Raw genomic sequence first — 58662 nt, 5'->3', positions numbered from 1 at the left:
AAAAAAAAAAAAAAAGAGTAATAGGCTCTACCATACAGCCTAGGTGTGTAGTAGGCTATGCCATCTAGGTTTGTGTAAGTGCAGTCTAGGATGGGGAACATTTTAATGTTGATCCACGTGCCAGGCTTTTGTGAGACAAGGTTATGCTTTAATCAAAATACTTATTTCAGAATTGTCTAGAAAATAGTGCTGGCTGCTTGTCATTCATCCTGAATTTCTTTTCTTTACTGTGTAGCAATGCTTTTAGCGTGGGTTTTGTTTTTTGAAACAGGGTCTCTTTCCCCTAGGCTAGAGTGCAGTGGTGCAATCATAACTCACTGCATCCTTGAACTCTTGGGCTCCAGCAAGCCTCCTGCCTTGGCCTCCTAAAGTGCTGTGATGACAGGTGTGAGCCACTGTGTCCTGCTAGTGATTGTGATTAACAGGCTTCCAGGGAAGTGCCATAAGTCCAAGACTGCCGTACTCAAAAGTCAGCCATGTAGGTAAAGCCAGATATTTCGTCAAGGAGTTTTAGAAGGAGAAAATTTTTCCTGTGGTGTCGGCTTAAGTGTGGCACTGTTGTGCGTGTGTGAGGTGCATTCTTTGGGAAGCATTTCAAACAGTATAAAGGGATGTGATGTAAACATCTAGAGCTCATTCCAGAAATTCAATAAAATGCTAGTAGTTACTCTTTCTCTAGGGGAGCTTTTGAGAAAGTCTTAGTAGATTCCTGAGGCCCAAGAATTGTGCTCACAAGCACTCAGGGTGATTCTGGTACAAAATTAGGGTTCAGACCTCAGCTGATTGGTCTGCTGTTGGTCAGGAACAAAACTACAAGTATACTCTGCTTCCAGAAAATACATTTACCTTTTCACAAATGCTAACGCACTGCAAAAATGTATTTGTGGAAAGCTGACTTAGTCTCATCTAGCGGTTACTCTCTTGGCCTGACAAAGCAGCAAATAAAGCCATTGCTAACAGAATTCAATCAGAGCTTGACTGTGAAGTTAGACAATATTACTGTGCAAAAACGGGACACGGTGACTTGGATCATAGGTTTCGTTTGGTGGTTTCCTTTCTGCAGAGTACTGGCTGCTGTAGGCCCAGCAAGTGCAACTTGTTTCTTGACTGTAATTGCCCTTGGGACCACCAGAGACTGAATATGCGCCACACACATCACTTCTTGGTGATTTGGGGCATTTCTGAAATTGAGAACGGGCTCTAGACTGGGTTCCAGCTGGGCTGCAGCTGGAAGGGACAGTAATGGCATTATGGCCCGCAAGGGGAGTATTCCAGGAGCCAGGGTTTCGGTGGAAGGCAGGCTTGAGTACCGTGTTTTGTTACTGAGGGCTCTCTGGGTTCTGCACAGTCCCAAAAGGGCCCTGGGGAAGGGACTTACAGAGCCTCTGGCCAGTACCCTCAGTAACCAGCCCAGAGGTGAAGTAATTTGCCTAAGGTTAGTCAACTCACAGGTGGCAGAACTGGGACAAAAACTCAGACTTCTTTATTTCTGTTCCTGAGCTATTCTCAACACCTCAGGGTAATTCACTTCATTTCTCTTATTATAATTGGATCATCTTTCCACAACATTTCTAACATTGGAAATTCAAAGGTTAGACCTTGTTCAGTGCTAGGGGTGAGATTTGAAAGGGCCAAGACGGAAAGCATTTCTTTTGGGCTCTGAGCTCCCGTCAGACCCAACCCTGAAGGAAGCGCAGTGATGGCATCTGCGGAGGGCCTGGAGTGGCTTCTATAACAAAACCTCGCTTTCCCCGCCCTTGTCCCTCAGGCCTCACTGGCTCCCTGCCTTCGCTGCACAGTTTCCTTCTCCGCACCCCTTCCTTCTCGGGGTGCCATAGGTGCGGCCAGCAGGCGCAGCATTGTGGTGCCTGTGTTCCAGAGTATCACATGGAGACGACCTGAGGAAGCTCGTCTGAGCGCAGCTGTCTGTGAGGGGCTTCAGGTCCCGTTGTGCTGTCTATGGGCCACGTTAACCTGAACTTCACGTCTACTCTGTGAGCTCTGGTCATCTTCACCCAACGGCCCAAACCCAGGGTCTGGCTTTGGGAAGCCAGTCCAGGGAGGAGCAGTGGTTCGTCTGTTGTGTGGCAGCTGGGTGAGTCCTGCCTCCACAGTGAACTTCATGCCAGGAACACCACGAGCCAGTCCTCTGGTGCTGCCTGAACTCGGCTACAGCTGCAAGACGGGGCTGCGAATGGCCAGGCCAGTGACCTGTGCCACGCTGGGGAATGCCGGGGGGCTGGGGAGGGCTGCTAGCCCCTTCCGCAGGAAGTCTGTGAGGGCTGCGCCTCAGCTGGCTTCCCCAGAGCCTGACATGGAACCTGGCCTGGGACAGTTGAGGAGGCCCGGCCCACCTGAGGCAGGGCCCAGCCGGCAGCCTGGCAGACTCAGCTCCCTCTGCCCACCTGGGAGGTACCACTGCTGGGCCTAAGGACTGCTCTGGCCCTGCTGGGGCAGGTGGGGACAACAGATGATGGGCCCTTAGAACTGGAGCTGCAGGAGAAAAGCTCCCAAGTGGCATTCTCCTGAACTCCCGGGCCAGCCGCACAGGAGTCCTACACCCCGTGCTACCTGCCTTCAGCTTCCTCCCTTCTGCATGCACAGACCTGGGGCTCCTAGCAGGTGGCCACAGAAGCGGCAGCGTGGCACCCCAGCATCCCTTCTCCTTCCCCAAGGTCTACCCTTTCCTCTGCTCAAAATGGGTACCCCTGCCCCATTCCTGTGCCTTCAGAGGGCATCAGCCCAGCATGGGGCGCTCAGTCTCGCAGTGTGGCAGGTCGATGGGGGCGATTCAGTGGCAGCCCTGCTGCAGCACACAGGTCTGCCTGTTCCCCACACTCATCGGGGCCCACACCACTGACCTGACCTATGGCCACCCACGTGTGGAGTTCTGCCTCCTGCAGGTGGCCTCCCTCACCCAAAACCTGTGCTCTCACTCAGCCCCCTGTACTAGATGCATGGGGGTGCAGACGCAGGGGGCCCAGTGGCTATTGCGGGGCACTCAGCCCCAGGTGCTCTTCCCCAGGCTCCCCACATTCCAGAGCCCAGCCCTGCCCCGCAAGTACTAACCTCCCAGGCTGTGGGGCCTAGCCACGTGTCAGAGAGGTGGGTTTGAACCTGCCCAGCCTTTAGCCCGGGGAGGGGGGCAGGGTGCACCTCACCGGGAGGACTGAGGGCTCGCTGAGCGCCAGGCACGGGGCTGGGAACGGGCAGCCATCAGGTGTCCTTGCAGGCACTTCCTGCTACTCAGTCTCCCAGCCAGAAGCCAGGATGTCAATGTTCCAAGACTGGGGGATCCCTTTCTGCTTCAGCCTCCTCTAGAGTTCTACAACAGGCAGGCTTGGCTCTCCCTACTCAGAAACCTCAATGGCTGTACTGCCTCCCCGGTCCAGCGCCCCCTGGCCTTGGTAACCTGGCCCCCCTCCATACCTCTATGCTGCTGCTGCCTGAGTGCCAGCCTCCCTCACCTCACACACATCTGCTTTTCCTGGGAGCTCAGCTTAAGCCCACTTCTCCAGGGACCATCCCAGGATTCCCAGCACCAAGAACAGCCATGACACACAGTGCCACACACCACGGCTGAGTGGCCCACAGGCACTTCCTGAGAGCTGGCACCAGGGCTGGGCCGAGCAGTTTGAGGCTAAGCAGTTCCAGGCTGCAGGCAGAGGCCGTGTGGGGGCGCTGAGGAAGGGAGGCAGACAGATGCACACCACAGGGCTTCCCTAGGTCTTGAGGTTGTGAAAACCACCCCCGAGTCACTGCCATCAGCTGAAAGGGCCATGCCTGACAGAAATCCCAGAGCAGGCCACCTGCCATGCTCATAGGCTGTGGAGACCCTGGTTCTTATTGCCACTGTCCTCGACAGCACCCTTCTCACAATGCCATCCTGCAGGACCTGCCATCCAAGAGCCCAGTTGTCCCCCAGCCAAGTTCGGCCAAGCAGACCCTCTCCCAAGATTCTGAGGCTTGGCAGGGAGATGCAAGTGAACAGTCCTTGGTCAACGTAGACACGCCTTCCATTCCGGAATTGGTTGGGGCCCTACTGTGACTGAGCCTCTGAACGTCTCTTTGTGGACTAAGCTCCAGGTTCCTATTGCTTACACTCAAAGAGACACACTTCTTGGGGCCAAGGACCATGCTGTCAGGGGCCGCTGAGGACACTGGGTCTGAGGGTCGTGGCAAACCTAAGCTGGCTTCTGCAGGTGAAACTCTGCCTCCCAGGGGCAGGCAGTGGGCTGCTCTAGCCCTGGCCCACCCTCTTGGAATGTGGGTGTTTGTTCAAGCCCCAGCCAGGACAGAGACCCCTTGTTCATTCCCAGACCTCTGTCACACAGCAGCCCACACCACCAGCCGCGCTCACAAACCTCGGCCCCTCCGGGATGCGGGGCAGCAGTCCATGTGTCTGGCTCTCAGGTGTAGCAGGCCCTGCTCCCTTATCCTGCCCGGAGGGCACTGACATCTGGGAGGTGACAGGGAAAACTGCTGGCGGCCCCGGAAGCAGCGAGTCTCAGCCCCACACTACGCGGAGCTGCAGAGGCCCTGCCTTCAAAGCAGCCGAGGCCCACACTCGCTCTCTCCCCCAGGATGCCCCCACCCCTTGGTTCTTCATCTTGGGCCCAACAGCAGATGGGGGAGCCCCAGCAGACGACCAGACGAGACCACAGCACCGGGCACCAACGTTGGTTTTAATGCCATCAACACCCAGGAGGTCGCACGTCAGTTCTCGTTGGCAATGTCTAGGGGTGAGGGGCTGTGGCTTCCAGTCGGCCCCTCAGCCTTCGAGAACTGGCTGCCCGGTCCCACCCGCTTCCCGTCCCGCCCTGCTGAAAAAACACGAAACGATTGCACTGACAGACAGACCCCCGAGTACCCGGCCTCCCACACACCCACAGGGCTGTCAGAGCCAACCAGGACTTTGGCGTCCCTCGGTGGTGGCCCAGGGCTGCGCCCAGGATAGTGTTTATCAAATGTGACACAGGTTCGTTTACAAACTGGGGCTCTGGAAGGTCTACTTCTGTGGCTCTAAGAGACTCGTCTCTCATGGCTTCTCTCGGAGCTACCGGAAGTTGGGCCTGGATAACGCTGTGTAGGTTGGTCGGTGTATTTGTAAGGAATGTGTAAGGCATTTTGGTAAGTTGAACAGTAACTTCTTTTTCCACAGAGGAGACTCAGACAGAGGTGCCCTCCTTTGAGCTGCTGCCGTCCTCCTGTGAACGAAGGCAGGTGGCATGAAGGGGGGCTGGGCCATGAGCCACGGCAGAACCACCTGCCCTCCTCCCTGGGCCATCGGTCCCTCACCGGACTGGCCCCCTCAAGCCACTCCAGTCCCTCAGAGAACAGGAGCCACAGACCCGTGGGGCTGGGGGACAGGGAGGAGTTGGTGGGAGCTGAGGGGAAACCATCATCCTGCAGGGCAGGGGCTGGGGCACTGGCTAAGAGGCCCGCACAGGTACAAAGTGAAGACCTGGGCCAGCAGTGGGACCGGCAAGGGAACCCCAGAGGGCGGGTGCTGGGCTGGGCGGGCTGAAGCACTCGTCAGGAAGTGTCTGTCCCCACTACCTCCGCCCAGCTCTGCCTCTCCCGGTCCTGCCTCCCCTGGGGCTCCTGGCCCAGTGCTCCCACCCAGGGTGACTCCTCCCACCCTGCTTTGGGGCCAGGCACGCACTGTCTTTTCCAGCTGTTCCTGCAGCTTCTTCACGGTGTCCTTCTCCCTTGCCAGCTGCTCCTGGGTCGTCTTCAGAAGCTCCTGCAGTTTGGTGGCGGCACGTCCCAGGTCACTTGTTAACTTCTTCTCTTTTTCTAGTCTCTCCTGATGGTCAAGAGGTTGCCGGGGGTCAGCCCTTGCACCAGCAGGAGGGCCACCCCAGCGACGCCCACAGGACCCTGATGCCAGGAACTGGAGCCCTCTGGGGACACAAGGAAGGCAACTCCTGGTCACCCAGAGACAGGTGGTGACAACAGGGAGGAAACCGCCCATGCTGCCCGTCAAGGCTGTTGCCTGTCAAGGCTGTGTCCTGCTCTCTCAGCACCACCAGGAGACCTTCCCGGGGCAGGAGCAGTCTACTCGGCACCGTCCAAGGCAGCACAGGAGACACACCTGACTACGGAGCGCCAGACACGTGGGTGAGGAACGCACTTCACGTTCTACATGATTCACATTTCAACAGCCACCCGGACTAATGGCTGCCATGTGACCATGTGACACTGCAGGGCTAGGAGCCCCCACCCCAGCACCGAGGAGTGACACAGCACAGAGGAGTGACAAGGGGAACCAGTGCCGAGGGCAGGTCCCGGTGGGGTCGGCTCTCCCCTTCCTGGCCCCTTTCCGAGGCCAAGAGTGGCCCCAGCCCCAGAGCAGACCCCACAGGTGTGACCCCCACCCCAGCCCCTGCCTGCCTTCAGCTGTGAGGCCTCCTCTGTTTCTGAAGACTCTAGGGGGCCGGCTGTGCGGAGCTTCTCCAACTCTTCTTGTAACCGACACGCTGAGGTCTGAGCCTTGCCAGAGAGGGAAGTGAGACGTCTTACAAATGGCTGTGCTGTCAAGACCCTACTGAGCACACTTGGGGACCAGAGGACACCCCCAGCCTGATGGAGCAACAGCTCCATCCTGTAGCTAGAATGAGTGGGCCGGACTCACAAGTCCTGACCCCAGCCCCAGGCCCTCAAGACTCCTTAGGGATGCAGACCACCCATAGGGCGCCCAAGGTGCCTCCAGCCTGTGCTCCACCTGCCCGGGGCCCATCCACTGCTGCCCAGAAGGCCCAGCCAGGTGCTGCTGGGCACAGCCGAGGGGGGCAGGGCTGACCCACTTGTTCCCTGGAGATTCAGGGCCCAGGGGCTGATGGGGCTGAGAGTCACCAGGCAGGGCCTGACCTCCTCAAACTCGGCCGTGAGCTTCTGCCGCTGCGTCTGCTCATCCTCCAGGATGGCTTCTGTCCGCTCCAGTTGCGTCTTCAGCTGTGCAAACACCACAAACATAACCCGGCAAACCGGTGAGGAACCCTCTGGGGCCCAGGTCTCCAGCACAGGCCCCGCTCTGTAGCTGCTTCTAGCTTCCCCTTTCCTGGCCCAGTGCTCCCCTCGCTGGGGAGATGGCACCTTAGCCCCTGGTACAGACTTGGGTGTGGCTCAGGAGCAGCTGATGGGGCCTCTGCAACCTCAGGGGCCTTTAATGAGACTCACAGGACAAGAAAGACGCCTCCAAGCCCCGCCCCACGGTGACAACCACAGCAGCCACACTGCGGCCACCCCAGGGACAGACCCTGCCTCCCAGTGAGGGCTCGTGGTGGCTATTGCCAGGCTCAAAACTCTGGAGGGTGAATATCCTGCTAGCGATGTCCCAGCCGCGGCTGCAGTGGGAGACAGTCCCCTTCGGTGGCTGCAGACCCTGCCCAGGGCTGCTCCCCAGCCCATTAGGTGCAGACCCCAAATCGCGGACTCCCTCTTCGAGTCCTACCTCCCCCCACTCCTCCAGCCTCTCCACCTGGCCACCTTCCTGTCCCGTGCTCTGTGGCATTCTCTGAACCTGGGTGACCCACATGGGGCAAAGCAGGGTGGGATGGGGAAGCAGCAGGGGCCAGAGCAGCCGGTGTGGGGTTTAGTCAGAACAGGGGCAGCAGAACCTGCACTCTTCCTGGGGTTAGTGATATGTCTGGGGACCGGCTCACCACCCTAACCTGAGCAGGGTCCTGCTGGGCTGGGGGGGCCTCTGGGGAGGAAGCTGGGGCCCCAGCTATGTCACCATCCTCTACGTGGCTCTTCATTTCACTCAACTGCTGCCTGACCTGGAACAGGAAGGGGTGGGTTTGCAAATGCACGGCCAGTCGCACACCTACCATGCTCACTCCTGCAGGGACCCCTCGGAGGACCGTGGCTGCTCTCAACAGCCAAAGTTCCTTCAGGGGACCTGGCTTGGTAACTGTGACTTAAGTCTGGGTCCCCCCCAGGGCCCCGCCAACCTGAGCCAAACCAAGGCCACCAAACCTCTGGGCTAATGAGACCCATGTGCTCTGCTCCAAGCCCAGCCGGAGGGGCGCCCTCCCTGGGAGTGAGGGGAGCGCTGATGAGCACGGCCCACAGAGCGAATGAACCCCAATGGAACGGGGTGGCCGCCACGCTGTCTACACTCCCCGTTTCTCCTTCAAGGACACAGTCCACTGCTCAGAGCCCTTTGTGGGGTCTAGAAAACATTGCGAGATGACATTCTTGCCTAACAAGGTCCCCACCCCTGAGCTCCATCACTGGGAGTGGGTGACATATCTGGTTGCCCCAAACCACTGGGCCTGCAATTTGAAGGGCAGGTGTCACTCGAGAGGCTGGGGTAGAGGTTCCAACTGGAGACCCGGGTGGGGCCCTTGGCATAAGCTCCCCAGGGAACATGGGTGGTCTCAGGCCCTGCGCTGAGGGGCCACCCCAGGTATGTGGGAACCCCACACATTCTTCCCTCCCTTTGAACAGCCCCTCCCAACACAAATGCCAAACTGCACAGTTGGAAGGCAACAGAAACTCCAGGGGTTTTCTCTGCACACCCCGGCCTGGGCCACGCCCCAGGGCCTGTCACCCAGACTTTGCTCAGCCAGGGCTTCAGTGAGTGGCCCCTAGACACAGGAGACCTGGCCTGAGCAGCACTGCCCTCTGGTGTTCTGACCCGGGTAAGACCCGAACAACCAAGGGGACCCAGGGCGTTGGGAGCATGTGCCAGACTCACTGGCTGCTGCAGGGGAATGCCAGCCCATTTTATTTAAAATCTCCGAATTTCTCCTTGTTGACAACTAATTCAAGATTTAAAAAAACACTGCAGACAAACAGAACATGTCTGCAGCCTCACAGGGTGCTGCGCACAGCACCAGTCTTGGGGCGGTACCAGATCCGGTGAGGCTGGGTGGAATCTGCCAAGGAGCTGGGACTTGGCATCAGACACCTGAGCTGAATCCCAGGAGGGACTCAAGAGGCCGCCTGCACAGGCAGAGCTCCTGTGGTCTGCCAACGGGGCTGCTCTCTGCACCTGGTACCAGGCCGGGCGTGAAGCAGGTCTTCCCTGCATGCCTGTGGCTTTGACTGAATTGATCTGAGCTGTCACTGAGGTGAGAAAACCCACAGAAGGCACGGGACTTGCTGAGAGCCCCAGGGCGATGGGTGGCCAGATCAGGAGGAACCCCAGGCTTCCTGGTCTTGTGATGCCAGGGACTGTTAATGTCCCTGACGCCCCAGGTGACTACAATGGGCTCACAGGGAGTGCGGACACCCAGAGCTCTCACTACCTTGAAAAGGGGACGAGGTAGCCAGGGGACAGGAGATGGAGTGGGAGCACGCTGGTCCCAACAGCCACAAGCCTAGCTCAGAGTTCTGGGCAAATGTGCAGGAAGGCCCCAGAAGCTGGCCCCATGCTGCTCAACGGGTGACACTGTCCCTTCCCTAGACTTTGTTTATCTTTGAGTGGACACAAACGCATGACTGGCAAATGCATCTCACACACGCAACACCCCAGGTCACACTCCTGCATGGGGACATGGAGGCCACCTACCAGGGCAAGCTCATCACTCTGTTTCTGGGCTTCGCTCTTGGCTGCATCGAGCTGAGATTGAGATTCTAGGAGAAGTTGCCTCAGCTTGGGGAGAAAACAGAGGCAGGTGATGGGAAAAAAGGAGAGAAAAGGAGAAAACCAGTGCCCGTGAGTTAGCGCCGAAACATAAAACCTAATACATCCACTTAACCAAAGCCCTGAGGAGGGTCACAGAATCGGGAGGGCACAGGGCTCGCCAGGCTTCCTACAGCTACAATTTCTTTTCTGAGGACTTAGGAAGAATGGTGTTCACTGCACACCTCTTTCAGACCTTCACAAATGTTTACTGATGATAATCTCTTACAAAAAAGGGCCAAAAGTTTGAGATTTTGTTTTCAGAGATGGTCTCAATCTGTCGTCCATGCTGTTCTTGAACTCTTGGGCTCAGGCCATCCTCCTGCATCAGTCTCCTAAGCAGCTGGGACTGGAGGTGCCCACCACTGTGCCTGGCTAATTTTTTTTTCTTTTTTTGGGGTAGAGATGGGGTCTTGCTATGTTGCCCAGGCCGGTCTCCAATTTCTGGCCTCAAGCAATCCACCTCAGCCTTTCAAAGTCCTGGGATTACAGGCATGAGCCGCTGTACCTGGCCCAAAAGTTTGAGATTAAACCAGAATTGGGATGCTGGATTTGTGCTTTCTGCTTCTGAAGAGCAGAAAACAGTATCAGATCTAAATCCACTCCCCACCAGATACGACATCAGCAAGCCAGACACAGAATCCCCTTGTGGAGGGATAACCTAAAATGCCAAATGCCTCCAACGGGGCAGGGCTGCCTGGCTCTGCCCCTGCCCTGGCTGGGAGGCTGCNTGATGGAGCAACAGCTCCATCCTGTAGCTGGAATGAGTGGGCCGGACTCACAAGTCCTGACCCCAGCCCCAGGCCCTCAAGACTCCTTAGGGATGCAGACCACCCATAGGGCTCCCAAGGTGCCTCCAGCCTGTGCTCCACCTGCCCGGGGCCCATCCACTGCTGCCCAGAAGGCCCAGCCAGGTGCTGCTGGGCACAGCCGAGGGGGGCAGGGCTGACCCACTTGTTCCCTGGAGATTCAGGGCCCAGGGGCTGATGGGGGCTGAGAGTCACCAGGCAGGGCCTGACCTCCTCAAACTCGGCCGTGAGCTTCTGCCGCTGCGTCTGCTCATCCTCCAGGATGGCTTCTGTCCGCTCCAGTTGCGTCTTCAGCTGTGCAAACACCACAAACATAACCCGGCAAACCGGTGAGGAACCCTCTGGGGGCCCAGGTCTCCAGCACAGGCCCCGCTCTGTAGCTGCTTCTAGCTTCCCCTTTCCTGGCCCAGTGCTCCCCTCGCTGGGGAGATGGCACCTTAGCCCCTGGTACAGACTTGGGTGTGGCTCAGGAGCAGCTGATGGGGCCTCTGCAACCTCAGGGGCCTTTAATGAGACTCACAGGACAAGAAAGACGCCTCCAAGCCCCGCCCCCACGGTGACAACCACAGCAGCCACACTGCGGCCACCCCAGGGACAGACCCTGCCTCCCAGTGAGGGCTCGTGGTGGCTATTGCCAGGCTCAAAACTCTGGAGGGTGAATATCCTGCTAGCGATGTCCCAGCCGCGGCTGCAGTGGGAGACAGTCCCCTTCGGTGGCTGCAGACCCTGCCCAGGGCTGCTCCCCCAGCCCATTAGGTGCAGACCCCAAATCGCGGACTCCCTCTTCGAGTCCTACCTCCCCCCACTCCTCCAGCCTCTCCACCTGGCCACCTTCCTGTCCCGTGCTCTGTGGCATTCTCTGAACCTGGGTGACCCACATGGGGCAAAGCAGGGTGGGATGGGGAAGCAGCGGGGGCCAGAGCAGCCGGTGTGGGGTTTAGTCAGAACAGGGGCAGCAGAACCTGCACTCTTCCTGGGGTTAGTGATATGTCTGGGGACCGGCTCACCACCCTAACCTGAGCAGGGTCCTGCTGGGCTGGGGGGGCCTCTGGGGAGGAAGCTGGGGCCCCAGCTATGTCACCATCCTCTACGTGGCTCTTCATTTCACTCAACTGCTGCCTGACCTGGAACAGGAAGGGGTGGGTTTGCAAATGCACGGCCAGTCGCACACCTACCATGCTCACTCCTGCAGGGACCCCCTCGGAGGACCGTGGCTGCTCTCAACAGCCAAAGTTCCTTCAGGGGACCTGGCTTGGTAACTGTGACTTAAGTCTGGGTCCCCCCCAGGGCCCCCGCCAACCTGAGCCAAACCAAGGCCACCAAACCTCTGGGCTAATGAGACCCATGTGCTCTGCTCCAAGCCCAGCCGGAGGGGCGCCCTCCCTGGGAGTGAGGGGAGCGCTGATGAGCACGGCCCACAGAGCGAATGAACCCCAATGGAACGGGGTGGCCGCCACGCTGTCTACACTCCCCGTTTCTCCTTCAAGGACACAGTCCACTGCTCAGAGCCCTTTGTGGGGTCTAGAAAACATTGCGAGATGACATTCTTGCCTAACAAGGTCCCCCACCCCTGAGCTCCATCACTGGGAGTGGGTGACATATCTGGTTGCCCCCAAACCACTGGGCCTGCAATTTGAAGGGCAGGTGTCACTCGAGAGGCTGGGGTAGAGGTTCCAACTGGAGACCCGGGTGGGGCCCTTGGCATAAGCTCCCCAGGGAACATGGGTGGTCTCAGGCCCTGCGCTGAGGGGCCACCCCAGGTATGTGGGAACCCCACACATTCTTCCCTCCCTTTGAACAGCCCCTCCCAACACAAATGCCAAACTGCACAGTTGGAAGGCAACAGAAACTCCAGGGGGTTTTCTCTGCACACCCCCGGCCTGGGCCACGCCCCCAGGGCCTGTCACCCAGACTTTGCTCAGCCAGGGCTTCAGTGAGTGGCCCCTAGACACAGGAGACCTGGCCTGAGCAGCACTGCCCTCTGGTGTTCTGACCCGGGTAAGACCCGAACAACCAAGGGGGACCCAGGGCGTTGGGAGCATGTGCCAGACTCACTGGCTGCTGCAGGGGGAATGCCAGCCCATTTTTATTTAAAATCTCCGAATTTCTCCTTGTTGACAACTAATTCAAGATTTAAAAAAACACTGCAGACAAACAGAACATGTCTGCAGCCTCACAGGGTGCTGCGCACAGCACCAGTCTTGGGGCGGTACCAGATCCGGTGAGGCTGGGTGGAATCTGCCAAGGAGCTGGGACTTGGCATCAGACACCTGAGCTGAATCCCAGGAGGGACTCAAGAGGCCGCCTGCACAGGCAGAGCTCCTGTGGTCTGCCAACGGGGCTGCTCTCTGCACCTGGTACCAGGCCGGGCGTGAAGCAGGTCTTCCCTGCATGCCTGTGGCTTTGACTGAATTGATCTGAGCTGTCACTGAGGTGAGAAAAACCCACAGAAGGCACGGGACTTGCTGAGAGCCCCAGGGCGATGGGTGGCCAGATCAGGAGGAACCCCCAGGCTTCCTGGTCTTGTGATGCCAGGGACTGTTAATGTCCCTGACGCCCCCAGGTGACTACAATGGGCTCACAGGGAGTGCGGACACCCAGAGCTCTCACTACCTTGAAAAGGGGACGAGGTAGCCAGGGGACAGGAGATGGAGTGGGAGCACGCTGGTCCCAACAGCCACAAGCCTAGCTCAGAGTTCTGGGCAAATGTGCAGGAAGGCCCCCAGAAGCTGGCCCCATGCTGCTCAACGGGTGACACTGTCCCTTCCCTAGACTTTGTTTATCTTTGAGTGGACACAAACGCATGACTGGCAAATGCATCTCACACACGCAACACCCCAGGTCACACTCCTGCATGGGGACATGGAGGCCACCTACCAGGGCAAGCTCATCACTCTGTTTCTGGGCTTCGCTCTTGGCTGCATCGAGCTGAGATTGAGATTCTAGGAGAAGTTGCCTCAGCTTGGGGAGAAAACAGAGGCAGGTGATGGGAAAAAAGGAGAGAAAAGGAGAAAACCAGTGCCCGTGAGTTAGCGCCGAAACATAAAACCTAATACATCCACTTAACCAAAGCCCTGAGGAGGGTCACAGAATCGGGAGGGCACAGGGCTCGCCAGGCTTCCTACAGCTACAATTTCTTTTCTGAGGACTTAGGAAGAATGGTGTTCACTGCACACCTCTTTCAGACCTTCACAAATGTTTACTGATGATAATCTCTTACAAAAAAGGGCCAAAAGTTTGAGATTTTGTTTTTCAGAGATGGTCTCAATCTGTCGTCCATGCTGTTCTTGAACTCTTGGGCTCAGGCCATCCTCCTGCATCAGTCTCCTAAGCAGCTGGGACTGGAGGTGCCCACCACTGTGCCTGGCTAATTTTTTTTTCTTTTTTTGGGGTAGAGATGGGGTCTTGCTATGTTGCCCAGGCCGGTCTCCAATTTCTGGCCTCAAGCAATCCACCTCAGCCTTTCAAAGTCCTGGGATTACAGGCATGAGCCGCTGTACCTGGCCCAAAAGTTTGAGATTAAACCAGAATTGGGATGCTGGATTTGTGCTTTCTGCTTCTGAAGAGCAGAAAACAGTATCAGATCTAAATCCACTCCCCACCAGATACGACATCAGCAAGCCAGACACAGAATCCCCTTGTGGAGGGATAACCTAAAATGCCAAATGCCTCCAACGGGGCAGGGCTGCCTGGCTCTGCCCCTGCCCTGGCTGGGAGGCTGCTTGGCTCTGCCCCTGCCCTGGCTGGGAGGCTGCCTGGCTCTGCCCCTGCCCTGGCTGGGAGGCTGCCTTTTTGAAACCTGCCCTGAGACACACCTCAGGTCTGACAGCCCAACAAGGGGCCTGCAAGGCTTCAGGCAAACCCCTGAGGACTCAGACTTCAAGGCTTATGTCAACGAGAGCTGCTCCCACAGGGCTGAGAAGCAGCTCAGGGAGGACCGCAGCTCTGCTGGGCAGGGGCTGCGCTCCTCGGGGGGCAGACTCACCCCTGCCACCTCCTTGGCGTAGTTCTGGCACTCGGCGCTGGCAGCTGCCATGTGCTTTTCCAGCTCTGCCTCCAAATGTGACGTGTGCTCCCTCACCTGGACAGACACACAGACAGGCACACACGTGTGCCAGCAGCCTCTGCTCAAAGGGCACTAACCCCAGGGAGCAGACTGGGCCTGGGATAGGTGAGGGCTGTCGGGAGATCCCTGAGGCCCATCAGCTACCAAGCGAATGAGAAACTAGTCAGCAGCAAGAGAACCCCTTAATGAAAGTGGCAGGCTGCACTTGAGCACTTCTGGAGGCTGACATGCTCTTAGATTTACTTGCAAAGGTAGGTACCAAGGGTACCTTCTCCAGGGCTCCCTGTGGCATCTGAAGGGGGCAGTGGGGTCACGTTGACTGTGAAGGCCGTGGCAGGAGCCCTGTTCACCAGGGCAGGGCAGGTCTGCACAGGGCCCGCGGCTGTCTCAGGGTCCTCTGAGGTAGTAAATGTCTCTCATTAAGGAAAAACAGGACGGACAAGATGCCTGGGCTTGAGAGAGAATGCCTCCCGTAAGGCACACGGTCCATGAGGAAGAAATAATTGAAGTGCCCTCTGCAATAATGTCACTTTCAAAGAGGCTCCAGGGACAAGAGAAAGAGTTTTCTGAGTAGAGTCCCCACATACCTGGTCTGAACTTTCAAGTTCTCCTTTTAGCTTCTCTACAGTCTCTTCGAGATGCTTCACTGTGACCCGTGACTACAAAGCAAGGGAAAGGCTCCGTCAGACATGAGCGCCTGGGGGTGTCTCCTTCCGAGGCCATCTTGGGACCCGAGCAGGACTGACCCAACTTAGGAAGCCCCAGGGGTGCCCACCCCACACAGCTGGGACAGTCACCCTGGCGCCATCTGGCAGCGCCTTCCTAGGCAGTGGCCTCCTGGAGGACGGGCTGAGCTGTCATCCCACAACTGTGCTTCATAGAGAGTCGTGGAAAAGCCCCACCAAGACACACGAGTCTCACAGGTGACAGACAACCCTGTCAACTCTCCCCTGGGCTTCACGTGCTCCACAGTGCCGGGAGGCAGGCAGGGCTGCACATACCTTCTGGAGCTCCTCCTCCGCGGCGCCCACCTTGGCCCTCCACACTTGCTCCTCCTCCTCCACGCTCTTCTGCAGGTCTCTCAGCATGCCCTCCTGGGGGAAACCGAGGTGAGGCAGGGCCCTCTCCCTCCCGGTACGCGCACCACACAACCACATCTTCCTGTCCCTGCAGCCCTGGTCACCTGCCGTGCTTCCCCTGCTGTGACTTCATGAGGACCAGCATTAGGTGGGGAGAGAAGGCAGCCACTGTCCTGGGAGGGAGGTCCTCTGGCCAGTGGCCAGGGTGGCTGCAGTGCCACTCAAGGAAACGAGGTCTGTGACCTGCACGGGACCACTAGGACGCTTGTCACTGCTGGGCTTTGCCACCGGCACCAAGTTTGTCAGTGGCCCAGGATGAGGAGCACGGGATGGGCCAGCCAGAGAGTGGCAGGGCTGGACTTGGCATTGCTCTTGAAGTCACAAAGAAAGGGAGTTCAACCTGGCCGTCACAGCTGCTTACCCCATCTTTCCCCTTCCCCTGCTCAGAGACCGGCCCCAAACCTTCACCTTGGCCCTCTCCTCAGCTTAGAAACAATGACGACCTCAGAGGGCGCCATCCATCCCCTTTGCCATGCAGCCAAAGAACGGGGCCCAGAGTCACAAGGCCAGTCGGCTTTTCCAACACACCAGGCCACCTCCTGCCCTGTAGGCCCTGAAGCTCTCCTTCCCGGCAGCCTCCCAGGGATGCCCAGCTGACAGGTTCCCAGCGCTCACCGTCTCCGCCAGGATGCTGCGGTACTGGTCACACTCGGCCTGCAGCGTGCTCTGCGCCTCCTCGGCCTCGCTCAACTTGGAGGCCAGGTCCTGAGAGAGGGAAGAACAGGTGTCGTTAGCCACACACTAAGGTTTTTCTCTTGGCTTCCCATTGAAACAACCTGGGGCAGCCCCTCTTCCTGGGGACAGGGGAGCCCAACAGAGGGCCCTTGCCAGGCAGCCACACTGACCGAGGAGGGCTCTGCGGGAGCTGGCGGGTGCTTCAGCAGTGTGGGGCCTTTCTCTTTGAGATCCTGCAGCCACTCAGTGTAATCCTGCAACGAAACACATTCGGTGAGACCCAGGGACGTTCCCTGGGAACCGTGAGGTCCCCGGGAACCACCCTCCCCTCCTACCTGTTGCGCCAAGACAGAGAGTTCTGGGAGCAGAGTCAGCAGGGCCTCCATGGTCTGTGCCTCAATCAGGCGGAGCTGCTTCTCCGATTCCTCCTGGGGGGCGGGCGGGGAAGAGCAGAAGGCGTTCAGCTGCGGAGATGTGGGGCACCTCCCCAGGTCTTACTGATATGCCCGGGTCTCTGTCCCAGAAATGGCACATCCTCAGCTCTTCAGGGAAGCGACAAGAATCAAAGGAGCAGATGAGGCTCCACGAGGCTGACTGTAAGCAGAGGGTTACCCAGCCTGTGTCCGGTCCACTTCAAACACACTGAGCTCTGATGAAAGCAGCATACTGCGTCAGGCCAAGATGGCAAGTGCCAGCTCCCGGAACATCTCGCAACAGGGACGGGGTCTCCACCAGCTCTCATGTCCCGAGCTCTCTGGGCGTGTGTGCATGTGTGTGGGAATTTGGGGGGGCCCTGGTTGATGTGTGGGAGCCAGGGCAGGAAAAGGGGATAGGAGGACACTCATGGACCCCAATATTTTGGAATCTAGAGCTGTGACGGGGATGGGGGTGAAGGCAGGGAAGCGGTGTGTCTGCTGGCGGCACCACAGTTAGGGGTTAGTGGCAGCGAGGAAGGGGCAACCCAGAGAGGCTCATCTCCAGCCACCCTGGAGAGGGAGGATCAACATTCCCCCTCTGCAGAGGGAGAAGGCGACTCAGAGGAGGCAGGGACTTTGCACCCTGTGCCATGCTGGGTCGGACACCCCTTCAATCCTCCTGGACGAAGAGCCAGCGGCCCCCATTCAAAGCACAGCAAACAAAGGAAACAAAGGGGGCCCAAGGGAACCAAGAAGCAAAGCCTAGGACCACAGGGTCCCCGGGGAGAGAGCTGGGCCCTCCCACACCCTGAGGGGACAGCTGCCGGGGTCCAGCCTGTGTCTGGCCCTACCACCACCTGGACAGGCCTGGCCTGAGACCCAGGGAGGCCTCAGGAACTCCACCTGGATCAGAGTCGATGGAGTGTAACTCCCCCGAGCAGAGTCCTGGAATGTGCACGGAGGATGCTGACCATCGGACACCCAGCCTGAGCGCAGTGCCCTCTGGCCTGACGCACACCTGAGAAGCGGGCCCTTCCTGGCTGGCCAAGTTATGCACAGGTAGGGCCCGTGCCCCATGTGGACCCCTGACCTCACCACCACCAAGGCCTCCAGTTATGAGTCAAGGCAAGCTGGAGACCCAGAGGCCACCTTCTATCTGGCTGTGTGACCACAATCAAGTCAGGTGACATCTCTGGTCACAGCTTCATTTACCACATGGTAGCCAGTTTCTGAGGTCACGGGGGGCTACAAGGCCAAGATTCTAGGAGTCTAACTATAGCTCTCACAGCGTGGCCTGAGGCCATCCTTCACCTCCTGCCCTAGCTAGTGGTCCTCATCTGATACAACCCTCAGGCTTCCTGGGAGTCGCTGCAAAGCTCCTGCCATTGGGGCAGACATTCCCGTGAGGGAGGCTGGGAGGCGAGGCCCTTTCATGAGGTAGGAAAACGTTGTGTGACCTCAAAGTGTGGGCGAGGCCTTTAGTTATGGCTGCTGGCCATGTCCCCTGGCCAGAGCCTCCTCACTGGCTCCTGGACAGCCCAGCGCCCCAGAGGCAACCTGTGGGCTCAGACACTGGGAGACGCCTGCACACATCCCACCTGGACAGTGTGGAGCGCGGGGCCAACGTGGCCCCCATTCCCCGAGTGCTCGCTGCAAACAATGTCCTCCCCTCTGTGACTTAAAGACTCTTCATGGGACTGGGCACAGTGGCTCACGCCTGTAATCCCAACACTTTGGAAGGCCAAGGCAGGCAGATCACTTGAGGTCAGGAGTTGGAGACCAACCTGGCCAACATGGCAAAACCCCGTCTCTACAAACAATGCAAAAATTAGCCGGGCGTGGTGGAGCCTGTAACCCCAGCTACTTGAAAGGCTGAGGCAGGAGAATCGCTTGAACCCAGGAGACAGAGGCTGGAGTGAGCTGAGACCACGCCACTGCACTCCAGCCTGGGCGACAGAGCAAGACTCCGTTTCAAAAAAAAAAAAAAAGACTCCTCACGGAACCTCCTGAGCCATGACTTCAGAGGCCCAAGCAGCAGAATCACCCCGACAAAAGGACACACGACAGAAATAACACTAAAAAAGGTCACCAAGACAGTGCAGCCTCGGGCTCACTGTCTCCAGTCCCACCCCAGCAGCTCTGTACCCTCAGCCAGAGGGACCAGCACGGAGAAGCCCATCAAGGGGGCACCCCCCCACTCCCTCTCTCAGGGAAAGGAGCAAGTGAAGAAGGGAAGGAGGGCAGGGAAGGAGGTGGGAGGGGGGAGGCGGATGTAGAGCTGGGGTCTGGTGTGGACTCAGGAGCTCTGAGGCCAAGGCCACTCTGTGTGCACTTAGTGCGTCCTAGTGCACCTTTGAGTCTGTGTGTCCTAGTGCGTCTATACGTCCTAGTGCCTCTGTGTCTGTCCTAGTGCATCTGTGCATCCTAGTGCCTGTGTGCCTGTCCTAGTGCGTCTGTGAGTCCTAGCCTGTCTGTGCATCCTAGTGCATCTGTGTGTCCTAGCGTGCCTATACATCCTAGTGCCTCTGTGTCTGTCCTAGTGCGTCTGTCAGTCCTAGCATGTCTGTGTGTCCTAGTGCGTCTGTGAGTCCTAGCCTGTCTGTGCATCCTAGTGCATCTGTGTGTCCTAGCGTGCCTATACATCCTAGTGCCTCTGTGTCTGTCCTAGTGCGTCTGTCAGTCCTAGCATGTCTGTGTGTCCTAGTGCGTCTGTGAGTCCTAGCCTGTCTGTGCATCCTAGTGCATCTGTGTGTCCTAGCGTGCCTATACATCCTAGTGCCTCTGTGTCTGTCCTAGTGCGTCTGTCAGTCCTAGCATGTCTGTGTGTCCTAGTGCGTCTGTGCGTTCCTAGTGCCTCTGTCTGTCCTAGTGCATCTGTGTCCCAGGGTAGCTGTATGTCTTAGTGCATTTGTGTGCCTAGTGCACTTTGCATGGTGGGAGCCTGAGTGTGGCCGGGCTCTGACCTTGGCCTGGGTCAGGGAGTGCAGCTTCTCCTTGCAGGCCTGCTCGGCCGTGGCCAGCGCCTCCATGGCCTTCCAGTTCTTCTCCCGGAGGTCCTGGAGGGGACACGGGTGAAAGGTCAGCAGCCTGCGCTGGTCAGTCACTGACACACCCCCACGAGCTGCCTAAGCTAGTGTCAGACAGGACAGGGCCCAGAGACCCTCCCTGATGCCACCCTGGCCCACAGAGGACCTGCCACAGGACAAAATGCCCTTTCCTTGGCCCATGACCATGGCGCCTGAATACAAGCCTGGGTGCCACAGCCAGAGGTGGGTAGCATGGCACAGGGTGAAGAGGTGGCACCTTTTCGATGAAGACACCCCTAGCCAGAGGCAGGAGGGAGGGCCAGCCTGTGACCTCAGAGGGAAGAGGTTCCTGCCGCCAAATGGTTAGTGCTGATCCCTCGGGCCAGCTCTGGCGGAGCCTGACACAGGGAGGCCAAGGCCAGGGCCTGCCATGGGAAGCTGTAGCCACTGCAGGGAGCAAGCGGGCCAGCCAGCAAACCCGGCCCTGTGAGAAGGGGGCAGGAGGGTGTGGCCAAGGCCACCCTGGGACAGCAGGCATGCCACCTGCCCAGCTTCTACACCCCCTTCTCCTGGGACCAGGATCCCCACTTACGGCGACCACGTGACTCAGGCCAGGCCAACGGCACACTGTCCCCACCCCAGGGATGACTCCACGCTTGAGCGAGTGGTGCAGGCTGCTCCACAGGCGGTCAGCTCTGGGTCTTTAGTGGAACTCAGGGGTAAGCAGAAGCACCCCCCACACCCTGGATCCCCACAGCACAACGGGGTGTAGAAACACAAGCTTGGTCCTCCTCTGAGTCCGGGGCGGCAGCTACACCGCAGAACCTTTCCCGGCCCTACTTGTGCTGCCCTGGCCCGTGTGTCCCCGCCTGTGCCTGCCGCACTCACATTGTTCTTCACTTTCTGCTGCTCAACGGCCTCCCTGAGCTCGATGGCCTCCTTCTCCAGACCCGACACCTGGGACTCCAGCTCCTTGAGGCTGAAGGGACACAGGGAGGTCACCGCCCAGGCTCCAAGGGGCTCCATCCCCCACAGATCCCACCTGAGGCCCCACCCAGGGAGGAGCACCTTCGAGGCTGAACCATCTGGCCAGAGACAGTCCCCTCCAGCTGCCCCCACCTCACCCAGCATGAGCTCCCAGGGAAGCCTGAGCAGCTCCTTAGCCTCCTCCCCTCCCACCCATCCAGACCACTGACCCCAGAGCTGTCACCAGAGTCCTAGTTGGTGACACCGGAGAGTTGGGTTATCAGGAGAGGCGGAATCATGACCTTGCCCTCAGAGCTCCCCTGGGGACCTCATAGCTTTTCCCTCCAATCCCCGCATCATGTGACAGCCTCCTGCAGCAAACCACCCCAAGAGCGTCCCCAGAAGAATGAGACACCGAGTAAGAGGCGCCAGCAGGCCAGTGGCAAGGACACATCGACAGTCACACCCTGGGCAGCCACTGCCCGACTTCCAGGATATCTGGGGCTGAATCACTGCTCTCTACTCCAGAGCAGCACGGCCCAGCCTACACACAGCTTTCACATCAACTGTTTGAAGGAAATAAAACCACCAATTTCTGCCGGACACATCTGCATGATGCAAAAAAATTCAAATTGATCCTAATTGCAACATGAGTTAATTATCCTAGTAATATGCTGTGTGGCCCAAGAATCTGATCTTAAAACACAAGAGCAAAACAACCACCTCTCTACCCCAACAAACACCATCAGGAGAAACAAAGTTTGCCCATATGCTTTTTGGGAAAGGAAGGTAGACAAGGTTTGGCTGTGGGTCTTTCTGGGCTCTCGGGGTGGCTGGCTCCCTTTCCCAGTCCCCAAGCTGCAGAGCCCAATGCCAGGGAACACAGGCTGTGGCCTGGGGATCTGCCTCTGCTCAGAGGCACAGGGGGAGGTGCTTCTTTGGTGATGAGGGCCAGGACAAGGGAACTTTGTGAGCTGATGGCCTAGGACACATCTGACCGCGTGTGAGGGAAGGCAGGACATCCTCCATGCCTCCCCCACAAGCTGCTTCATGGACCTCTAGCCACGGTGGCCAGGAGCTGCCTCCCAAGACTGTGGGCATGTGTTACAGGATGCGAGCCCCAGAAGCGATGGTCACAAGGACTCCGGCCCCTGAGTCGAGCCACCCCACCCAGGTGTTGGCTCCGGCCTTAGCAACAGCAAACAAACACTCCCCGAGCGTGGCCTGGCACTGGTGCTGCTGACATGGAGGGAAAACAAGGTCTGGCCAGAGGTGAAGTCACCTCATAGATGGAGGAAAACAACCCTGAGACGCTGCCAGCTCTGCCCCGACGCCTCAAACCTGTGCTCCAGCAGCAAGCCTGAGTTCGCCATTCTGGGTTGTGCAACCGTTTTTCCTGTTACATTTCCTGACCTCAGCCCCTAAAATCCCTTGCTTGTAGACACAGAACCTCTGACAAGTCAGTCTCTTCCCACAAGAGATGGATGGGTAGATGGATGGACGGCAGGTGGCAGGGGGTGCTCCCACCCTGGCTGAGGCCAGTCCAGAACAATGAGTTCTGGCTCCTTGAGTGTGATCATGGAGCTCTCCGCAAGGCTGCCTTCTTTCCCGCCCAGGCCTGCCCCGTCTTCTAAATCACCGGGAGGATGGGGGAGGGAAGGGAGCCTCTGAAAGGGGCTCTTCTGCAGAGGACCTGAGCACCCTTCTGAAAACCCCGGTCCCCAAGGGTCTTCGGTCCCCCACGCTGAGGCTCAAGTGAGCAGGCAGGGTGCTTCTCCAGCTTACCGAGTCTGCTGCTGGTCAGCCTCCGCCCGGCTGGCCTGAAATGAGACAAAAGCTCCTTGGTCTCCAGGAGACTTATCTTATGCAGCGGGGCTAGTCCACCCACCTGCTGGATGGAGTTCCCTTTCCTCCCCGCAGCCCCATGCAGGAGGCTGACCTGGGCGTCCTGGGCGTCCTGTGCCTGGCCTGCCTCCAGCAGGGCCTCAATGGAACGGATTCTCTCTGTGAGCTGGGAGTTCTCCGCCCTGGCCTCCTGGAGCTGCCCGTGGAGACCACTCAGTTCCTCGCATTTGCTGCGCACCTCCGCCTCGGAGGACTGTAACTTGCTGTGCAGCTCTGGTCCAGAGGAAGGGAAACAAGAGAAGTTAAAAGGCCGGAAACCCCGGAGGTGGGCTGGGGTGGGCTGGGGGGATGCCCTCTTAGCACATGTGGGGCACCGAGGACTTCCTCCTGCCTCCTCTGTGTGTCTGGGGCTCTTAAGACATACTACTGACCACTGGGGCCTCTTGTTAGCTGTTGAAGAAAGTGCCACTCTGGCATCAATCCTGAGAACTGTCAGGGTACAATGCAACGCTCTCAGGCCACTCATGAGAAAATGATGGAGACTGGAAATGGACTGCTGCTGAGGCTTTTAAAGATTCGTCTTCTAGAAGACTCTAGCTCATACTAACTGAGACCGGAAGTTCTTTAGAAAGTGGCTAAGTGGATCCCACTGCCACACCTCCCCCACCTTCCTGGCTGGGTCCCCCCGCAACCCCCAAGATCTCTTCACAGTCGAGAAAGGCCAGGGGGTGACTTTTCTGTCCTGGACCCCTTTCTCCCCTTGAGGTATCCTCCTCCCCAGGTGACCTCAGACAGTCCCGTGGGTCTAAGTGTCATCTTCGTGCCTCTGAGGCTGCACGCTCTCCAACCCCAGGCTGTGCCATCTGCCACTTCTAAATGAAGCTCTAGTTAGACAACGCAAACCCAGCATCCCGACCTCCCAGGACTCCTCATCTTCCTCCCTCGCCCACTGCTGAAGCCTAGGAGGCCACACCGCCATCTGCCAAGTTGCCCTCCTCAGTAGCACCTCTGCGGCCACCTGGGCCCTGCCCTGTTGCCTTGGGCCTTGACAATTGCAAGGCTTCATCCCTGGTCTCCTTGGGCCACTCCTGCCCCTCTGGTCTGTTCTCCGCCCGGTGCCAGTGTTCAGAAGCGCACATGAGACCATTTCATCTCCTGCCCCAAGCACTTCTGTCACACTTTCCAGTGCCCAAGCTCCTCAGAGGGAGGGTCCTGGCCCTGCCCCACCACCAGCCTTCTCCTTCCAGCCACACTTGTTGGCCCATTTCTCACACAGGCTGAGTCAGTTCATTCCCACCTCCGGGCCCTGTGCCGGCCTCTTGCCATGCATCCCCTCCTGCCTCAGAGTCTCCAGGGCCACACAATCTAAAGCCATGCCCAGGCCTCTGGAGCAGGGGCCGGCAAGCTGGGGCCGTGCCTCCCAACCTCCATTTTTCCAGGTGGTATCAATGAAGCGTTCTTTGACCACAGCCAGGCCCCTGTTCACCCAGTGTTAATGGGCACTTTTGCCCAGTCCAAACCACTGTGGCAGAGCTGAGCAGCTGTGACAGAGACTGGCCAGAAGCATTCACCATCCATCCCTCACAGAAACAGTTGCCAACCCTGCCCTGAACATAGTCCCTGTGTAGAGGGCCCTGCTGTGCAACCCTGTACTTGCAGGTGGCTCTGCCATGTACCCCCCAGTCCAGCCCAGCCCGGCAGCCACGGTGGTGCTTGACCCGGGGAGTGGCTCGGGAAGCATCGGTGAGCCACTCTTAAGAGGCCGTGGGCCTCTCACTGGCACCTTCAGCTCCCTTTCTCCAGAGGCTCTTGGCCCTCTATCCCTGTCACCCTTTCCATGACCAACTGGAGCAAGGGAACCACAGGCTTGTAAATCTCGCCTGGCCTCCGGAGCTGACTGAGTTGGGAGAGTAGAAAGGCCCAGAACACACACTTAGCTGAGATGCCTCAGGACCTCCTTGGCTCACCCACAGCCAACGGGGACCCAGGCTTGGGAGGGAAGCAGTGCCTTCTGCCCCCATAGGCCCCGCCCCCACGCACACCAGGCCCTTACAGGCCTTGCCCGCCCCACTTCTAGCCCCTGTGGGTCCCATCCTCGCAGCTCCACCTCTGCATCTCTGGACAGCACCTACAAGCCAACTGTGCCCCCCGCCAGCCCCTGACTGGGCATAATCCCCTACTCTTTGACTTTCTGAGGGGCAGTCAAGGGATCTGTGCTGCCCTCACCCAACAGGCCTAACCCACTGAGTTTTGGCACTGGAAGTGGGGCTGGGCCGGCATGCACACCCCACACCCTGCACTGACCCCCTGGCCCCACTGCCGCCGCCCTCACCGGCCATCTGCTGCTGTTGCTCCTGGGCCTTCTCTGCGTCCGCCCGGAGGCTGGCGTGGCTGCTCTGCGCGCGGCACAGCTCCCGGCTGACCTCATCCAGACGCTTCTGCAGGGCCTCCTCACTCTCCCTGTGGGACGCCTGGGGATGGGCAAGGGAGTGGGGCGGTGAGGACGTGGAAGGACCAGGCCCTCATCAGCTCTGTGATAGAGGCGGACAGAGCTCTTTACCCCATCAAAGCCCCGTGCAGTCTCTAGTCCATGCGGGAAGGAAATGCATCCCTCACGGTCTAGAACCCGCACAGGCTTCACCTGGGCCAGCACCCTTTCAAGGAGAGAAGGTAGCTGCCAGGGACCCACACTCACTTCCCAGTTCTTCTCTGAGTCCCTATTTTTACATTCTCAAGTGATTCATGAAGATGTGGTTACCGCAAGAGCCCAAAGATACCGATTCAGAGTAAACTAGTGACATTTCCCAATCCAGTCCTCGACTCCTCTCCCAGAGGCGGACAGCTTGGTGGGTCTCCCACCTGCAGCTCCATGTGTTACACACACGCACGGTGCACCACTGCGATCACGCTATAGGGCAGTGCTCTTAGTTCTCAGTATTAGGTGGAACCACATGAAATTGTCAGTGTTTGACCATTTTTACCTACAAAAATGGCAATTTCACATGGTTCAAAAGTATCTCATTTTTGAGTGAGACATTTCCTCACTCAGGACAGACAGGCCCACCGCACCCTTATATAGGAGCCACACAGAGCTTCAACGTTTGCCAAGTTCCCGACTCAGCGTCAGGCAGGCTCTGGCAGTCCCAATCAATGCTCCATAGGACACCCTCGTCCACCTGCAAAGGATTCCCACATACTGGGGCAGAAGTGCGAGCCAAGGCCTCCATTTAACCAACCCTTTAGAGAACTCAGTTCTTCAAAAAGTCCAACCACTGATTATTCATTAACGAGCTTGTCTGGGGGCAGAACCAGGTAAGAGGGGCATCAACAGACGACTGCTGTTTGATGAAGAGGCTGGGAGTTATCCCTCGTCAATGGCTTTACCAAGCTGATCCTATCCACATCCGTTTTCATTTTCTTTTAGGGCAGTGGCTGCACAACCTGGAGCTAGGGGAACTGCTCAGATGAGCACCATCCAGGCAGAGGCGCAGCTGCAGCCAGTGAGCCATCGCCAAGGATGTGGCCACTAGGCCGTGGTTCACGTGTACTGTGCAGTGAAAACTGGGGGCAGCTTTAGGATGGGCAGTGCTTTCTGCATTAGAACGTAGCAGGGATGACTCAGTTCCAACTCCTAGAGAGGAAAGGAGAGAAAGGAGTGACTGCAAGTTGCTTCCAGAATGCACACCTGCTTCTCCTCTGCCAAGTGTCCCAGGCAGGAGCCTGCCTTGCACCCACTGGTTCCAACACCCTCACACCTCTGCCTCGACCAAGACACTCAGGGCAGGGTCACTGCACAACCGGAAGCAAACACACCAGCTGCTGCTACTTCTTTTCTTTAAGAAAAGGGACTCCAGCTCAGTCTGCAGGGAGACTGACCGCACATGTTCTTCCGTTTGTTACCAACATTCATTAGAACTCTGATTCCAGCAACACGCAAACAAAAACCCACGCGCCTTCAGGAGCCCCAAGCTTAAAATCTTTCATGGAAACCACGTGCCTCCATCTTAAGACCTGAGATGACAACTGTCTTTGCCTTGAAGAGAATGTTGTTAGCACAGCCAATCATGCTGAACAATTTCAGAAGCGGGTCCCATGGCTGGGCAGGCCAGCTAGGGACTTTCATAAGACTCTCCCGGATTTCTAAAATTCAGTTATTCTAGAAGGATGTCATCGGCACCTTCAATGGGGGTACTTTCTTCCAAGCAGACCCCAAGAGGTCGTCCGGGGAGAGACAGGCAATGGGGGGCAGGGCACCTCCCTGATGCCAGTGCTCCAGGACCCAAGGTCAGCACAGGTCCCCCCTGCCCTCATTCCTGCATAGCTGGCTGGCAGTGAAGGGGCCTCGGGTGAAGGAAGGATGGTCACAATATGGAAACAGCCCCATTTTCACCACAGCAAAAGAGAGACACTTTCTACAACCTCAACCGCCGGTCTGACTTGGAGATACCTTGAATGAAATTTTGTAGAGTCACATTGAGCTCTTTTTCTGAAAAGCACTGATCTAGTCCTAGGCGCTCTGGGTGTAAGAGCATGCCTAATTCCCGCAGTCACCCTGCAGGACAGCTCCTACTGTCCTGCCCGTAGTACAGATGAGGAAACTGAGGCTCTGAAATAACTTGCTAGGAGGTAGAAGAGCCAGGACCTGAACCTGACAGCTGGCGCCAAAGGCCTCACTGTCAATCACAGACTCGACAGGCACAGAATCTTTGGTGTCAGACTGGAGAGCAGGGAATCCTCTGCCCAGCCCCACGCTGTGGACAAGGACTCTGAGGCTGAAGAGGACAGGAGATACTGGGAGCCTGTGGGCCCTGGCTAGATCCTTCACAGGAATGACACATGATGGTGACAAACCAAGCCCAGTTCCAGGCGCAGATGGACCACAACCATCCGGGAGCCTTTAAAACATAACCATAGGCAGACCCACCCCACAGTTTCTCATCTCACTGTTCTGAGTGGGTCTGCTTTACATGAACATCAGAAAACACCAAATTATCCATCTCTGTTCCACCCCAATTCAAACTGCTTCTTTGTCCACGTTCTCTTTTAGTCCTTGTACACGCTCAAACATCACTCTTAAAATTTTGTATCTGTTCTAGTTCCTTCCAAGAGGCAGCACTAATGCCCCCACGCACCACAGCCTGGTTTCAGTGATGGGACAGAAAAAGGGTCCTAAGCCCCTGGGGTCACTGGGGTCTCCTCGTTATCCAGAAAAGTTAAACCCAAAGTGGGCATGACATGAGGGTGCCTCGTGCCTTGGGTAACAGCCCTATGTGGGATCCACCTGTCCAACACAGGCCAGCAGAGGGACGGGAATTCATCAGGCAAGGCCTGTGGGCTGCGAAAACACACTGCATGCTGCCCGTGTTCCCCTGGGGACAGGGGGACAATCCTCCCTCTGAAGGAGAACAGGCACCCGCCTGGGAAAACAGGCCTCCAGGCCACACCCAGAGGCTGAGAAAGAAGAAACCCTAACTGGCCTTGAAGCCAGAGGCTGTGTCCACAGCCTGTGGGCTCAGCTGGCTGCTCCAGAGCTGCAGTACCACAGTGGGGACAAGTATTGGAGGAAAAACACGGCTCCAGAGTGAGACTCGGGGTTCAAATTCTGCTTCTGACATGTCCTGGCTGGGTGAACTTGAGGTAGTTGCTGAACTTCTCTGTGCCTCAAACTTCCTTATGGATAAAAATGCAGACACTACCAGTGCCTACCTCAAAGGGTTACCAAGAAAAGTGGCTGAGTTAATGCTTGTAAAATGCTCAGAACAGTGCTTAGCACACAGCAAGCTCCCACTTGCTGCCAGCTATCACTACTACCAAGGAGACTAAGGTGAAGAGTTCGAGCCCCAGCCCTGCGGACACTGTCATCTGTCCCAGTCGAGGTTAGAAACGGGTGCCCAGCGTGGCAGGGCCAGTCTGGACCCATCCCTGCTATGCGGACAGGCTTGCCGGGCAGTGAACAGGCACTGAGGCGGCCGCCGCCCTGGCTCACCTGCAGCTGCAGGACCTGCTTCTCGAAGGCAGCTGCCTTGGCTTCCAGAGCTTTTCGCTGCTGCTCATCTTGCCGCGCAGCCTCCGACTTCTCCACCAGTTCTTTGCTGACCTTGCTGAGTTCCTGCCGGAGCTTGGCCAGCTCTGCGTTCTGCCTGCAAGACAGTCACCAGCCCAACTGATGGAAAGAAAAGAGTGATGGGATTGGTGGTCCAAGCCCTCCCTCCAGGACTCCAGCTCTCTTGTAAGTAAGCAATTGCCCACGTCGTGAAGCCATTACCAAAGCCACTTTTCCATTATCAGCTGCGTGGGGTTCAGCATGTGTTTTGCTGAAGACACTGTTTTACCCATATAGTGCATGAACTAGAGACAGCATAGAGCAAATGTGCACTAAAGCATCCCATGGGAGCCCCTGCCAGAAACAGCCAGAAATTCACAGAAAACGGCAACACACTGTTCTGGCTGCAAACCAGCCCCGAGATGAAGACCCACCCACCTTGACCCCCTGTAGGCAGCAGCCCACAGAGTCCATGCGCCCTCTCACTGGCCAACCGGACTAGGCCCAGGCTAGGGAGGCTGCCTGAAGCCAGAGCCTGAGGTGCTTACAAAACAGACCCTTCAGGACTGCACTTCAAAAGCTGGGTCTCAGGAGCTGGGAGGAATGTTCCAGACTTCCAGAAGGAGACTTAAAGGAAAAGGGGGCAGCTGGAGGCCTGCCTTTCCAGCATGAAGCGTGTGATCAGGATACCACTCCCTCACTAGCAGACGCTGCCTCAAGGCCAAGGACTGACTGTCCAGCCAAGGGACACCACCAGACAAGACTGTCCCAAAGGCTGGGACGCAGCACCAGGCCAGGCGGAGCTGGGAAACCTGGCTGAGGCTAGCTTGGCTCTGCTGCCTGGGGGGTGGCAGGTTCCACCTCTCTGACTTGGGGCTGCCTCGTCTGTACAGGGGAGGCCACACCAAAGCCCGCTGTGGGGTCATCAGTTCCACGCTTCACAAGGCCAAGGTTCAAGTGACCTGGGAGGGAGGCGGGAGGCCGGGTGGTGCCCTCAAGATGGACTGGGAGCTCTGAAGTGGGCCTGGGAAAACGTATCTCGCTGCTGACAGCCACCCACCAGCCAGAGCTTCTGGACTGGCAGGGCCGCTGCCTCAGCGTGACAAGTCTCCTGGCTTTAGAGCCTTCCCCAGTAATGAGGCCATAGCAGATCCTATGTGGGGAGACACCAGAGCATTTCTCAGTCCCCACCATTTGCCTTCTGCTGTGGCTTTTAAGGAAACAGCAGCCACAAACCTCCAACCAGCCGATGGCTCAGGAAGGGGAGCCAGAGGGGACAGGCAGAGGGGAAGGTGGCTGCTGGATCTCACTCCACACCAGAGGGAGCCACAGTCAAAACAGACACTTGGCCCGGCTCCCCTCCCTGTCCAGCTCCCGCACTGGACTTCCCCTGACCCGACTCCCAGCATAAGGACTAAGGGTGCCGGCGCACTCTGCTGTGGTCAGCCCCTGTCTCGGTGAGAGCAGAGGCTCTGGGGATAACACAGAGCTCTGCCAAGTCCCTGCAGGACACTTTGGGCCCAGAGAAGGCAAAGAAATGTGCAACAAAAGACGCTGCAGTGGGTTTCCTGAGGGCTGCCACTGAGGTTAACGCTCTAATCAGGGAAGCAGAAGTGTAGCTGTATTTAACTCTGGAGGGGAAGTGCACCCTCCGGCCCACTTGCTATGGCCTCCAGTACTTCAGTGACTCAGAGACAACACTGAAATGAGAATCCCGCTAGGCAGCTGGGGCCTGTGTGCTGGAAACTCTCCCTAGTACCAGCGCATCTGAAGCAAAGGTGCTGCAGAGCAGGAGGCCGTGCTTCAGCGCACAGTCAAGGCCCACCACCAGCCACCGCAGGGACGCTGGGCCACCTGTTGGAAGACTCAGGGGCCCATAACCCAGACAGGAGACGGAGGGTCAGGACAGCTCTGCATACATGTAGGGCCCGTGCCTGGCTCTCGCGCCAGCTGCCCTGGCCACAGCCTCATGAAGCCTTCCTTGTTCAGAGCCCTTGGGAAGGTGCTGAGGCAGGAAAGCTCAGCTTACTTGCTCTCCACCTGGCTCGTGGCCTGGTTCAAGGCATCCCGCAGGATGGAGTTCTCCTGCTGCAGGCGGGCCAGCTGCGTGTTGGGGCCATTCTCCAGCTGCTCCTGAAGAGTCCGGATCTGGAAAGTCACGGGCGAGGGCATCAGAGGCAGCTCGGCCTCATACACAGAATTGACTTCTGAGCTGTGGTTAGTGAAGACACAGCCCACAAAAGAAAACCCCCAGAAGGCTCCACCTTTTCCACCTGGAAGTTGAGAGGATCCCATAAAACAAGAGGCCTGAAAATTGCAAAGCTCCACCATCAGGGGCTCGAGGCCAAGCATGACCCCCCCACACCCAGCGACACGCCTCTCTCCCTCCCCACTGCTCATGGCCTGCCCGAGGCTGAATACTCAGGCCAGGGTCTCTGACACACGCCATGAACATCTGCCTCCAAAGTCACAAGGTTGACTGTTCTAAGACAAAGTACATCGCCACAGCCTCTAACCCCCCGTGAGGAAGCCTCATTTCCTGCCCTCTGACCTCCGGCACGTCCTGAGACATGCAGCAGAGAGGAGGTTGCAGCGCACTATGAGCAGGGTGTAGGTTTCAGAAGGCAGGGATCAGGCTTTGACTACAGGGCCAGCCTGGGCAGCCACCCAGTGCTGGCCTGGAGCCCCTTGCTGGAGCTGTGTGATTTTCAGGCCTCTGGTATTAATGGGATCCTCCCAACCATGTGGAAAGAAGACAGAGCCAGCATTTCTCCAGGTTCACGTGAAAGGTGAGAACTTCACAGACACCCAGGAGGTAGGGAAACAGGGCTGGCCATCTGAGACTAGGCTCTTTTGAAAAGTGTTCTTTCAAATGTATTTCATACCTCCCTGGCTATTAACATTATAGATACACAGTGGGCTGCCAGATACTGTCCAGCCAAATGCAACAGTACCTGGACCCCTAAACCTGACCAGACCTCACAGACCCCTGTGGGCAACCTCAACCCCCTCCTCATGCCTCGCCCTTTGGGCCTCTCTGGTTCCCTCCGCCCTGGACCAAGACTGGGTCCTGTCCCATCCCATGCCCCCGCCAGCCACTGCCTACCTTGCCCTGCAGCTGCTGCACCTCCTTCACGTGCTCCCGGTAGCTGGCCTGCATGCGTGCCTGCACGGCCGTGATCTCCTGCTCCCGGGCCACCAGCTGCTTTTTCACTTTGGCCTCCCCGGCTGCTGCTTTGGCCTTTTCCGCTGCCATCTCCTGGGGGGAAAGTAGCAGAGAGAGGGGCCGGTGAGCCTTGCAGGGGCAGGAGCCTATCAGAAAGGAGCAAGAGCATCACCCGGGCTGGGAGGCTGGACAGCAGAGCACAGACCCCTCCTGCTGGCCCGGTTCTCAGATAGACTCAAGCCAGCGGCAGCAGGAGCACCGACAGACAAGGGATCCCTGGAAACCCTGCTGGCCCTGGCCGGTTGTGGGCTCAATGTCAGGCCTTGGCCACAGTGGAGGTGGCACACACAGCAGGAACAGGAGAGACACGCGTTACTGTCCCTGGCTCTCCAGGGCACTGGCTCAGCCCTGCTGTGATGACAACACCCCGGCCTGACTCAGTCACCAACATCTAGTCTCCTGGGACACCTACTTCTCCTCAAGTGCCTTCATCAGGACTGAAAGGCAGCAAGCCCTGATGGCTAGGGTGGGGGGTGGGGCCAGCTGCCCATTCCGCCGTGGCTGGGGTAGGGCATGGGTCTCTGCAGGCAGTCGCTCTGTCCTCCACCCAGGGGGACATCAGCTCCGATCAGTGCCAGATACCCACAGATGAACACAGATGCCGAGTCTGGGGGATGTGGTGTCTCAGGCAGGGACAGAGCAGGATGGGAAGGCTGGCCATGGTCCGTGTCATCCCGGAGGGATGGCTCAACCAGAAGTCACAGGGAGGCAGGATGACCACTGAAGGAAGGGTTGACACAATGAGCCCCTGGGTGGGGGGTGTTCCCTGGTCTAGCAGGCCTGGACAGTTCAGCACCGATGTGGTGTGAATACACATCACAAACACAGCAGGCCTGGGCCACCAGGGCACAAGCATCCCACGAGCGTCAAGGCTGCTCCGACCTGGGCAGTGGGTCAGGAGTGAGGAAATCCACCCCCTCCCCAGACCAGGGCTGTAGGGAGGCCCATCCCAAAGGCCAGAGTGTCCCTCTTGCCTGAGACGGGAAAGAACCCTGAAGGGGAGCCACTGGGTGCTGGTGCTGTTCCATGCTCCTGGCACTCTCTGGGACCTCCTGGGACCCTTGCCTCACTTTTCAAAGACAATCATCTTTTTGGCTCTGCCTGGGGTGAGAGGCCCACAGGAGCCTGCAGGTCCACTTCATTGATTAGCTACAGAAGTAGGGGCGGGAGAAGCTGACACTGAGCCCCAGCACTGTCCCATTTAATTCTCTCTGGAAGACGAGGATTACAATCCCCATCCAAGCTGAGGTCACAGAGCCTTGGAGACCCCACACTTTTCCAAGGCTGGGGAGCAGCTCTAAAAGGCAGGGGTGGGGCCCGAACCTAGGACTGTACAAGAACAACGGGTTCCCAGAAAGGGGAAGAATGAGGACGCCTGCCCCTCTGTGTGGGTTGGGAAGCCCCTGGGGAAAGGGAGGACAGCTCAGCAGTGATTCCAGGACCCCTCTGCACTTCCTCCTCTAACATGCGCAGCCCCACCGGCCCACTGCTGGCAGACGGGTGTGGTGGGGATGGCTGGAAGCCTCCGAACACCAGCAGAGAGGAGGCTGCTGTCTTTGCTAGGTTTTCCACACAACGACCCTTCCAAGTAGATGGTCCAGTCTCGCGAAGAAACCAAAGCTCAGAGAGACCAGGCGTTCCCACAGCCACATGGATGGCAGGTTGGGAAGCCACACTCGGGTCATCCTCAGCCCTCCTCTGCCACCTGGAGACACCCTTCCCAGCCCTAGGCAGGCCTCGTGCAGTTCCAAGGTCCACCTGCTCAGGGTCTGCAGACCCCTATCTCCTGGGGTCAGGGTCCCAAGGCCACCGGGATTCAATGGCATTTTCCCCCTCCTTTGCCTCTGGGCTTTTTAAAGAGCACAGAAAAGTCACTTGTCCTCAGTGCAGCTGTTTAGCTCTCTATGGTTTCTTTTTTCTTTTTCTTTTTCTTTTTTTTATGGTTTCTTTTTCTTCAAAGAGCTCAGAGTTCCAGGGTTCCTTCTGCTTGTCAGATTCTTAATTCAGTTGCAAGAGTCTGATTTATGTTCTTGAAAAGCATTCCTGATGGTGGTGGAAGGGTCTGGTGCACAAGAAGACAAGGCATGACACCATCACTAGCATCGGCTAGTGACTCTGTCCCAACTTCTTCCAGGCTCTGTTCCCTAGGAGTAGTGGGGCTCCTCCTGGTGTAAGCTTTGAGGACTGCAGAGAGCCCTCCAACCTGCTTCCCCAGCCAAGCAAGGAAGCAACCTCCACCAAGAAGGCCTGGTAACAGGAACTCCTCCCAGGACCCCACCCCCAGGTACACTCTGGGTGGGTCCCAGAGGGCCATGGGGCTCCTTCTGATTCACAGCCCCATCTCCTTCTGGGCCCTAAAGCCAGAACATGAGACCAAGTCCAGGATGGGGCCAGTCTGAGGCGTGGCTTCAGGACAGAGGTTCTGCTGCCCAGGAAGATGACAGCTGGAATGTTTCTCCAGAAAGTTGTGCCTTCTTGGTTACATCACTGGAGCTCTGCCTGGACTCCTCAAACCCCCTAAAGATTCTCAGATAGCCAGGACAGAGTTCTTAGGGGCATCCGAGCCCATCAACTCCTGCAGACAGTGTCTGGACTGGTCCTTGAACCCAATTCTGCTGGGATTTTGCACATTTGGGAGACCTGGATACGGCAGATGATCCAAATGTTCTTTCTCAGTGTGTCCAGGTCATGCCTTCAGCATCAGAACCCAAGAAAAAGAATTAATGAAAACTCTTTTCAACTATAAAAACTTCTCTACAAGGACAAAGAAAACATGTCGAAGGGACTAGAACAAGAAATATAGGTTCCATCCATCTCCCCAGCTCCTGAGGGGGATTAAGGTAAGAGGAACTGCCATACTCCCAGGAATTTACTGTCTCGGATCATTTCCCTCAGCAGTGCTGGGTAGTTGCAGTGTTACCATAAGAATGACGTAAACAGGCCAGGGACAGTGGTTCACGGTCCCAAAATCCCAGCACTTTGGGAGGCCGAGGCAGGCGGATCACCTGAGGTCGGGAGTTCGAGACCAGCCCAACCAACACGGAGAAACCCTGTCTCTACTAAAAATACAAAATTAGCTGGGTGTGGTGGTGCATGCCTATAATCCCAGCTACTTGGGAGGCTGAGGCAGGAGAATTGTTTGAACCCAGGAGGCGAAGGTTGCAATGAGCCAAGATTGTGCTATTGCACTCCAGCCTGGGCAACAACAGTGAAACTCCGTCTCAAAAAAAAAGAATGAGGTAAACACATCGGCTCTGCTCAGGACTCTCAACGGAGAGCAGGAGCACAGGGAAGAGAAACAGCCAAAGGCATCAACTACACACATTTTACTACTTACAAGAAGACAATGTAAAATACTCAGAAATGCTTCCAGGCTTTCCCTCAGCTGTGGCCCTCGGTGGCCACTTGTTCACTGGCGGCCTGCTAGGCTGAGCCAGGCAAGACCGCCAGAGCGCATCTGCCCCGCCAGGCTCGAGGGCTGACAGGAGCCAGATGCAGCCAGGTGATGCCTAACTGTACTAATGACCTCTGTGCGGAACAGAACACAGGAGCTCCAGAAGGCTCCTGAGGGAGGGAGACCAAATTGAGTCTGCCAGAGTAAGAAGACAATGTCCAGACATCTAAGCAGGGAAAGGGCATTAGAGGCCAAGGGAAGAGCAAGAGGAGAGCCCCAGAGGAGGCAAGAAAGGGCGCAGCACGTCTGGGCACAGGTAGGGAATGGGAAAAGGGGAGGCTAGAGGCAGGGTGAGTGGCTGAGCCGGGGCTTCAGGGACAGACTTAGGTCTGAAGATGGGGGGCCACTGGCAGAACCTGATGGGGGTCCTCACAGATTAGCATTTGGGAGCCCAAGAGGACTTCTTCCGGCTTAGGGAGGAGGGCGTGGGTGGGAGGGAGGCCATGCACCGTTAACCTTCTCCTCACCTAAAAGCCAAGGCCAGTGGTCTCCGAGGAGGCTGGGTACTGAATGAGGACCCCAGGCTGCCCTGAGCATGCAGCCAGGGAGATATTCTACCACCCCAGCGGGGTTGGGAGCAGCATCAAAGGGTGGCCATCTAAGGTGTGTCTTCTGGTCCTGCCCGTCCTCCACCCAGTGAACTTCCCATCTGGCTCAGAGCTGTGACCCTGAGTTTGCGACAAAAAGTAAGGCTGCCTTACTTCCAATTCTCTGTGCTCGAGCAGACAAAGGCACCCAGAGGAAGGGCTGTAGCCCAGATACTGTCGGACAGTCCACCATCCAGGCCCTCTCTCTGCGCCCGCTGCCTGGAACGGAGAAGGCAGGGAGGCAGGAAGAGAGCAAGAGCAAGCCTGCGGTGCTGCATGGGGCAAAGACGGCCTTCAACAAGGCCTGACCAGTCCCAGAGGGCTAGGGGGCCCCTCACCCTGCCCTTCCTCCAGGAAGGCTGGGGCACCAGGGCCCACCCTCAGAAGAAGAGAGGTGGGGAAAGACCCTGGTGAATTCTGCGGTGGGAAGAGCAGCCCCTATGCCATGGATCACAACACAATCTCAACGTGCCATCAGCCCCATCCTACGGCAGCACCAGCCCACCACCGAGTGCCGTTCAGAGTGCAAATGCTACCTGCCACGCCATCCGCTGATGCGGGGAGCCAGGGTTTCCCTGCACATTCCTCCTCTGACAGCAGCAAAAGGGAGAAGAGCAGCCCCTCCAGCTCCCTCCCCAAAAGGTTTTCAACAATTCTCAAGAAAACCACCTTGAATCTACTGTGGGCACCCTCCTTTCCAGGCACAGCCCCTAGAAAGCCGGCCTGTGACTGCAGGACCTGTCTAGTGAAAGCCAGGTCTGGTCCATCCCCATCACAAACTGACGCTGCTTAACTTCCAAGCCCTTGCTTCACTTCCCTGCGTTCTTATAGCCACGAAGGAAGCCACCACCTCGTAGAGCCACGAGCACTGCCAAGGGTGAGCCACCGGCCCTTGGCTCCTTAGGCAGCAGATAAGCAGCAGTCCCTACTCAGTGGCCTGACAGCCAGCTGACGTTCCAGGCAGGCCTGAGCATCTCAGAGCCCGGGATACACCGTGAATGGGGCGGGGGTCCTCAGAGGACAGGGGAGGACAAGCCATCTCTGAGCCCACTTGGGCTGTACCTTGTTGAGCTCCCTCAGTTTGCTCTTGGCGACAGCCGCGTCTTCCTGCTCTGTGGCCAGCAGTTTTTCCTTCTCTTCCAGCTGGCGTTTCAGAATCGCCACAGGGTCACCCTTCTGAGTGGCCTAGAAGTACCCAGAGATGCGTTAACAGAGGGGACAAATGGGACTTGGCTCGTCCCCCGACCCTGGACAAGAGCAGAGGCCCGAGGTCTTGATGAAGTGGAGCAGGGGCTTTGAGTCAAGGGTTCCACTGGGACTCCAGATACTTGTGGGGGAAGGCGCCCTGCCTCGGCCATCAGCCTGCCGGGGCCCCAGGTCCAGTGTGTGTTGGGACTGTCAAGGCCAAAGGCTTTGGATCCCTGGAGTGGTGTTTAGGAGTGTGGTGTTGCCAGCTCCTCTGAGGGATGGCTGGCCACCATTTCTGGCCCGGAGCCTCCCCGAGCCAGACGTGCAGCCTGTAGGCCTCTGGCTGCAGCATGGGGACTGGGTACTCTGGGGACAGTGGCCTGAGCAAAGCCAGGCCTCTCCCTGGTCATCTTGATCTCCTATGGCCACTCATACCCAGTAGAGCCCCCAGTGACGAGTGACAAGCTCTCAGTGCCACTGAGACTGTGCAGGATGTGTATGGCCAGGAAGGGAGTGACCCCGCTGGCCTCAGGACACACCTGAGCATCTCTAACCACTAAATTCTCCAGCAAAGTTACCCTAAACTCTGACTCCAGTGAAGGAATGTGCCATGCAGCACTTCTTGGGGACAGCTCTTGGCCAGAGGCACAAGACAGTTCAGAGCTCTTAGCCTCTGAACCTGCCCCTGGCAGCACGAGGGAAACCAGGGGCGCTTCTGGGCGGGGAACCTCACAGGGCCCCACACAGTGTGTCCCTATACCTTCCTTTCTACACCCTGAGCTGTGGCCACAAACTGGCTAGGCCCCAGCTCCCTAGATCCCCTGCAATACAGAGCCCTGCCCCGGCCCTAATCATCTCAGGAGCCGGGCCATGGGTGGCTTGACAGAAGACCAAGCACCTGCAAGCGATCCCTCAGGGTGGCAGAATTCTGCCAAGAAAAAGAAGCGGAGGCTGTTTTATGAATGTTCTCTGTGGCATGGCAGGGTGCGTGTGGCCATCCTGACGGGCATCTCGGGGTGGTGGGAGGCATAGGGCCCCAGAACCCAGGTAACCACTGCAGCTCACTGGCCCCTGAAGGGGAGAGGCACGGGGAAGGGCAAAACCACCCTAGCCAGCTGCAGTGGCCTCTGAGTGTGGCCAGCAGGAGGGTGGGCCCACCTTGTGCCAGGTGTCCTGAATGATGCCAGCCTTCTCAGACAGGATCTCGATGAGCCGCTGGGCCTCGCCCTCGTTGAACACCATGCTCCCAACCGTGGAGACCAGCGTCTTGTAGGGGAGGTAGAGAGGGCCATCGGCATCTGGGGGCCCTGTGCAGCGAGAGGGAAGGAGCTGAGACTTAGGCGTATGCCACAACACACGCGGCCACAAAGTCCATCACACCAAGAAGGTTCCAGTCACAGCCAAGAAGAGCTCTCCGACTGCCTGGGGTCAGCAGGCTGAGCATGGCGAGTCTGCTCCAGTGTCTCCTGCTCTGTCAGGACACGGAGAAACTGACTCAACGATGGGTCCCTGCACCATCCTAACTCTGCCATAGAAGTCCCAGGCTGAGGTGGACATAGAGCTCCTCTTTTTTTTATTTCTACCATCAAGATTGGCCTGGAACAAAATTAAGCAAGGCGTACTTTTCCCATGGGCTTTTCTCCCTTCCTTTTTTCTCACAAATGCACTGGTCCTGTTCTCGGCCTGCATGGCTCACCAAGGTTCTCCCCACTGGCCATGACTGAGCTCTGTGGCCTTGTGGGACCTGACTGGGCAGCGAATCCACTGTCCATCACACACAGACACCCAGAGCTACACTCCTGCAGCCACGGGAGGGGCACAGAAGGCAAGGAGAGGCTGCTTCCACACATCAGTGCAAACCCTCTATTTCTAGCTCCGTGGATGAAGCTTAGGCAGCGACAGGTTTGGGAGAGGGAAGGCTGGCTGGGTTCCTATAGAATTGGGCCTGTCCACTCGCCAGTCCATGACTGACAGCCGCGAGGACAGGAAGCCATCTGCCAAAAACCAACCGTCACTTCTGAAAACTAAAACTGCCGAGCCCCTCCCACCCCTGCCACACACACACACACACACACACACACACACACACACACACACACACAGCTTTGCTCTCATTGGGGCTTGAACGCAGCCTTGGAAGCAAGAAAGGGGGAACCAAGATGCCACGCCTGAGCGCCTGGACTCTTCCACAGCTGAATGACAGCGCCAAAAATGAGCCAAATCAGAGAGCGGACCGGCCTACCGCAGCCCCCTCAGCTGAGCCCACCTTGGGAGGACAAAGGAGAGGGCTGGTTTCCATAGCAACCCTCAATTCTCTGGCTTGTCACAATATTTTCACTTACTAGTCACAATATTTTCATTACAAGTCAAAGCATTTGGCACAATACCTTAATGAGGGGAACGTAGTATGTGGGCGAGCTGGTTGCTATGAGCACCTTTATTTCATAACTTCTTACTCTGGTGAGGCTCAGGAGATTAAAAATAACCACGCTGACACCAAAGGCCTAAGAGCTCATGGGTGCCATGAAAACAGGTCCTGGCAGAAGCATGCCCCTTCAACCTTCTTTTTACTGAAATATGTGTATGTCTATAAAGTAATTGTAATGCACACACAAGAGAAAATTCTAACCCAAAAGCCAAAAGAAAATAAAAGCATGCATGGTGTACTCTCAGGAGAAACCCCCGTGTTAGTTCACATTTCGGTTCCCAGTCTTCCTGTCTTCCCCCTCAGCCTGCAGGTACGTGTCTACTGCCAGCACTTTCCAGGAGACAGAGGCCACTTGTTTCAAAGACACCTCTGTAGTTACAGACTGGGCAGGGTAGCTGCTTCAGGCAGCGTCTAGCTGCTGGCTGCAAAGACATTTTCCCCTCCTGACTCAGAAGAGTCTCCTCCTGTGCCGTCCGACGTGCTGGGCACCGGCCGCGTGTGGCTGCTGGGCACTGGCCGCGTGTGGCTGCTAGGCACCTGCAATGTGGCTGGCCTGACTCGAGATGTGCCACAAGTGGAAAGTACACATGGAATTTAGAAGATTTGGTATGAAAAAAAAAGAATGTGAAGTATCTGTAATAATTTTATATATTGATTGTATGTTGAAATAACATTTTGGATAAATTGGGTCAAATAAAATATATCGTTAACATTCAGTCCATTTGTTTCTTGCTTGCCTTTTTAAATGTGGCTAAAAACATTCACATCGCATCCATGGCTCAGACGTGTGTCGCTAACATTCTATTTCTCCTGGACTGGCTGGCCTATTCCTTTCCAGAACCGGGGACTCCCAAAGTGGCCCCTGCTGAATTCCTGGCAGTCCCTGGTCCTACAGAGGTTCCAGAGTGACCCAAGAGCTCTGGCCTCTTTTGAACGCTCTCCTGAGAGACCACCCTTCCAGACCCCACGGCCCCGACTGCACTGCCGGGTGGGGAAACATCTGGATAAGGCAGCTGGAGAGCCCGCGCTCTAGGATGCCGCTTCCTGCACGGGGGTCAGCGTGGCCACATGCTCACCCCTCACAGGCTCCGTCCAGAGTGCTCCCGAGAGTGTTCTTGGAGTGGCATTCTCATTAAAACTTTCTAATGTAATTCCATAATATTAGATATTTTAACAGAAAAAAACTTGTAACAAGTGAAATGAACGCAAAGCTGCATACAGCAAAATTTTAACGCTTTCCTCTGCCATCCCTCATGGCCCCCCAGAAACTTCCACAGCCTTTGCCACACTCATACAAACACTACCTTTCGTATTATTTTTAGAGAGCTATAACTTTACAAAACGTTTTTCATTAAGTATTTTAGGTAAAAACTGTGCTGTCTCAACTGTTCCCAAATCAAGGGCAGCACAACTGAAAGAAAAAAGGAAAGCCGTCAGAAGCAGAGGCAGGATTTCTGGGTCTCTAGATGAGTTGCATTTAAATAACATACTAACGGGAGCCTAAGGTGAGCCAGGCACATCACTTAGGGCTCCAGCAAATACTTGAAGACGCCAGTAATCTTCTGAATTGTCAAATCTTAACACACTAAACTAAGTCTGTCAGACTCAACACCTAGTCTGTGAAATCACGGACGTCAAAAGGCCCAGGGTGCAGTGAATGCTGGAACAGCGCGGCTCACTGAGGACTTGCTCCTGTGGCTAATGCTTTGCCCATCCTGGTGGGTCTGAAATACCAGAGAGGGACAGGCCAGGAGGCCTGGGGAGAGACCAGGGAGCAGGAGACCCCAGAGTAGAGACACAGACCAGTGTCTCACTTTGATGGATAATCCAGACCTCTGTCTAGCAGGGGACACAGCAACAACCCAGGGGCCAGGCCCTGCAGGAATGGGACAGGTAGTGTGACAAATAACCACACAGGCCTGGCCTCAGGGGGGCGGCCTCTCCTAAGCTGGGTGGCCCTGGGCATGGCACTTCACCTCCAGGTGATGGCTCCTGTGGGGGAATCTGAGCCAGAACCCTCAGAACGACAGGCCTGCCCAAGAGCCTGAAAATGAGATTTTTAAGTGCTATCTTCTCACCTTTACTGCTGACAGCTAACTCAATAAAAAACAAATGAATGAATAAATTCATTCATTTATGAATGTACAGATGAAGAAACACATCCGTGGGCCACGTCCAGTCTGCAGGTCACCTCTGTCCTTGGGCAGTGGGGCACCAAGGTCAGAGCAAGGCCTCTGGGACCAGGTGGGCTGGAGTCAAATCCCAGTTCAGCTCCTTCCCACCTGTGTCCTTGGACAAGCGGCTTAATCTTCCTTTGCCTCTGTTTCCTTGCCTACGAAATGGGGATGATCACTGTTCCTCTCACAGCTTGGCTGGAAAGATTAAGTTGCAACATGCTTGGAACCATGCCTGGCACAGGGTAACGCACAGCAAAATAAATCAGCATGGCCGGCCTTCAAGCAGCTCACTGCAGCTCAGATAATGCGCCTCACACTCCAAATTTCAAAACAACTCTCCCTTCTGCGCCCACACTGGGAGGCTCAGGCACCTAAAATTAAACCCATCTGGCAAAGAGACATTTAGTGTTCTCTCTCACTGTCAACTGTGGCGTCCTTGGACGAGGCTTTTCTCTCTGTATAATTTCCAGGATCCCCCATGGCCAGGACTCAGGCACAGGAGGAGGATCTCAACCCTAAGGGGCCTCATGCGACTCGGTGGCCAGCCCCCCACATCAGCTGCTGGAGCACCCCTGCACTGTGCACACCTGGCTCTCTCAGTCCACGGGGAGGCTATCAGAACCACTCCAGGAACGGCCGCCCGAGCCCTGGCAACAGCTGGTGGTTAATAGGAAGGGATTATCGCCTCGGCCCTGGGATGGGCCCCACAAAAGGCTCCAGCTCAGCTCCAGCTGCTGCTCCAGGTGCCCAGAAGCCCTGGCCAGGGCAGGCAGGGCCAGGTGGTCTCCAGACACAAAGTATGTACCACCTGTGTACCCAGCAGTCCGTAAATTGCTGAGCCTGGAAGGTTAAGTTACAGGTTGGGCTGTGGCCAAGAGAGGCAGAAGACACTGGGCCATAAGGCAGAAGAGTGGCACAAGGCGGACCTGGAGAGCGACTGTGGCAGCAATGCCGAGAAAGGCTTTAAGGCTTTGAGCCAAGCATAGCTGGGTAAGGACACGGTGAGGGACTTTGGGCCCTAGCATGTCAGGCTTACACCCGAGGTTGGACTAGGTCCAAGTCTTCATAGGCCCTCAGAATTCGGATTTTATTCTGTAGGCAACAAGCAATGCCTAGAAAGGAATGTTTGAATTTGAGAAAAAGATTTCAGGATGCCCAGGGGGATGCGGCTGGAAGCAGACAGACCAGCTGGCCTGGACCCTGGTCCTAAGAGCCTGAATCCCCGCTGGGTCCTAAGAGCCCAGGACCAGAGTCCAGGCCCAAGCATTCAGGAAGCTGAGCTGGCGGGAGAGAGGCCCAGGTGTCAACCCAGGACTCTTGACAGTGGAACCTGAAACGGCGTGCACTTGAGGGCTTGGGGAAGAACTCCACTGGCAAAAACTCTCATTTCCTAAGAGACTGTCCAGATCAGGTTCTGAGGGCACCTCCCTCAGACAAACAGATGCAGTCTGAATAGCTGCTGCCTCTGGGCCTGCACAGGGGCGACTCCAGACAGTGCAGACCAAGGGACCCAGCATGGCTGCCCCCGTGGGAAGAAAGCCAGATCGAAATCTTGGTGTGCCTTTCACACCCTGCAATCCCCAATCACCCCACCCAAACTCAGGTCTGCTTTAAGAAGGTGAAGACCCTGGGGCCCCAGGAAGGGGCTCCCCTGTGCCTCCTGGAAGCCCAGCACCACACAGGTAGTCATCAGCCTCTGCAGACCAAGATTAGGAGGCCGAGGACAAGCTCCCCATTCCTGCTGGCCCAAAGTCCAGAGGGCGTCTCTCTCTGTCAACCTTTCAGGGTCCCACCCCAAGGTGGGACGTAAGACACTCTCTAGGGAGGAGCTCCGGCCAACATCACTGCTGGCCTCTCCCTAACAGCTCGTTCCTGGACTGTGGCCATGAAGGCTCCTCCTGAGCCTGTGGGGGAAGTGAGCTTTATGAGACCCTGGAGGAAATGAAGATGTACCAAATGCTCCCAGAGGCAAACTGCGACTCCTGCTGTCACTCACTGCTCATCTGCCCACAGCTGAGGCCGGCCCTAGACAGAACATGAACGGTGGACTCCAGGCCCAGCTCAGGCCACAGAGTCTGGCCTTGCCCAGGCACTGGTCAGCGCTCCTGACAGGAAGCAGGCCAAGGAGGCGCAGCTGCAGTTGGCTCCGAATGCCACGAATGGTCACATCTGCAGCTTTAAGGGCAATGGAGCTAAGTACAAATAATGTCAAGAACAACCCAATTCGGGGCCTTTTAATCAGTCCTTTTCCTTTAGTTGGAGAAAAAAGTAATCAGCTACCAACTTGGGGAGTTGTATATTTAATGGTATCTAATGGAATTTAAAATATCCTAAAGACTGAAGAACTATTTTCCACTTTAAAGTTTTGGTTTTTCCTCCAAGTTTCAACAAAACCAATTTTATACCTGGAGTTAAAAAAAACCTACATCACAGTATTTTTAAAAGAAAGACAATTCCTGGAGGACCTCTGGGCAAGGCCCTTCCCAGGGCACACAGGCTGGCCCAAGGAGGATACGGTTTAGACAGCAATTAAGACTCTACCTAATGCCTGCAGAAAACGGCAGGGGATTTTTAATCCCCGGCTGTCTGACCACAGCCGTCTGTGGCCAGTGACCGGAGTCCCAGCCTCACCATGTTTTCAAGTGACTGAAAAGAGATTTCTGGAAGAGTGTCATCTAGCAGCTTCTCACACTGATACTTGGCTCGCTTCCCTAGGGGATGTTTTTGTTCTTTTTTAAAAAAAGAAGAAAAAAAGAAAAAGTTGGGTTTGAAGAACTTACACAGAAAGTGAATAAAGGCTCATAAGCCCCAAAGAGTTTTCTTCAGAGCTTCAGACTCTGAGAAACTGAGTTAAGTTCAAAAGAAAAAGTATCTGACTTGATCTCCGTGTACACCTCTCTGTGCATCCGCCGGCGAGAAGGGCACAGGGGCACCTACCGGGCAGGGCGGGGGCCTCGGGAGGGGCTGCCCACACCAGCCGCTCTGCCATCTGCTGGTCATCTGCATGACTTCTGGGAAGTATGAGCTTTGGTTTCTGCTTTTGTCAAACAGGTAAAAATTCAAATCCACCTTAGAGAATTGCACGAGGGATAAAGGCATGGAAACCAGCCTCCTAAACTGCACCTCTGAACAAACACCTGGCTGGGGATTGTAGCGGTGACACACCGGCTATGCTAAGCAGCGCTGGGCCTGGAGCACAGCAGGCACACGTGGGGAGGACAGGTGTGGGTGGGTGGGTGGGTGAGAAGCCGGGAGCAAGGGATGTTCCCATCACCAAGTCAAATCGTTTAAGATGAGGGCCCTGCTACACTAGACACCCTGAATACTGTTTCCTGGGGGCTTGACAACTCTTCCCCATATCCCCTGACCTGTGACCCCAGCCCCATTAGATTACAGAACAAGACTTTGGATTTTAGGTTGCATTTCCTATTGTGGGGGCAGAATGGGGGCTAGGTGAGACTGCACACAACATGGAGCTCACAGGCCCCCTCCCACCAGGGCACTGCCAGGCTCCAGGATGTGGGAATCGCCTTTAACTTCCCACCTTGCCTCAGTTCATGAATGCTTCCCAGGCACCTGTGTGTCGGGGCTGGGACAGGCACTGGCCTCCTCCTGGAGGCCTCAGAAGAGCTGGCACTACCTTTCCTCATTCCAGACCCCAGAAGGAGCAAGGCACTCCTTGCTGCTCCTCAGAGGATGCAGGGCTGCCTCGAAACACCCAGAAGGATGAGAGTTCCATCAGTTTTGATATAATGAGGGCCTATTTGACTTAGAGACAAATAACGGAGTTTTTGTTTCTTCTCCATAAAATAAATAAATAAATAAATAAATAAATTATAGAAAAACTGGAAAAGGTAGAAGGCTGAAAGGGAGATACTAACATTTACCTAAAATCCTACCTCCCAAAGGTGGCCTCTTTTTCCCACATGGACTTATCTGACGTGGCAAGAATGGGTCTCTGAAATGCCTGTTTCTGAGTGTTTGCCACTTCATGGAGGTTGGTTGGGTTCTCCTGGGCCAAGACACAATGGTCCCTCTGGCCACAGAGTAAAACTGGCTTGCATCAGCAGGCTGGGGAAAGAGGGCCCCGCAGAAAGCAGGGCAAGAGAGAAGTGCCATGCCCCTAGGGTTACCCACCCCCTTCCGTTAGGCAGAAAGGTCACAGGTCCTTGGGTGAGCTCCAGACTCCCCAAGAGTGTAACAAGTACCCTGCATCCCCACATCCCCTGAGTGACGTGCTAGCAGAGGTAAAGAGGAAACACCTGTTTCCACCCAGCAGCAACAATGAGTGAAGCAAGCTCCAGTTAAAAGCATACTGTTCTGGAGCTCACGCTAACTGTGGGGTCCTCAGAATGTACATATGTACATATGTACTTCCTCAGTCTACGCCCACACTGTAGGATCCAGACTCTATTCCAGGTGCTGGGTGGGACAGCTCTCCTGCCAGTGTAACACCCAGATGGTGATTAGTATGAGATCAGTGCAGCCCAGGGTGGGAGGCAAACCAGCATAATCCTGCAAACAAAGACTCAATCTGAGGATAAAAACAGCTTTTTTAAAAACCAGCACCACTGCATACACACACATCTTGTGCTAGAAACTTGACTTTCCTAACAGACACTGTACATAAGTGCTCAGTTAATTATCAGAGAACAAACCAGCTAAAGCCTTGATGCACGCGTCAGCTGACAGTACCCCAAACACGGGGAAGCTTCCATTCTGGGGACTTTCCACTTCTCGAGGATGCCATCAATTTCCTCCTCTCCAAACATTCAGTAAAGAATTTGTGCCTTTCATTTCCGAAGGAAGAGGTTTTCTCCTTATCCCACGTCTGGGTTTATAATGCTCCCCCCACCCCAAACTTCCTGAAGTTAGATCATTTCCAGAGTAGCACAGCAGCATCATGTGAGGAGTGCTGAGTCAGAAAACAATTGTGTGGGCCTCTCATCGTAAATTGTGAAAGTTTCTGGAGAGCAATGCAGCACTGTCTTCCTAAATTAAAAATGTACCCACCTTTTGACCTGGCAATTACTTATCTAGGAATTTACTTTGTAGACACACACAACAGTGTAAGTACATCACTGCAGCATTAATTTTAGCTGCAAAATAGCTGCATACTACTTAAATGTCATTTAAATAAATTGCGATACATTCATGCTAGGGAATAGTATGCAGCTGAATGTGGCAGCTTCGCAGGTGCAATATGGAAAGATGTCACCAACAGACTGTTAAGTAGACAGCAGTGTGCACTGCAGCTCCCGTTTGTGGGTGCCCATGTGAAGAGCACAGTGAATTTGAGGCCCCCCCACAGGAAGTGGATGGTGACTGGGATGGAGCAAAAAGACTTTCTATTTTCACCTTCCATGCTTCCAGACTGAATTCTGTTTACTGGAAACACATATTTATATAATAATAAATTGTAAAAGGCGAGGATTAGGAAGGCAGGCGTTCTCTGTCAAATACAGCCATGGACAAGTGGTAAAACCTGCTGCAGGGCCCCCATCTGCTCTTGGAGGACAGTCAGAGCAGAAGTTCTGGAAGCGACCCAGCCTGGGTCTGCAAAAGCATGTCCTGGGCCTACCACTCCTCCGGGGTCTCCCTCTGGGACACTTGTCAGCAGGCGGCCCTGCTGGACCAAACAGGTAACAGGTAAGGCCAGGAAGACTGAAGAAGCCATTCAAGTCTCTGGTGGAGCCCAGCTCCAGACCTGGTTTTGCTGCTGATCTGTCATGTGCTATGGGCCAGTCACAGCCTCTGTGACCCCTCGCAGCATATCCTACTGTGATATGGAGGTCAGACAACTCACCCCACCCTGTACTCAGGACACAGCAGCCAGAACAAAGCAGGCAGGAGCAGTGTGCACCACCACACAGGGCTGCACAGATCTGCCAGTGATCCAAGAGCCCACCTCCTTTCAAATGGTCCTGTTTAGAGCACTGCTGTGGAAAACGTTCTGCTCTGGCCGAGATGATCTGTCTCTGCACTGTGTAAGGGGAGCCACTAGCCACGTGTGACTAGTAGGCCTTGGAATGTGGCTAGTGTGACCGAGGAATGGAATCTTTAATTTTATTTACTTCTGACTAATTTAGGTGATAATTTAAATGCTCCCATGTGACCAGTGTCACCTATATGGGACAGCACAGCCCGAGACTCTAGCCCTTCCCTGCCCAAGTCAAGGCCTCCTGGACTCATGGGAGGAACTCCCGTCCCGGCCTGCTCCACACCGGTGATCCAGAACCCACTCCCAAGCACCTCCCGGATCCCCGCAGCACAGCCCTCATGCCACCTCACCCCTCCCACCCAACACACTCACACTGACAGGTCCCCGTGTTTCGAGATGTCCAGGGCCAGTCAGCCCACCCGGAGTTCTGCCTACGGTTGCCTCAACTTGGGCACACATGACCTCTAGAGAAGATGGCAGGCCCCAGACTGACAGGAAGCTCGGCCCCAGCAGAGGGCCAAGGGGGTACAGGGCAGCCAGTGGGGGCCGCCGCAGCCTTTCCAACAAAGGAAGGAATACGCAGTCTAACGTGTCTCATCCGGGCCTGCTCACCCGGCAACATGGTCACAGCCACCAATGGTAAGCAGAAATCCGATTAATTCTGGAACACGAAACTCCACATATAAGACGTAGCTGCAAGAGTGAAGCCAATTCCATGAGCCGCTGGTGAAAACCCATGTTGTGGACTCACAGATTTCTGCCTCATACCCTCGGGCACCACAGTTCACGGCAAACTGAAAACCAAGAAAATCGTCCGAGAGCACAGAGACAAGGTGGGAAATGACTGCAAGTGATGGAGCGTGCCCGGAGCAGAGAAGGGCCTTTGCGAGGCAAAAAGGCCAAGCACCCCGAGAGCACCACCACCGACTCTGCCGTGGTGGGAATTCTGCCAGATGCAGCGACATGCCCACCGTGCCCAGCACGCCCTCGGGCTCTCCCCTGTGCTCATGTTATTTGTGTGTGGGAAACGCAGACTGTGAGGAGAGGTGCACACTTCACTGACCCCACCCAGGGCCTCTGTCCTTTACAGTCAGAGCTGCAAAGCAGCTGGAAGCTGGATGCTATGTAGACAGTCCTTCTTGCCCACGCCACCTGGCAGTGCTTCAGGGGTTGGGCCCCCCACCCATGCTCTTAGCAGGAAGATGGCAGCCACAAATGAATCAAGAAATGTCCCTGGAGCCCGTCAGCTGGAAAGAGCAGAAAATACATGTGTGCTAAAGAATAAACAGATTGTGACAGAGTCCAGATGAGGCCAATACATACAGATACAGGCCAAGAACAGCCTGGCCCTGGCCAGGCGTGGTGGCTCACGCCTATAATCCCAGCACTTTGGGAGGCCTTGGCGGGTGGATCACCTGAAGTCAGGAGTTCAAGACCAGCTGCCAACATGGTGAAACCCCATCTCTACTAAAAATACAAAAATCAGCTGGGCGTGGTGGTGGGTACCTACAATCCCAGCTACTTGGGAAGCTGAGGCAGGAGAATCACTTGAACCCAGGAGGCGGAGCTTGCAGCGAGTCAAGATCACGCCATTACACTCCAACCTGGGTGACACAGCGAAACTCCATCTCAAAAAAAACAAACAAAAAAATGAACAACCTGGTCCCAAGGTGGACAGAAAGAGCCACACATGCACACCTCACAACCCCCAGCCACCAAAGACCAATGCTGATTGGGACATTAATATTAGATACCCACCAGCACAGTCCACAGAAAAGCACACTCTACAGTTAAACAGTAATGCATGAACCCGTTTTTGTCTGTTTTGGTTTGATAATGGCCATGCAGGGTCTGACCACTGCACTAACGGACACAATAAAAGGACAGGGCCCTCCACCCCAACTGCTACGCGCGCAGACTGGTGTGGGCTGTCCACGTAACACACACCCGACCTCCTCACATCCCAGGGCCAGCGCCCTCCCTTTACAGTCTCCATGCAGGAAGCACCAAGCCATTGTCATTCCAGGACTCGAATGTCCCCCACATCCTGAGTGTAACCCCATCATGGAACTGGTGGCAGCAGGTGCTGAGTGTGACGCATCTTAAGCCAGAGTTCTGAATGCTTCTTATTGTACAATGCTGCTCCCCCAGTGAGAAGATCTCTACCTGGGACCACGGAACTCCAAACACATTAATGACTTACGGGTTTTCTATGGATAAACTTGGAGCCTTACCAATATGCACTACAGATGCTGTGGAAAAGAAGACTGAATACATGTGCCTGTTAACCGGGATTTCAAATACCTTGAATTTCCAGCCTTACTACCCAATCACGTGTGTGTTTGCTAGTGACTCCCTTCCATGTTCATAAATGCCTCCTTTCATCTGTCCTGAGCTCTTGATGCTTGAGCATCATGGAATCATGGAGGATCTCTTCACTGTGGCTGGAACTCTGGACCCGGTCACCAAGTCCACGCTCCCCTATCAACAATCCTGGATGACTCTATAGCCTGTGCCGCTTTACAAACCACCCTCTCAGCCCCTAAGGTCTGTCCACTGTGGCTCTCAGGTCCTTCTCTGCACTTCACCCCAGAACTACTGAGATGAACCCACAGGCAGAGGCCTGCAGTGCTGAGCTACGTCCAGAGACAGCACGCAGGAGCAGGAGTTCCAGCGGCCCCTGCCTTCCAGGGATCTTTCTCAGTTGTTTTAACATCTGGAATTAAGGGAGTATCATTATTCCTTTATTTTTTGCAATGGCAAAGAGAGTATTTAAGAAAATATATCAAGATCCAATTTTATCTCCCTAAAATAATTTCTAAAGGGCATTATATCAGGAAGGTTTTAATAGGAAATTCTTTGCTTCATCAGTTCGTTGGAATGCCTGTCCCAGTAGCATTACTGAAGGCTTTCCGAAGGGTGTTCCCAGCTCCAGGGGGCGCTGTCACAAACACGAGATCCAGGGTCTTCAGCGTTGCTTTCTGACTTTTATTTTTTTCTTTCTTTTTAAAATTTCTTGTAGAAACCAGGTCTCACTATGTTGCCCAGGCTGGAACTCCTGAGCTCAGTGATCTTCCTGCCTCAGTCTCCCAGGGTGTGAGGATTAACAGGAGTGAGCCACCACGCCCAGCTGCTTTTCGACTTTTGAAGAGAAAACTACTACCACATTGAAGAAAAAAATTAGAAAGGAACTAGCACTCTAATGGGGGTTCTCACATACTGTATTTCCTACAGTTCTGGTTTACCTTGTTATCACTTATCTAATGTCTCTGCCTTCCATTGTTCTTGAGGCATCTAAAGAATTTGGCACCCGACTTTTCCAATGAGAAGTCACACTGTGACCATGTGACCAGTCTTTGCAGGCTACTGTGGGATCTTCCCAGGCATTACTGTTAGTGGCTGCACTGTGTCTGGGTGAGCTCAATGCACCGAGCCCTCAGGGAGGTCCGAGGGATACCCCGGCCACTCACCCATAGACCTGGCTGCCACAGTTTACACTGTTTCCTGAAGGGAGTCCGGGAGAAGAAGAAAAACTACTGGCCCCTTTAAGGCTCTTGATACATTTTACAAAATTGCTTTTCAAAACGGTCACACAATTTACAATGCCAGCATTTAAAAATATATATTATATATTGATATTAATAGTTTTTAAATAAAGCTTATTTGCTTTAATGTGAGTTTTCAAAATTGCTAAATGACAAAGTCTCCTGGATCATGACTGGCCCCACGTGTGGGACCTGGGACCCACAGCATCAGCAGCTCCCAGGAGCTGCTTAGAAATACAGAATCTCAGGCCCCACTTGGGAGCTGCTGAGTCACCGTCTTTATCATAGCAAGATCCTGGGTGATTCATCTGCATACCAAAGTTTAAGAAGCACTTCAGGAGGAGATGTCTCCAGGATCCTCACGGTGTCTGGTGAGTGGCCCGAGTCCACTGCAGATGGCCCTGAAGATGCCTTTGTACATCGACCATGGGAAAACAGGCCTGAGATTCCTCAGTCCAAGAAAGAACTTTCCCCATGTTTTCCAGACTCCCAACACTGTGAAGAAAGAAACCACCCTGTGGGCAGCGTGTCAGTGGCACATGTGGCCCTGCCTCTGCCTCTGCCTCTTCCTTGTGGTTGCGCAGCCCTGCGTGGCTGCATGTCAAGCTCCCCCATGTCAGCCTTGGTGACTTCTTCTCATGACAATGTCAGAGTGGCCATCTTCCACCATGTGGGCTAATCCATATTCGTTTCTTTTCAAATTAAATCTATTTCATCCAAACTTTAAATTTTTATAGAGGCAAGTGCTTGGTGGGTCTAAGGAGACTTTTCCAAATTATGAATATATGAACACACTGTCCTAGATCATTTGCCGAATGTTTCCTCCCCTACTGCAATATGATGCTTCTCTTATTCAAGTTCTTAGTTTCTGGGCCTTCTATTCTCCTACTTGTAATTACAACAGTCGGGAGATGTTCACACAATGACAGGACTGGCCTTCTAAAATCCACTTTAAAAAACTCTGTTCAAGGCCGGGCGGGGTGGCTCAAGCCTGTGGTCCCAGCACTTTGGGAGGCCGAGACGGGCGGATCACGAGGTCAGGAGATCGAGACCATCCTGGCTAATACGGTGAAACCCCGTCTCTACTAAAAAATACAAAAAACCAGCCGGGCGACGAGGCGGGCGCCTGTAGTCCCAGCTACTCGGGTGGCTGAGACAGGAGAATGGCGTCAACCCGGGAGGCGGAGCTTGCAGTGAGCTGAGAGCCGGCCACTGCACTCCAGCCTGGGCGGCAGAGTAAGACTCCGTCTCAAAAAAAAAAACTCTGTTCAATTATTCTTACCTATTTTTTCCTCAGATGGGACTTTTCGAATAATCCATCAAGTTAGGGGGAAAATCTTATCGAGAAAGTTGGGCTGGAATAATGGTAGACCACTAAATTAACTTGAAAATTACTATCCTTTCATCGATAATATTTAATCTTCTTCTCCTAGAACATGGGGTTTGTTTTCTTGGTTGCAACTTTATCACCTCATCAAGCTGTTGTGTTAGGTTCACAGAGGTCACACGTAGGTCTCGTCCCTAACAAGGTTTTTTATTACCTGCAAATCAGAACAATTTTGTCCTCCTTTCCAATATTATCATCACACTTCTGTTTCATATCTTGTTTCAAATGTCTAAAGCCACACGAAGTAACAATGACCATGGGATGCAGGAAGCTGTGGACATGTCTGATGTAGAAGAACCAAGTAAAAGCCTATTCTCAGCAACATCGCCAGCTTTGAATCAAGTGGAACATCATGTTAAAGAAAGGGCAGTGTGTCGCCTGCCAGCCTCTGGAAGTAGGGCTGAGGCCAGAGCGTCTGAGTTTTCAAAGGGCTTTCGAGGCCACCTGATCTGGGCTGGGCAGCTGGTCCCTGGCTTCCCACAGGAGCCTACATCCACTCACAACTGACAGGGCCTCTCACACGGAGCAGGGGGCTGCTATCCTAGCAAATGGCCCAACAAAAACAGCGGGAGAAGGAGGAAACCCCAGGAAGGTAATAGCCTAACAGAGGCAAGATAGGGAAGCCCAGCTAAAGACACAGGGCCTGTGCAACCCAACACTGGTCCAAATATTTCACACCTTCTGAGATACCTTTTGTCAACACAAATGCAATTATTTTTCCAAATCAGCTAGTGGCTATTTAAAAACAAGAAAAGAAAAGGAGAGGAGAGGAGAGGAGAGATAAGTAAAATTGAATGAATGACAAACATGAAACAGGAACTCCGTGGACCAATTTCTATAGTGATATACACGAAAAAGATAAAGGTAAACCAGTGCTCCATATGATCACATATCTATGTAATCCAGTGTCTATGTTAATGCTCTATAATGCTTTACTAAATGACTAGGATGGGGCAAGGGAAGGGGAAGGCAGAGGGGGAAAGAATGCAACTGCTCCTTAATAACACCTTCCTACCGTCATTCACTCAGCAAGCACAGATACATGACTCAGGCTGCACAAAAGCATCAGGTGAGGCAAGAACACGGAACAGGCTGACGGCACACAGCCAGACAGTTAAGAAAGACTTGCCAACGCACAGAACTCTTCTAGACTGTGTGGTGGATGGAGTTACTGCTCCTAATTCCTCACCTCTCCTTGTGCTCCCATATGTTTAAGACATGCCAAGACATGGACCTACTGCTCACTCACCTCTCCTTTCTCACATCACCTTGCAGTCCCTTCTCCCTGGACACAGTGGACTCCCTGCCCCTTGACTCAGGCTCAGGCACATCACTTGTTCTGGTCAACGAAACGCTGCCTTGAAATGCCCTTTTGTGCCTCTGCTGTAACCATGAAGGGCCTCTGCCCTGGAGGGCCCCAGAAGGACCACACATGGAACTGACCTGAGCTCAACCTGTAGCAGAGTCACCAACCCAGTTAAAACCAGAGCCACCATCCGAGAAAGCTCACATCTGCTAACCTCCAGAAGCATGAGCAACAATAAATGACCGCTGTTGAAGGCCACTGAATTTTTTTTTGAATATTTGTTATGCAGCCTTATGATGACAATTGCTGATACAAGTGGTACTCCCCAAGAGAATCCACAAGTCATTTAAACACAGCCTCTCCTTCTAAGTTCATAAAGAAATCAGTTACTTACCAGGCTCACCTTTTTTCTTTGAACCAGACTTCTTCTTGGCAGGAGCCTCTTGTTTCGGTGCCTCTGGGCTCTGGGCCACGTCTGTATTTCTGCCCTGGACAGAAGCCGACTCTGTCTTTTTCCCCTGATTGGAAGCTGCATCTGCCTTTTTGCCTTGACTGGGGACCCTTCTGTTTTTTTCCCCTGGTTTGTAACACCCTCTACCTTTGTGCCCTGATTAGCAACTGAATCTGCCTTTTTGCCCTGGTTGGGAGCTCCGTCTCCTTTTTTGCCTTGGTTGGGACTCCCTTCTGCCTTTTTGCCCTGAGCCCCTTCTGTCTTTTACTCTGATTCTGGGCTCCCTCTCCTTTTGGCCCTGGTTCTGGGCCCCTCGGCCTTTTTGCCCTGGTTCTGAACACCTTCAGCCTTCTTGCCCTGGTTCTGGGCTCCCTCAGCCTTTTTGCCCTGGTTCTGAGCCCCCTCGGCCTTCTTGCCCTGGTTCTGGGCCCCCTCGGCCTTTTTGCCCTGGTTCTGAGCCCCTCGGCCTTCTTGCCCTGGTTCTGGGCCCCTCGGCCTTTTGCCCTGGTTCTGGGCCCCTCGGTCTTTTGCCCTGGTTCTGGGCCCCCTCGGTCTTTTTGCCCTGGTTCTGAGCCCCCTCTGCTTTTTTGCCCTGGCTCTGGGCCCCCTCAGCCTTCTTGCCCTGACTCTGGGCCCCCTCAGCCTTCTTGCCCTGACTCTGGGCCCCCTCTGCCTTTTTGCCCTGGTTCTGGGTCCCCTCAGCCTTCTTGCCCTGGTTCTGGGCCCCCTCTCCCTTTTTGCCCTGATTCTGGGCCCCCTCTGCCTTTTTGCCCTGGTTCTGGGCCCCCTCTGCCTTTCTGCCCTGGTTCTGGGCCCCCTCGGCCTTTTTGCCCTGGTTCTGGGCCCCCTCTGCCTTTCTGCCCTGGTTCTGGGCCCCCTCGGCCTTTTTGCCCTGGTTCTGGGCCCCTTCTACCTTTCTGGCCTGGTTCTGAGCCCCCTCTGCCTTTTTGCCCTGGGTTGGGGCCCCCTCTGCCTTTTTCCCCTGGTTTGGGGTTGTATCTACCTTTTTACCCTGGTTCTGGGCCCCCTCCACCTTTTTGCCTTGGTTTGGAGTTCCTTCTGCCTTTTTGCCTTGGTTTGGGGTTCCCTCTGCCTTCTTCCCTTGGTTTGGGGTTCCCTCTGCCTTCTTCCCTTGGTTTGGGGTTCCCTCTGTCTTTTTGCCCTGGTTTGGGGTTCCCTCTGCCTTTCTGCCCTGATTTGGGGCTCCTTCTGTCTTTCTGCTTTGGTTCTGAGCCCCCTCTGCCTTTTTGCCCTGAGCAGTGCCAGTGGCTGGTGTGTTGCCCTTGGCACCCACTGGGGGCACCACCACCATTGGCACCTCCTTGGGAGCAGTTTCTAAGATGGCAGCCTTCGAAGTGAGAACCTGGATGGAATTCACTACAGAGCTGACAGCTGGTTCCACTTTTGCCACTTTTTTCTCCTTCTTCTTTTTGTCCTTGGGAGAGGAGGCCAGCTTCTCCTGGGGCGTGACTGGAACTGTGGCCACAGGAGCAATGATAATGGGGGGCTGGACTGGGGTTGGAGCCACAGCCACAGCAGGAGCCCGCACTGGTTCTCGGAGGAGGACAGTCACATTGGGAGCCGGATCGTGATCAGGTATCTTCCCATTAGGCTTCTCTTCCTTTTTCTTGGTCTTTCCTTTCTTCTCCACTGTTTTCTCCTTCTTTTTCTTCTCTACTTTCTGGTGGTGAGTTTTCGCCATCTCCTTGCGCTGGTTGGCTAGGGCTTCTTCATATGACGTTTCCTTCATGGAGAAAGTCGACACCAGGAAGATGCCAATGGCAGAAACGACCATGAATCCTCCAAAGACCACAACTCCCAAGGTTTGAGTGTCGTAAATATCCATCCTGGCTTGCTTTCCTTTCACCTGTCAAATACACACGTGGAGGTTACTATTTGTAGAAATCGAGGCATTCAACAGTTTCCATCCCCATCAAACTTCAGGTTTGACTAATTCTTTCTTCAGACTAATAAATTCAGAGAAGAAACAAACCCAGGTACTCTCTGATGTCCCACATTCTCTCCTGCTCCTCTTTAGGAGTGAGTGATTCATACCCAAGGCAGGAGCAGTCCCCACACAAAGCAGCAGTAGAGTCAGAGCAGAGTGCAGGTCTACCTCTGCAGCACACACGCCCAGGAGCCTCCGCAGCCAGGACCCCCATGCAAGATGCTCCCCACCACAAAGTCAAAGATGCACCGGAGCACAAACGCAGGCCAGGTGTGAGACCATGGGCAGTGGTGGAGACCGGAGCAAAACACCTGCCCCACCTAAAATTAGGCAGTGACACTCTGTCATGGCCGACTGCCCTAGAAATGTCATTGCTGAGTTGGGAGATGTTTTGATTTTTCATGTTAGGCCAGATATCTTTTTAATATTTTTTCTCTCAATGTGAAATTGACTGATTTAAAAAATATGTGAACCAAACCAAACACATCTGCAGGCTTTCAGCCACATGCATTTTAGCCAGCAGGCCCACAGTGTGCTATCTCCACTCTGTTGCTTCCCTCTTCCCCAGTGCCAATAAATGCCGCTGCCCAGGATCAGAGATAAAAACTTCTGCATTACAATCCTGAAATGTGTTCAAGAATTCAGTGAGGGAAAATAGCCTTTTGCCAGCAACAGCTCCTGAGGAGTTATGGAGCCTGCAATTTGCATGTTGGGAAACAGGAAGAATCAGTCTTGGGAGGCCCAGAAGATGCCAGATTTGGAATTTCACATCCAGAAAGTGCACACAGGGTGAGAAGACAGTGTCACCAGGCACTCTGTCAGACAACGCTCCCCAAACCATGAGGACGAACAACACGGTTCTCACTGCCTATGGACCAAAGTCCAATGGGTCAGAGGCAACCAGGTTCATACACCTTCCTGCCACAGCCCAGGCTAAGTTCCACTTCACTGAGGAACTCCAGGAGGTGTATGTATTTGGATACATTCAACTGAGTCCCGAGTCCCTCTAACGAAGATCGATGGAATGAGCAAAGAGAACACAAGGGTAAGAAGGGGTGGGTAAGGGGAAGTAGAAAGAGGTGGAAGAGGAGAGGAGGGGAAGTGGACAGGCCTCCCCCAACATTGCCCTGCAAAACCTCTAGCTGCTGTGGGAGGCTGGGTCCAGGCTGCTTAGTGGCTCAGATATTGAGATTCTTCTCCTAAGAAACTGAGATCCCCACTCCTCTTGAGTGGATACAGAGGAGGGAAATAGAGTAGGAATCAAATGCAAATTTTGACATGAGGTCATTTTAAAGAAGGGACTGAGAAGGGAGACTGTTTTCAACGTCTTGGCGTCGTGTTCTAAGGCAAATCACTCTCCGCTGGGCGCGGTGGCTCACGCCTGTAATTCCAGCACTTTCGGAGGCCGAGGCTGGCAGATCACGAGGTCAGGAGATTGAGACCATCCTGGCTAACATGGTGAAACCCCGACTCTACTAAAAAATACAAAAAACTTAGCCCGGTATGGCGGCGGGCGCCTGTAGTCCCAGCTACTCGAGAAGCTGAGGCAGGAGAATGGCGCGAACCTAGGAAGCGGAGTTTGCAGTGAGCCGAGATCGCGCCACTGCACTCCAGGCTGGGCGACAGAGCGAAGACTCCATCTTAAAAAAAAAAATCACTCTCACTCTCATCACAGAAGGAATACATTACTTTGGCCTTTCTAAGACTTTTGCAGGAAGAGGGTTTAAAACACTCATGACAAGAAAACTTCCCAGCATATGCTCTCCCTGGGGACAACTCTATCAGCCACGTGGCAACACACTTCTCCCACACTGTCACTCTGCACTGAGCAGGACCAAGTCACACTTTTCATTCCAGTCTTAACCTCTACAAAGTCTTAGGGGAGCTCCTGGAGGCCTTTGAATCCTGGGTCAGGCGGCATTTATGTTTCCAAATGGGTTCTGACCTCTGGCTGTGGGCAGTAGCAGTGTGATCCACAGCCAGGGCACTCTCACGTTTGATCATCGAGGGAAAGTACCAGGAACTGGCCTTCCGAGAACACACTCTCAAGCTGGGTGTTAAAAAAGAAATCACACCCTGCTCAGCTGTACATGGATTCAGTGGAGAGGAGGATGGGGACAAGAAGGTCTGGAACATGGTACAGTCAACCCTCACTTTTTGGCAGGTACCCACCAACCAAAACTCCTCTGAGTACTTACAAGATTTCTCAGAACTCTGCCAAAATGGACACCACATTATAATCACTACATTCAAAATCCTAAGGCCAGGCATGGTGGTACAAGCCTATGATCTCAGCACTTTGGGAAGCTGAGGCGGGAGGATCGCTTGAGCTCTGGAGTTCAAGGCCAACCCAGGCAACATAGTGAGACCTCATCTCTATTTAAAAAAAAAAAAAAAAAAAA

At 55.2% G+C, this 58662-nt stretch overlaps 1 protein-coding gene across 1 annotated transcript; it reads right to left on the bottom strand.

Moving 5' to 3' along the window:
• Positions 1–4664: 4664 nt before the first annotated feature.
• On the bottom strand, positions 4665–56179 carry RRBP1 (ribosome binding protein 1). The gene is given in 25 exon segments (XM_017895502.1): positions 4665–5207; positions 5666–5809; positions 6397–6495; positions 10657–10740; positions 11463–11570; positions 13324–13407; positions 14432–14527; positions 15100–15171; positions 15514–15606; positions 16267–16356; positions 16497–16580; positions 16662–16754; positions 19706–19798; positions 20657–20747; positions 22520–22554; positions 22674–22852; positions 24912–25050; positions 28566–28719; positions 30652–30770; positions 31729–31881; positions 36952–37074; positions 38236–38384; positions 54265–54417; positions 54420–54835; positions 54837–56179. Coding segments are annotated over 25 exon segments (4212 nt in total). The 5' UTR covers positions 56159–56179; the 3' UTR covers positions 4665–5168.
• Between the last annotated feature and the right edge of the window lie 2483 nt (positions 56180–58662).

Source organism: Rhinopithecus bieti, unplaced genomic scaffold (assembly GCF_001698545.2).
Source record: "Rhinopithecus bieti isolate Rb0 unplaced genomic scaffold, ASM169854v2 scaffold_25396, whole genome shotgun sequence".
Taxonomy (NCBI): Eukaryota; Metazoa; Chordata; class Mammalia; order Primates; family Cercopithecidae; genus Rhinopithecus; species Rhinopithecus bieti.
The sequence above is the reverse complement of the archived record's forward strand: the minus strand, read 5'-3'. Positions and strand labels throughout refer to the sequence as shown.